Source organism: Hippoglossus hippoglossus, chromosome 19 (genome assembly GCF_009819705.1).
Source record: "Hippoglossus hippoglossus isolate fHipHip1 chromosome 19, fHipHip1.pri, whole genome shotgun sequence".
NCBI classification, from domain to species: Eukaryota; Metazoa; Chordata; class Actinopteri; order Pleuronectiformes; family Pleuronectidae; genus Hippoglossus; species Hippoglossus hippoglossus.
The window spans coordinates 4,835,187-4,907,275 of NC_047169.1; the positions used below are offsets into that span (position 1 = coordinate 4,835,187).

General features: G+C 39.7%; 2 protein-coding genes and 1 long non-coding RNA gene across 3 annotated transcripts; 1 reads left to right on the forward strand and 2 right to left on the reverse strand.

Annotated features, from left to right (window-relative positions):
* Positions 1-5,766: 5,766 nt before the first annotated feature.
* On the reverse strand, positions 5,767-37,149 carry LOC117753403 (alpha-tectorin-like). Its single transcript, XM_034571481.1, is given in 48 exon segments — positions 5,767-5,870; positions 6,020-6,113; positions 6,239-6,398; positions 6,483-6,734; positions 7,005-7,165; positions 7,299-7,483; positions 7,699-7,818; positions 7,914-8,191; positions 8,280-8,373; positions 8,376-8,444; positions 9,006-9,051; positions 9,604-9,800; positions 9,906-10,306; positions 10,415-10,572; positions 10,750-11,348; positions 11,435-11,987; positions 12,106-12,689; positions 12,776-13,352; positions 13,446-13,846; positions 14,310-14,475; positions 14,572-14,667; positions 14,850-15,128; positions 15,295-15,410; positions 15,634-15,657; positions 18,330-18,392; positions 18,495-18,597; positions 18,885-19,044; positions 19,179-19,430; positions 19,700-19,860; positions 19,953-20,137; positions 20,290-20,409; positions 20,553-20,830; positions 21,070-21,353; positions 21,450-21,845; positions 22,315-22,511; positions 22,624-23,021; positions 23,213-23,367; positions 23,659-24,254; positions 24,341-24,893; positions 25,041-25,624; positions 25,711-26,287; positions 26,390-26,790; positions 27,122-27,272; positions 27,403-27,498; positions 27,594-27,872; positions 28,124-28,239; positions 35,295-35,318; positions 37,131-37,149. Coding segments are annotated over 48 exon segments (11,835 nt in total). The 5' UTR covers positions 37,138-37,149; the 3' UTR covers positions 5,767-5,781.
* A 4,919-nt stretch (positions 37,150-42,068) lies between these two features.
* On the forward strand, positions 42,069-43,068 carry LOC117752485. Its single transcript, XR_004612090.1, has 2 exons — positions 42,069-42,590; positions 42,656-43,068. It is a non-coding gene; the product is annotated as an uncharacterized LOC117752485 (long non-coding RNA).
* A 4,852-nt stretch (positions 43,069-47,920) lies between these two features.
* On the reverse strand, positions 47,921-67,052 carry LOC117752483 (alpha-tectorin-like). The gene is made up of 25 exons (XM_034569817.1): positions 67,034-67,052; positions 65,198-65,221; positions 58,243-58,358; positions 57,703-57,981; positions 57,512-57,607; positions 57,231-57,381; positions 56,499-56,899; positions 55,820-56,396; positions 55,150-55,733; positions 54,450-55,002; positions 53,768-54,363; positions 53,322-53,476; positions 52,733-53,130; positions 52,424-52,620; positions 51,559-51,954; positions 51,179-51,462; positions 50,662-50,939; positions 50,399-50,518; positions 50,060-50,244; positions 49,807-49,967; positions 49,252-49,503; positions 48,960-49,119; positions 48,646-48,748; positions 48,426-48,542; positions 47,921-48,376 (listed from the first exon to the last, which is right to left on the reverse strand). The coding sequence occupies exons 1-24, from the start codon at positions 67,038-67,040 to the stop codon at positions 48,451-48,453; spliced, it is 6,165 nt and encodes a 2,054-aa protein (XP_034425708.1). The 5' UTR covers positions 67,041-67,052; the 3' UTR covers positions 47,921-48,376; positions 48,426-48,450.
* Between the last annotated feature and the right edge of the window lie 5,037 nt (positions 67,053-72,089).

A 72,089-nucleotide genomic window follows, 5' to 3' on the forward strand; every position in this document is an offset into this window, starting at 1 on the left:
TCCCTTCAGGGAAAATACAGTCGTCAGAACTTCAGAAATAAGATCAAAGTTATGACAGAGTTGTCTGAGGTGTCACTAAAATATCTTTCTGAACCCGACTGGTTCATTTCAAGACAGAAATCACTCTGTTTTCAGTCATTCACTTCTTCCTTTGTAATATACACTACTTTACTCACTAGTGAGCAGTACATCACCATCCTTTGCATAATCACTGTTAGTTACAGAGACGGTAAAAAACTATAAAATGCAAATTCATTGTTACAAACCCTGTCAAAGTCTGAGGAACTAGAGTAATGCTATATTCATACTAATTTCATGATTCTGCCCCCATCTGGAATCGTTATGGACTTTTGTTTTATTTCTTTCGGGACCTTTTGTTGGACTCATCGTTTTTTATGGACTTTAATCTTTGCAGTTTGTCTACTTTATAGTTGATTGCTATAAATTGTTTCTAATCATCTCAGGTTTTGCACGTCTAGACTAAAGGTTTTGGGGTCTTCAAACTAAATTGGGGCCAGCAGTGTTTCCAAACTTTGCTGGAGTGTGGCCTGCAGGTGTAAAAAGGTGTAAAAAGTGTGGATGTAGCCCGTGTGTCAGCTCTGTGACGGACTGACGACCTTTCCAGGGTGCAGCCCGCCTCTCGCCCAATGTCAACTGGGGTCGACCCTCAAAAGGATCAGCAGCATAGACAATGAATGGAGGCTTTTGTGTGACGCAGATGCTGATACACAATCCCACAACACCATCATGTCCAAGTTATATTTTATGTGTCCATGTGAACAGATGAAAGTGACAAAAGCATCAAGAGACACTTGTTTACCCTGGAGGCATCCCGCCTCTTCAGCGTGGGCTGTGATCTCCTCGGTTGAGTTTAACCAAGAGGGGTCGCCACGTCTGTCTGGCACACCAAACAAAAGACACTCTCGCATTCAGCCCCTGCGCTTCTCGATCCCTTTCTCCTCTTCCCATTCCACATTTCTACAGAGGCAGCACCGAGTGTCGGGTTCAGCTGTGGTATCGACTGTCAGGGACTGGAGTCAGATCAAAGTGGCACAGAGAAAAGAGCGAGATCCACACCCCGACTTCGGATCGTACAAAGAGGCTGAGGAGCAAACCCCCCTCCCCTGGGAGCGGTAATGGGAGCGGCCGATTGCCCCTGTGTACCGCTGCCATTTGGGCCAACCCAAGGGAGCCCTAGTAAAGAGGCCTAGGAAACAGTAGCATGGACCAAAGGAGGACAATTTCTAACCCTGACAGTAGTATGTTCTCCTCCCAATGTCAACAATGTCAAACGCTTTGCTCACACACCCGCTGCTCCGGCTTGTCCTTACACAACATATTTCTTATTATTTGAAAAAGGCATTAATAGCAGCACTCAACGGACCCATATTTAACTCCATCCCTGGTGTTGTTCCTGTTTGCTGAATCACAAAGAGCCATCCCCTTACCCCCCCCCCCCCCCCCCCCCCCCCCCCTAAGAAACCAGGAGCAAATCAAGTTAGGGCTGATCTGCAGCCCAATTTATCTCAAATCCTCGCCGATGCAGATCTAATTTCAGCCTCTTAGAACCACAAACAGGAAGGAGAGGCAAGTCGATAAACAGCCCATGGTCACTGTTGGAGGGAGAGGAGAAGTGGTCGGGGCTGGTGATGGAGGGGCAGGGCGGAGGGAAAAGAATATGGTGATAGTAGAAAAAGAAAGCATGAGGTAGTCATTACCCTCCGTCCAGTCCATCACTCTCTCCATCAACCTCTGGCCTCCTCATTTCTGGGATAAATGTAATTAAAGAATGGAGGCGAATTCGCTAAAAGGATTTTAAGTTAATTGAAAATACTCGGAAAACTAAACATAACGGAATAAATGACTTGAATCCTGAAGCTGTGATATCATTTATTTTTACATAAAATTATTTTTAAAATGTATTTTTCTTTAAGAAAAAACACAAAAGCCCAACAGGCCCAGATGCTCTTTTAAAGATGTGAAACCCCTTTGGTGATATACAGTAGATGTGAGGACCAGAGGAAGCAGTCACAGGTTGACAGAAGAACCAGATGGCAGGAGGAAGCCCTCTGGTAAATCTCTTATCTAATATTTCAAATGGATGGCTGATGGAAACAACACAACACAGATAACTTCACAATTACCTCATTTTTATTAGTATGGATTTGTATGAAAGTATAAGCATAATCACATACAAAACAAAATACAGTAATTATTAGAGGCACTCACACACAATGTTTAGTATTTTTCTGTGTTTTACTTTGGAAGGAAGCCACAGGGACGTGGTGTTAAAACACAGAAACACATCAAGACAGTTTATAAAACAGATTGGAATCTTTTTCACTCTTTGATATAATGTTCAGGTCAGTAAAGGTGTCAAAGTGAATCCACACACATGCTCAGATACAAGTCACGGTACATACTGAATATGTCACTTTACAAAGAGCGGATTTTTCACACCTGGTTTGCTAAGTCGATTTCATGACTTCTAGGATTGCAGCTGCGTCCCCCCCCCCCCGACCGTTCAGTTTTCTCAGGAGTATAGAATTCACCAGGGAAATTGAATTACTCCGTACAGAAACTGTAGATGGCCAGATTTGTCTTTATATGAAAAAAAAGGGTCCAAGCTAAACAAAGGGCACAGTGAACAAGAACAAAAACTTAATACTTCATATTTTAAACAACGGATGTGCCTGCAGGAATTTAATTTATCAGGATAAGTATTTATTTCACCTATACTTAAAATTAAAATACTACCTAAATACTACATACTAGTATTTTCACATTATGTCTTTACCCCTGTCCATTTGTTCATTGAATAGTTTGTATGTAAGCGAGATTACGCAAAAACTACTGGACGGATTAACAAGAAACTTGATAGAAAACATCAGGCATATGTAGGGGACTGATATTTATGAGCGTGTGCTATGTGGTGCAGATTTGTTTTTATTAAAATTGATCTTAGTTGTGGTTCATCTGATAGTTAAATAATGTATTTGCTTATTCAGTCTTATTTTCTTATTCTTCTTATGCCTTCATAGTAAAAGCGTAACTCCACTTTCCTCCTCATAACCTCAACATGCAACATATACACTCGAGTGTATAGTTGGTATGTTGAGAGGGGGGGGGGGGGGGATCCCAAAGCACAAAGCAAATCTATTCATTGAATCTTGAATAAATGGACTCCAGTTCAGATGTGATTATGAGCTGCAGCTTGTAGTGGCCGCTGCTGCCGACATGAGGGGCAGCATGTGGGGAACAGGAGGTCAAACATCAGATGGGACCATTACTGACCCCTGCAGCACACCACACTGGGGACTCCATGAGGGAATCCAATTTAGCCAACTAAGCCCTCGACATCTTGTAAAAGTCAACAAGCTGCCACTCATATTTCCCTTTAGTCCCGTCCACCACTTTGTCCTCGTCTCCCTTCACTCTGTCCCCCTTAAACTCCCCTGTCAGAGCGCGGGGACGAGTATTCAAGATGGTTTAATGGCTCAGAAAAGGAAACTGCTCGGGAGGAAATCCTGATGTCGATGAAGAGATTTAAACTAAATCAAAGCAAAACTGAGGGAAGCTTCAACTTGCAAAAGAAATGTGATACTATGAGGTGCAGACTGTGAAGACAGCTATTCAAACTAAATAATAAATTCACAATATAACTATTTACGTAGCTCCAAAGATATTTGATTTATCATTTTCCTCTTAAAGACACTCTTTGGATCAAGCAGAGTAGAAAACAGTGATCGTTTGCCAGCGGTTCCCAAATGAAAGATAAGGTATGACTCGCCCACATGTGGATGTTGTTAAGTTTGACATATGTGCGCGGGTTCAAAAAGGTGAGACAAAATCTGTGAAGTTTCAGGAACTGCATTTACTTAATTCGATTAGTCACTGCATAGACGTGTGGAAGAAAAGAAGTGAGCCTCTGGAAAGACAGAGTGATGGATTTAAAGGTCACATACATTTACCTTTGGAAATTGAGGGTAAAGATTTCAGGGTTATAGCCACTGTTCGCCCCTCTACAGAATTTGGTTTGTACATTTATGGTTCCCAGAGGTTGAAGCTTGCGGACTTCGGTACATTTTCATGTAGCATTTATCAACTGAGGTTAAAACTAATCCAGGGAAATATCTCAACATCAGAGATTTCATCACGTGTGGATAAATGGCCGCACATCTTGATTTTACCGACTCATTGAACACATCACCAAAGTGAAACCCTTTTATTTTGAGGCCATATTCAGTCTCTTATGTTTTTTCCCAACTGAACTTACCTAACTAACCCTAACTAACCCTATTTTAAAAAGGGAAGAAGATCCAGTTAAAGGATTTTATTTGCCATAGCGACGCTTTGACCACAAGGATCTTATTTATCAAACTTCTGAGGAAGAACCTGGTGCCTGTAACGTCTCTACAGCAAATGAAATCCAGAGTTTATCAGTGAGCAGATCCATTTTCAAACTTCTGTGATATTTTGTTGAGACATCCATCCATTTCCTTTCCATCCATTTCCTTTCCTTCCTTCCTTCCTTTCCCATTTCTTGGATGAAATTGTATTTGAAAGTCCTGTTATTTCTTGTTAGTTCTCTCTTATACATCCTCACACATTGACTTTGACAGCCTGCCAATGTCATATACTGTAAGTGATCAAACAGTGACTGCTACTCCCATCACTGATTAACACGATCATACACTTACATGTTTAAGACTCCTCTGAAGACAGAAGATGTGAAACATGATGTGTCACCTCCACATAACGTGTCAGTAGTGTGGAGAGCCAGTGTCTTGGGTCATGTGGTGTTGGACACACGGCTCTTTTCTCTTTGAAGTCTCTGTACTGTAAAATACCACCTATGACAAATTACATGTTGTGGGTGTGTGGTGAGTGTTGCTATGTCTACAGCAGGTCTGGGCTCTGGTCTCTGCTGTGGACACACTGACTGACAATGATGAATTTCTCCCCTAAAGAGCAGACGTGGGAGATTACGGCTCCGTCCGTCTGCACAAAAGACAGAAACCTGACCTCTTGTATCAATGAGAGCCTCTTTCATGCCAAATGAGAACCATCCTGTATTAGAGATGGCGGATTATGGTTATCGTTACATTTATGTGTCCCATGCAGAACATGCTGTCCAAAATTCAAGTCCAAAATTTAAGTCAATGCCATTTTTATTGAAAAACAAAGAGAAAAGAAAGTAGAAAGAGGAGGAGACCTCGATTTTTGATTTATACAATAAGATTCTTTCTTTATTTTTAAATGACAATTACATTTTTTTCCTAATGAAATGTTTTATTGATAATAAATGATGCAACTGATAAACATTTTACGGAATAAACCCAGATTGAAGACAGATGCTGATGCAAAATGTGTGTAACGTGTACTTGATATTATGCTGCCCTCTAGCGGTGAAAATAAAAAAAAATACTACATTTCAAACAGGACCGATTAGAGAGAGAGAGTTCAGGAGAATGTATTTCAAAATATTCTGTAACACCTATAACTTTGTTCCATAGATGTCTGAATCATTACTACACTTATCTGTGAAGTATATCAAGAGTATATCATAAAATTAAACTCGTACTATTTTACATCGATCACAAGGAAGAGAAATATCCACCAATTTTTTTAATCAATGCACACAGGTTAAGCTACTGCTCAGTGAGTGTGTGTGTGTGTGTGTGTGTGTGTGTGTGTGTGTGTGTGTGTGTGTGTGTGTGTGTGTGTGTGTGTGTGTGTGTGTGTGTGTGTGTGTGTGTGTGCCCCTTTCATTAAATTTCCCTAAGTCAGAGCTCTAGCAGTCAGCAAACAGAGGAGCAGAGTCACCACGGAGGTCAGTTGTCCTGCAGCACTGCTCTGTCTCATTCCATCTGCAAGAGAAGAACCAAATTCTAACTTCAGCTTTTAAATGAAGACTGATGGATGAACACTGCGGTCTAATGTCCTTTAACACGCACATGAACCTTTTAACCCCCTGATTAAATCTGCGCAGATATATCATCAACAAGAATACAGTTACCTTGTTTTTGGAAGAGTGGCCCTATTGAGATCTCTGCGCTGTCATGGTGAGAAACATCCCTCGCTACTCTTGTGTGAAGACCAGGGTAGCAATGCTGCGGGGAAAAGAATATGACAGGTTTTCAACTGAAAGTAGATTAGAGTGGCTACAACAAATCAAAGAGGTTTTGTTTCCGGGATTGATCTTTAAACTTTACTCCGCAGGTCAGGTGGTACATACAGCTGTGCAGTTGCTGTGTCTCAGGAGACAGAGATGGACCTTGCAGTGCAGGTAGATGGATGTAAAGTTGGTGAAGGTGAACATCTTGAAGGAGAAACGGGCGACAGTGGAGATGCCGTTCTGAACCAGCTCCACTGTACCATCCTCTTCATAAGGACACCTGAAAGACAGGGAGGACTAAAGTATGTTGTAATAGAGGGTATGGGTATGATGAATTAAAGAAGGGTTACTTAAACAGCTTTACTCTTCACTAATGAGATTCCAGCGGACAGGGTAGCTGGCATCATTGAAAGGCGTCGCCCAGCACGAGTCCAGAATGGTGGAGATCTGCCGTTCATCAACTCCCATCGTCTGCACCTCGATGTACAACCTCTGATCGATTTCCATTTCTAGATTTCGGCTTCTCGTCAGCGGGAAGCGGAAGTCAGCGTCCTCATAGGGGATCATCCTCAGGTGATAGAGACCTTGGCCAGATGGAAGCCTCTTGTTCACAATGCTACACAAAAACATGACACAATGCAATTTACTAGATTAGATTAGATTAGATTGTGTGTAAGGAACATTGTTAGGACAGTAAGTAGTAGGATTAATGCCAGAGTATTTTTGTCAGGTATGAAAAAAAAGGTCTGGCAATAAGTATGCTGACATTTTCAGAACAACATGAGAGTGAGAGAGCTCCAAAATCTGTATTATATTACAAAGTCAAACTCTTACATAGCTCAAAATCAGCTACAAAATGTGAGCAAGGTGGTACAGTGGTTATCACCTCTCCATAGGGTTGATGCCAACATCCATCGACAGGGCCTGGGCCAGAGGATATTCACAGGAGAAGTGCAGCTGAATGCTCTTCTCACGGCTAATGAGGTCATCATGAGGGTCGACGTCGCCTTGAACGGTGTTCTCATAGATGAAATGTGTCCCATTGCTCTATGAGAACAACATGACGAAGAAGTCAAACCATATTTTTAATGGAATATGATTTTTAATCATTCATGTAATATGAAGCTGTTGGTTGGAGAGTTTGCTTGTAGACAGTGTTCACGAGATGTATGGTCTGTACCCTGAGAAGTGTCCCACACAGCTGGTCATCATTATTGAAGTGGAACACCAGTCGTCCGTCCTGGAGAGAACCATTGCAGGAGTCGTCCCGCAGGTGCAGGGAATCAGGATGGAAGCCGGCCTCAAACAGCTGGCAGCGGGACAGCGACATGTTGGCTGAACTACTGACACAAGTGATGGACGAGTCTGTGAAATAGAAAGGAACTTACAATGAGGTGCAAGTGACAACATGATGTGTTTTTGAGCTTGTACAAGGATTTGAAGTTAAAGTCAGTGATGTGTACATAACTGTGAATATCATTGACTTTTAAAGATCACTGAAAACCCTAAAAGTAGTAGAAGAAATCAAGTATGAGTTGAATAGACAGCGATTATTAGTGGGAGAGACTTGTTACCCTCACCATAGCTCTCGTTGTTGGGCCGATGGTGGTGTTCGTCACACACGCAGCCGTAAACTCCGTCCATCTCACCGCACCACTCATGCTCGGAGCAGTCCTGCTGTTCACAGGGGTCTGACTCAGCTGCAGAAACCGTGGAGAAAGAACAGAGGAGACTCAATGGGTCATAGAGAGAAGAAGTTTCCTTCATTTTTCTCCGTGATCAATCCACAACATACCACATTGCAAAGCCGGGCGCCACTCTGGGATGTTCAACCCCAACACCGAGCAAGTACTCTCATAGGCTGAGATGGCAGAACACAGTATGCCATTGGCTGGAGTGTAGAGGCAGAGATCATAGACACAGGATGTGAAGAACGGTTGGGGGTCAGAGTGCAGGTGACAGGCTCTGAACGGGCCGCTGGTGTTGGAGATGATGCTGCACAGCTCAGTGTATTCTTCCATGAAAGCACAGTCATTCAATCCATCATCGTTTTCATCATCTGTGGATCCACATCTAGAAAAATGACAGATCATGTGCTGCCATTAGTGTCTGCTGCAGTTTTCATAAACTTATCCTACATGTTCTTTTCATAGCAGCTCACCCTGATTGGCTTGTCGGTGCCTTCCAGCTGTGTCCAAACTCATTGTCATTTTGTGCCAGCGTGCCATTGGGCAAGACTTTATCATCTGCAGGATCATTGTTGAAATTTCCACACATCCCAGTGACTCTGTTTTGATGATTTGGGCCGATTCTGACCAGTAATGTACTGGTGCCGTCAAACTGGACCACCAGGTCAGTGGAATTGACCACTATGTAGCTTCCCTGCCTCACAATGTGAGCTAAAGCTCCTGTGGTGGTTGGAAGAGAAACCACTCTTCCATTTACCTGGAGGGAAGAGAGATTAGTAAAAGACAAGAGTGATGCTGACACCAGACAAACGTAGAAAGTTACACAATAACACAATACTAAGTCCATACCTTTACTCTTTTGTTGGGTCCAATCCTGATATCCACTTTCTCTGGTTGATTTGAGAGGAATATATCCACTGTTGATACAAATGACACACGGTTGTTGCCACGGTGATTATTGGTGGCCACTACCTGGAACTGGGTTTCATTTGTGCCGTGGCCCACACTCTCAGTGATGGTGTAAGAGCAAGTGCCCTGGAAATGAGCCAGTGCCCCATCAAAGGTGTTGTAATGTGGATCCCCCCACACGGTGCAAGTGGACAATGCATCGAAACAGCCCAGCTGGCCATTTCTGATGGTGCACTCTTGTGCAGGCGTGCAAGATGCAGCAGAGCAGCGCAGGTCGTTTGGAGCATGACATTCACATCGCTCGGAACAGCCGTCGGTCCAGAAGGACTCACCCGCCTGCAGCGTGGGAGGAAAAGAGACACACATTACATAATAGGCCAAATGGGAAATGCACAGTTGGACGTAACAGTGAAGGCTGCGTTCTGTTTAGTTGAGCCACGTCTCGGTACTGATGTTGTACATGCTGGGTCTTTTAATGGAACAGAGCCAATAATAATATCGTTCTGAATCCACCAAGTGACAGAGAATCCAAACTTAATTGTTTATTCTGGCCACAGAGGTTGATTGTCAAGTAAGCCTAATCCTGGAATGCTACCTGGGAGGTTGTTCCAGCTGCTGCATTCCTGGTTGAGCAGAGGTTATGATTCATAGTTTATACTTTTGTGTCTAATTTAAAATATATTAAATAAAAATAAAACGAATGGGATATTATGTTTCACTGGAGGATACAGAATCAGATCAATGGTAATTTGATTCTGATATGATGTTGCTAGCTCAAAGAGCATCACAGTGCAAAAACTACTGGGTTTTCTCAAGCATTCTTCAGCATTTTAAGTAACATAGTAGCTCTGTGGATCATTTTTTTATATTTATTGAGATGTGACTTACATCATAGTAGAAGCCGTCATATTGGCAGCCACAGTTTTCCACAGGGACACACCTCGTCCCACTCCTGACGAACCCCTCATCACAGAAACATCCCTCAGAGCAAACCTGCTCACAGGTGGCATCAACGCTGCTGGCACAGGTGTGGCCACAGTCGGTACCACACAGCTCATAATGGCTGTTGACTGGACAGCTAAGTCCTTTTTAAGTGAGGAGACAATGGTAAGTGTCAGAAGCTTATGAACAAATTATTTTAACCTTTTGTCCGAAGTGGATGACTAAGTCTGAACAAATGCTTGACTCACTGCAGGTGGTGTTCTCTCTCCAAGGGTAGATTTGAACATTAGCAGACTGACAGGCACTGACATAAGCTTGAATGGCCCTGCACAGAAGATCTTCACCCGCATTTCCCGACACACAAACGTCAAACACACAGTCGTTGAAATATGGCGCTGGGTCCACTTCCTCGTGGCAGAAGCTGAAGGGGCCGTCAGCTGCTTGAATCACTTCACACTGAGCTCTAGCAGGGCGCTCATCAGTACACTGAGGGCAGGAGGAACCACAGCCATCGCTGCAGGTGTAGTTTCCTGCCACCTTCCAAGATGTTCCAAACTGACCTGGAGTGGGGACTATTGCTCCAGATGGGGTGCGGAAGTCATCACTTTGATTTCCATTGAAGTTTCCACAAAGTCCACATGTTTTTCCTCTGTGTAGGTGACAAATAATTAAGTAGATGCAGTGTCATAAATCAGAAGATACGTGATAATGAACATGACACATGAATCATATTGTAGCTTAGGTGAATGAGAGATACCTGTAACTGGCAGGTACAGAGATGAACACTGTACTAGATCCATCGTAAGTGACACTCAGGCCAAAATCAGCACTGACAAATACACGAGATCCACTTGCATAGATAGACACATGACTTCCATTTAAGAGAATAGGTAAATTTCTGTTTACTCCATTGACCTAAAAGGGAAATTGGACGAAAGATCAGTTGTGCTTTTTGCAACTTTCACATATTATTCTTCCTTCACCTTATTTTCTAATCAAGATCACATGTATTTGCTTGCACTTAGATTTAATCTAAATGATGCATGGCAGTTATCTGATAAAAAACTTTCATGCAAGATTTGAATGACTTACTTGAACCACATCCCTTCTCTCCCTTAAAATATGCAGTCGGTAGCCCCACACATTCACAAAAACTTCAGCTGTGATTGAAACTGGCATCCCATTCCATGGCTCATTCTTAGCCTCCACTGAAAAATGGTGAAGTCCTTCAGTGTCATTACAGAGGGTTGCAAGAACATATCGGCAGGTTCCCTGGAAGTCAAAGGCCTTGCGATCAAATGTGAGGTAATGGGGGTCTCCAGAGGCAGAGCAGGTGCCATGAGGGTTGGGATGGCAGCCAAACTCGCCCCCCACCACACGGCAGGACTCCTGGGGACCACAGGAGCTGGGACTACAGTGCACTAACCCAGTTGTGCCATTACAGGAACAGAAGCTCTGACATTCTTCACTGTCCCAGAACTGTTCTCCACCTTGCCGATAGCGTCCATTGTGATGGCATCCGCAGGATGTTGGTGGCACACACTGGTTGCCGTTGAGGACAAAACCATCATCACATTGGCAACCCTCCTGGCACACAGTGTTACAGGTGAATGGGAAAGAGAGGCTGGGGCAAGTGGAAGGACAAGTGGTTCCACAAGGTTTATAATGACTGTTAAAAGGACAGGTTTGATCTAGAGGATAACAAACAGGTTGAAAAGGTCATTACATTGTTTTATACCATATTTAAAGTTAACACAACAGGAGGAAAAGTGCTTACCACAGCCTGTTGCATTCCTCCAGTGTGGCAAGGCCACGCCCTTCTGCTGACAAATCAGTGCATAATCCCGTAGGACCTCACAAAGTGTGGATGCTGGATCACTAGAGCCTCCCAGGATCTCCATGCACACTTCCACATGCGGCCTTGGGTCTACCATGGCCCAACACTGGGTAAACGGCCCCTCTCTTGAGCCAATGATTCCACAGTACTCACTGGAGTTGTAATTTGGTGTAGAATTATTATTTACACTTTCTACACAGTGTGCAGCGAGGGAGCCGTCTCGCCAGCTGTCTCCAAAGACCTGAGAGCTGTTGACCAGAATGCCATTGGGTGTGCGGAAGTCGTCATGTGAGTGACCATTGTAGTTACCACAGAGTCCACCCAGGGAACCGTTGTAGACACCAGGTGCAGTGACACGCACAAAGTGAGGCCAGACTGTCTGCACGGTCACACCAAAGGACGTGCGAATGATGATACTGTGAATGCTGCTGTGGTAGATTTGGATTCGGTTGGATGCTGAGCTGAAAGGTAGTCTGATCCGCTGACCGTCCACCTAGAGTTTCAGACTTTGTAGTTAAGACTTCAAAAAAGTGATATGCCATTAACTTTTCATGGGAAAAATATAAAACAATGTTATGAGAAGAGACACTAGTACACACAGATTCCCTTACCTGAACCGTGCTGCTGTTGGCCATCTCAATGGAGACTTGTGTTCCTTCTGCCTCAAACTTTAGCAACCTTGCAAAACCGTGTTGGCCTCTGGGTACTTTTTCTGCTGTCACCACAAAGTGGGTGTGAGCAGACAATCCCATCACTTTGGCAAGAGTCAGGCGACACGCCCCAGGATACTGGTACATCAGTCCATCAAATGTTTGATATGACCCTGGTCCCCTTGTCCAGCATGTTGCATAGCTGTTAGGTCTACACCCTCTTTCTCCCTCCTCGACCCTGCAGGACTCAAGGGGACTGCAACTATGTGAACGACAAGTCATGCGGCCAAAACTGCAGCTACAACGTCTTCCACAGTTATTGTCAAGTATCACAGTTTGTCCAGAGCTGTAGTAACGATCCTCAAAGCTGCAGCCACACTGAGCATGAGGGACACAGACCCCAGCACTGAGGATGTAGCCTGAATTGCAGATGCAGCTCTCCTGGGCAGGGAGAGGGCAGTTGTGGGTGGAATTGGGATTGACACAGGTAGCTGGACATCCTGTGCCTTGGGACTCAAAGTGGCTGTTGGCTGGGCAGGGGATTTCTAGACAAAAACATAAAATAGACATTGACCTCATGAAAATGTTGAAATGAGGTTTTAACATAATGTTAAATGAGTGACAGACATACCACAGAATCCTGATCTCCTCCAGCTTGGCAGCTGGATACCATTCTGCTGACACTGACTTGCGTAAACATTTAGGGCTTGACACAGAATGGGCTGGTACCCTTCTCCTACACAGAGATCATACACACAATTTTCCACAAAGGTCTGTGGGGGAAGTAGTTGATGGCAGGCGGCAAAAGGTCCAGAACTGCTCTGGAGGATACCACAATGGTCTGCATTGCTGTATAAAGCTGTCTGCTGTTCAGTGCAGGCAGCACAGTCCTGTCCTTCACATTGTGCCTCGCATCCAGGCTCATCGTCCTCTAATGCCTGCCAACTGTTGGCAAATACCAAATCAGAGCTCACGATTTCACCTTGGCGAGTTTTAAAGTCATCCCTGGGGTTGTTATTGAAGTTTCCACATAGGCCACAAGTTGCATTCTGGTAGGTGTAGGGCAACTGGATTCTGACAAACAAACTTGTGTAATAAGAAACCTCCAAGCCAAAGTCCGTACTGACGATCACTGAAAAACCTGACTGGTAAACCTGGACAGTTCCATTATTGAGGTAAAGCGGAGTGGCCACAAAATTTCCATTTATCTGTAAACACACAAGCATTTTAAATGTAAAAAAAATACATTTGGTTTTGTATATAAATACGTACTGAGATTAACTGTGGTCAAAATCACCAACCTTGGCTTTACCATGATGTCCCTTCAGAAGTTCAATAGTGTCATTGTACACGAACACTTTAACCAATCCTGTCCAAGAGACTCGTGTACTGTCCCGATGCTCGTTCTTGACCTCTACTCGATAGTACGGCAGCTCATGACCACATTGTTCCGACAGAACATAAGTGCAGGCACCTTGAAAGGGAAACCTTTTGCCATCGAAAGTAGTATAATGTGGATCACCGCTCACGGTGCAGGTGCCTTTCTGCACCGTCTGGCAGGAGAACTGAAAGGCACTTGGGCGGCAGATTTGGGAAAAGGAGCAGGGTTGACTGAAACACTGCAGCCCTGCTCTGGTGCAGGTGCACTTCTGTGCGCAGGTTCTGTCACTCCAGAATGAGTCTCCAAGTTGCACAGGTTCACCTTGACAGAAATCAAAAGAAATGTTCACTTTAGGGCATCAATTAATTTGTGCGGGCACTACTGCATTTAAACCATTTCATCTGTGAGAGAAAAGTTTGCGAATGAGCATTGCACACACATTGACTTTACAATTTGGATAATCTCATTTATTATTGTTTAAAGTAGGGAAGTTTGAGTGCTCTATATAAACTGTTTGCGTAATTTATTGGGTCAAAAACAAGCCAGGGTGTATTGTGTTGCCAGTATATAGCTAAGGAGTGGCCACCACTGTTTCACTGATCTGAGTTTCACAATCGGACCTGGAACCAATGATTTCCAACATTGGGTCATATGTTGGTTCAGTGTTGGGCAGTTTTGTTGCACAAGACTTCAGATTTGGGCTAGTTTATTGACCAATGTGTTGGATTACCCTCATGAATGGGGCATAGTGCACAGCAGTAATCCTCCTCTGTGTCTGATTTACCGTTAAAAGTGCAGCCTCTGGATCCATGGTCTGTCCGGAAGGCCCAGCGACCGGGTACATTCACATTGCTTCTCAGGCGGAAATATGAGCTACTGCCTGTTGCGGCGCCAGTGAATGACCCGGGAATGGTGGAATGGTGAGCAGAGCTAATTGTATCATAGCCAGCCTGCAAAAACAAAAACATCAAATCATATAACTTTATGAAGTTAATCTCGTAGTTAGTCCTGGCAACTATTCATATAATAACTGAAATGAATCAGACCTGCACAGATTTCGAGGTTGAGGCTATTATCCCATAGTTCATCATGACAAATGAATACTGGCCTCCAGAGATCAACACGGCTTGGACAGTGGTGCTCTAGAAAATATGAATGGATTATCATATGTACAGCTTTCTCTATGCTCTTCTGTAGATACTATACATATATATTACTTCCAATTTATTCATATTTCAATATCATCACAACAACAATGAACATTGACAAGAGGTAATTTTTCAGGTAATGCAGGATTAGGTTTAAAGAGTAAACTACAACTTACTGTTCCTGAGTTTGGAAAGTAGGCCACCCCATACCACGTTGCAACAAAGACCCAGTTGGCATTGAAGTTAATGCTTGGGAAGTAGGTATTGATGTCCTGTGTAGCTTGTTGGAGGACACTGCCACTGGTGTACTGGTTGTAGTAGATGTGACCATGTTCCCTGTTGTCCAAATCGGTCCAGAATGGAGCGATGATGTCTCTGGAACCATGCATTGGAAACCTTTGAGGCGTGAAAGTACCTAATGCAGCTGTAAAAGTCAGATGTCCATTCTGGTTGACCTGCAAATATGAGTCAACAATCATCAGCTGCAATTTAGTAATATAATATTCTATAATTCAATGTGAAAAAGTTTTATTGTACAGTTTGTAATCTGTGGTGTGGAAATTTCATTCAATAGGGAAATATAAAACAGGTAAATTATTTTGTCTGATAAATTCTACATACATAAATGTAATTATATATCTGTCCAAAATAGACAAAAGGTCTCTGCAGAGTAATCCGTGGAGAACTTCCATCATCTGATGCAGGACTTAAAGTTCCAGATATTGGGTAAAGGGGTCCTAGGAAAAAACAGAGGGTCACACACAATAATGTATAATATTAAGTATATTGGTCTGGAACAGCACGAGGATATAGTTGGTATTGCTATACTGACGTGGGGCAAATTATTTGAAACACCAGACATTTAATCTTTACCGGAAATGTATGAATGACTGTATTACTCTCATACACTGAAGTGATGAAAACCACATTTTAAAAAGGCGTCGAGAGACGTGAACTTACTCACAACCTGAGGAGTCCCCAAACCTGTCAGGGAGACAAAAGAGGCAGATAAGGAAAGAGATTTGTTTCTGTGTCAATGCAACAACAAAGGATGATTAGATATAATGATAATTATAATGATAATAAGAAGAAGTAGAATTTGTATTTACATAGAGCCTTTAACAAAGTGTAAAGATGCTGGTAAAATGTGAAAGAGCAAATAAAAGCGAAAACTAAAAATATAAAATCACATTCAAATATAAAATTTACATCGTAATCACACAATAAAAAGCAGATTATTAAATAAATTAAATTACTTACTTATCGTCCCCAAAATTAGAAGTGACAAAAAGATTTGATTTGCCATTCTGGTTGGCTCCGGAATCAAATCTGTTCAAACAGTAAGAAATGTATTAACATTAAGACAAGTATAAGCTAAATACTGCAAGTACGAATTTAATATAATTTAAATGTTATTGAATGAAAAAACATTCAAATTTGACTTCTTTAAAATAATCACCTCTTACCACTTATGCTGTTGCTCTCATTCGTGTGAGACGTCAGGGCTGAATCGAGGCTTTAAACAGTAAAAGCTGGCGTGGTTCCATCAACCTCATTCACTAGTTACAGATTTGTTCAACGTGTGTTTTCTCGTGTCTTTTTGGCTCATTTCAGTGGATTAAAGTGGCAGAATCAACTTCCCCCCAGATAACCAATAAACCAAACATTTCTTTATGCACAAACAATGACAAAAATGTTTTTTGCTATGTGCAGCATAAGTATAAGAAAATGTAATCGAATACTGAGCATTTAAGGCTCAGTATTCGGCGACGGACCTTGCCCCACCACTTAGTAGTTGTCGAAAGGGTATTTCTCAATGCCAGTTTATAGGATAGAAGAACTGTGACGGTGAAAAGCTCTGCAATAACTTTTACTGCCTTAGAAACTGAATATATTGCCCCATGTCCAATGATTTACTCAGTGAATAATTCTCACCATATTAGGGATGGGTGACGTCCAGAACATGACGTACAGAACCTGAGACACAGTTGAACTCTCATTGCATGTTGATGATGCAGTTGAAAGTTCAGACCGATTCAAAGACCGTGCACTGCTCCACCATACCACAATAAAATAATTCATAAGCAGCCATGTTTATTCCGTCTTTATTCTTTGGTTTGAAGATGCTCCTTCAGGTTTCTGGTCCCTGCAAGTTGTTTTACATAAGTCTTACTGCACTCTCATTGCCTGCTGTTGTCACTGACTCATCTAGAGTCTGCATCATGTCATTATCCCCCCTTGAGTTGCATCTTTGAAGAGTTCACACTTTGCGATTGGCGTCCAGTGATCGAACGCAGATTTAGCTCTGATCTGGAGCGTTTGTCAGCGACTTCCAAAACTCGTCAGTGACTTGAAAGTCGGGCTAAAAACTCTGATGCGTGAACTAGGCTTTACTTGGATTGAATTATACACTGATACTTGGTCATTGATACACTCTGCATCTTGGGTAAAAGTTATTTATTATAGTTATGCAACTCTGTTTCATTCTGTTGTTTTATTGCCTTCAATGATTTATAGCTTTTTATTGTAGTAAAGTCTGGCAGACAACCTATTTCCTCCTCTGGGCCAATTGAAACAGGTTGGATTGAACCTGGATTCCCAGTAACAAATAATAATTGTATCATTCAGCAGGAACAGGAGCAGATAAAAGATATAATAGCTTTTATAAGCGGTTATCATCCAAAGCCAAGCCTTGTCCTGGAGGACGCCATGCATTTCCTGACGGCCTCAAAGAAAGAAGAGATTGTCGTGTCAGAACCAATCTTCTGTTACTCACAAAAATTAAATAAGGTCAAATAACAGTAAATTGGGAAAGAGATGGTTCACGGTCAGAAAACACAAATCAAAGCATTTTATTCAACCGATCATTGCTAAATTCAGAGTTGGGATCAGCCTTTTTGACTAATGAAAGAGTTACTCCACCAAGGAGGTCACAGTATGTCTGCATTTCTGTTTGTCTGTGAGCAGGATTATGCAAAAACTACTGAACGGATTTTATTGAAACCAACAAAGATCGATTACATTTGGGCCCGAACTAAAGGGTGGATCAAATCATTTGTATCAATGTCTTTGACATTGCATCTCTTTCTTTTATTTGACATTTTATCGATTTCCCATATAGAAATCCTTGTATTGTAATGTAAAGCACTTCTTTGAGAAACCTCCACTATGAACAATCACGTACTTCAGTGTTCCTGCTGGACTGGGTTTGTGTTCAAAAAATCGTAGGCAACAAATTAGATCTGTTCTCCACACATGAAAATTCTTTAATTACACTTGGAACCTTTACGATACATGATCATTTGATTAGACACGGCCATTTTATTACATTACATATCATTTAGCTGACGGTTTTATCCAAAGCAACTTACAATAAGTGCATTCAACCATGAAGGTACAAACCCAGAACAACAAGAATCAAGAAAGTGAAATTTCTTCAAAAAAGCATGGGATTGAATCAACGAATATAATCTGTTAGTACACCAAACAAGTGGTTTCAGCTTCATCATGCTGTATGTAAGTGCCCCCTAACCCTAATTTACTGATGTAAATCAAAATTACTTAAAAAATTTAGTTATAATCCAAATATGTTGATTAATTTTAAAATAGCGATCATCACTGATCTCCCTAGACCAGAATTTTGGCGGTAAGCAAACTGAGCAACAAGGTCACCAGCGGAGTCAACAGGCCTGGGGCAGAGCTTGTCTCCCTTGATATGCCTGCAAGAGAAGAATCAGAATTTCAAAACATGAATGAAATCACACTCAAGCTCTTTGTCATCTCCAAGAATGCAACGTTATGAAAAGATAAGAGAGCTTTACCACTTGTTCTGTCCGTTAGGCTTAGGGGTCCTACTGACAGGTATGAAGTGTCATGGAAGGTTACGTCCCTCTCAACTCGCCTGTGGTGGCCCGGGTAGCAGTGCTGCAAAAAAGAACATGAGAAGCTTATGCTAATTCACCTGTTGACAATTAATCTATTCCATAAACTGCATGTAAAGATGTCTGCATTTCTTCCCACTGTACGGAAATGGAGCTAAAACCTTCTGGATACGGGATGCTGCCATCTTGCGCAACATCAAAGAGCATCAAATAGCATCAATTAGCTAATTAAAACCAAACTTATCAGGAAAAGCTGACCCCTAACATTACTGAGTAGGGGTTTATGACATATCCTTTAGCCAGCCACCATATATTTTTAATACAACTCACAGCTGTGCAGTTGTTGTTTCTCAGAAGACACAGGTGAACCCGGCAGTGCAGGTAAATGGAAGAAAAGTTGGAAAATGTGAACATCCTGAAGGAGAAACGAGCCACAGTGGAGTTGCCGTTCTCAATCAGTTTTACTGTCCCATCCTCTTCATTAGGGCACCTGGAAGACAGGGAAGGTAACATTGTGAAAGAGAGAAATGGTAGACAAAGTGAAGAGAAGTACTTTTTCATATTTGGCAATCAAGAGTGAGAAATCACTCTGTTAAGACGAAAGAGTTGCAATAGTTCCTTTACTCTGAACTGATGAGATCCCAGCGAACAGGGTAGGTCTCCTGGTTGACTGGCGTGGCCCAACAAGAGTCCAAAACAGTGGAGATCTGCCGCTGATCGACTCCTTCCGTGCGCACCGCCACATACAATCTCTGGTCTATTTCCATTTCAACATTCCTGTTGCTGGTGAAGGGGTGGCGGAAGCCAGCATCCTGGTAGGGGATCATCCTCATGTGATACTCCCCTTGGCCAGCTGGAAGCTTCTTCCTCACAATGCTATGAAGAAAACACGTACTGACTTTAGAAGGAATCCATTGACAGGTATTTGTTGACTTCCAAGCTCAAGAGTCTTAATTGGAAATGCATTAAAAATTAACCTATTTATTAATTTAAATGGTGGGTGATGAGTGTGAGTAATTACAAAAAATATTTTTGAAATACGTAACAATTGACACTAGTAACATCTTATACATCATGACAGACCTTGATGGACCTAAGTGATGAAATCGATCAAATACAACATATAGAGGAAATGGGCTGGTTACCTCTCTACAGGATTAATGCCCACATCCATAGACACGGCCTGAGTCAGAGGGTAGACACAGCAGAAGAGCAGGTGGATGTTCCTCTGGCGGCTGATTAGTCCATCATGAGGGTCCACATCGCCCTGGATGGTATTCTCATAGATGAAATGGGTTCCATTGCTCTTCAAATTGAAATGACAAAACAGTATTAGTTGGTTTGGAAATAAATGATCTGAAATTATATTCTGTATGAACTGATCACGAGTGACTGCACCTTGAGGACCGTGCCGCAGTGACGCTCGTTGTTGTTGAAGTCGAACACCAGTCGTCCATTCTGAAGAGCACCTTTACAGGACTCCTCTTTGAGATGGAGGGCGTCGGAGTGGAAGCCAGCTTCAAAGAGCTGACAGCGGGACACGGACATGGTGCCCGCACTACTGACGCAAGAGATGGACGAGTCTATGAGAGAGAGAGTTAGAAATAAAAATGTGTCTCTTTAGTTTTTTAGAATTTCGTCTCGTTTTAGGCCACATGAGCTTTTATAATATGTGTATCTGTTCTGTAAGTGTCAGTAAGAATGCCTTTGTCAACAGTGTTTTAAGAGGCCTCACCGTAGCTCTCGTTATTGCGCCGATGGTGGTGTTCATCACAGAAGCAGCCGTAAACCCCGTCCTTCTGACCACACCACTCATACTCTGTGCAGTTCAGCTCTTCACACGGGTCGGATGTGGCTGTGGAAGTAGTGAGGAAAGGACAAGAGGAAAAGTTACGAAATGGAATAAGTCAAAGTAGTGCAAACGGCTCGCTCTATTAACCTATTGAGTTATTGTCTCATTTATCATCTTGGCTATCAATTAGTTAAGTTCAACTTTACCACATTGCAAAGCCGGACGCCACTCAGAGATGTTCAACCCCAAAACGGTGCAGGTTCTCTCATAGGCTGAGATGGCAGAGCACAGCATGCCATTGGCTGGAGTGTAGAGGCAGAGATCATAGACACAGGAAGTGAAGAATGGCTGAGGGTCAGAGTGGGAGTGGCAGTCGCTGAATGGGCCGCTGGTGTTGGTGATGATGCTGCACAGCTCAGTGTATTCTTCCCTATAGATGCAGTTGTTCAATCCATCATCGATCCTTTCATCAGTTGATCCACATCTAGAAAAGGCATCATACATATTTACTCTTGAAGAGACTGACTTTGTTTACTTTGCTACAACATTCTTCTCTGTAAGATTTCAACAATCCACTTATATGAGACTTGTAAACAATGTTTTAAATGTGTAGTGGTGAAACTGGGGAAGATACTATCTACTCTATGTAGAGAAAGTGTTTTAACTGACAATGATAATTCGGTGGTGGAATATCCTAAATAAGTTCTTTTCATAGCAGCTCACCCTGATTGGCTTGTCGGTGCCTTCCAGCTGTGTCCAAACTCATTGTCATTTTGTGCCAGTGTGCCATTGGGCAAGAATTTGTCATCTGCAGGATCATTGTTGAAATTTCCACACATCCCAGTGACTTTGTTTTGATGATTTTGGCCGATTCTGACCACTAAGGTACTGGTGCCGTCAAAATGGACCATCAGGTCATTGGCAACGACCACTATGTAGCTTCCCTGCCTCACAATGTGAGCTAGAGCTCCTCTGGGGGTTGGAAGAGAAACCACACTTCCATTTACCTGGAGGGAAGAGAGACAGACAAAAGGTGAAGAGGAACTTGTTCACACCAGACAGATACAGTGACATGTTCATTCTTAGAGTAATCACAGGCTTACCGTTACTCTCTTATTTGGTCCAATCCTCAGATTCACTCTCTCTGTTTGGTTTGAGAGGAATATATCCACTGCTGACACATATGACACGCGGTTGTTGCCACGGTGATTATTGGTGGCAGCTACTAGAAATTGGGTTCCACTGGTCCTGTTGCCAACACTCTCAGTGATGGTGTAAGAGCAAGTGCCCTGGAAATGAGCCAGTGCCCCATCAAAGGTGTAGTAATGTGGATCCCCCCACACGGTGCAAATGGCCATTGCACTGAAACAGCCCAGCTTTCCATTTCTGATGGTGCACTGTTGTGCAGGCGTGCAAGATGCAGCAGAGCAGCGCAGGTCGTTTGGAGCATGACATTTACATTTCTGGGAGCAGCCGTCTGTCCAGAAGGACTCACCCGCCTGCAACGTGGGAGGAGAGGAGACACATGAAAACTTCCAAAATTTAGCATTTTCTACAATAATAACACAAAAAACGGTGCTGAGAAGAATGGAAAATGTTATATAGCACACATTAGTTACTTATCTTGATTGATAGAATGAAGACTTTATGTTCATTATGTATGTATGTAGCAAATATGTATTCCTGGTTTAAATAATCTGATGACAGACCAGGCAACTTCACTTTTATTAAATGAAGATACAGTTTTTTGATAAGCATAGTGATGGGTGACAGACGCAGGAAGTGGACATCAGGATTCTGACATCTAAGAGAGCTGCTGAATAGCTCTTTACCAATGGTCAATGGCCATATGTACAAAGACTGACATATTTGCAGAATTTATCTGATAGGAACTATTCAATATTCTACTGTTCAATTTTCGAGCATATTGATAGAAATCTTGTTTTATTGTTCATTTGTATGACTTACATCATAGTAGAAGCCGTCATATTGGCAGCCACAGTTTTCCACAGGGACACACCTCGTCCCACTCCTGACGAACCCCTCATCACAGAAACATCCCTCAGAGCAAACCTGCTCACAGGTGGCATCAACGCTGCTGGCACAGGTGTGGCCACAGTCGGTACCACACAGCTCATAATGGCTGTTGACTGGACAGCTAAGTCCTTAATAATTCAGGAAAGAAAAGGTGGCTATTAGATGGTTATCGTAGATTTAAAAAATCTAAATACAGTAGTTCAGTCAGTTTGCTAGTGATGCATGAACGGCTTGACTCACTGCAGGTGGTGTTCTGTCTCCAAGGGTAGATTCGAACATTGGCAGACTGACAGGCACTGACATAAGCTTGAATGGCCCTGCACACAAGATCTTGACCATTTCCCGACACACAAACGTCAAACACACAATCGTTGAAATATGGCGCCGGGTCCACTTCCTCGTGGCAGAAGCTGAAGGGGCCGTCAGCTGCTTGAATCACTTCACACTGAGCTCTAGCAGGGCGCTCATCGGCACACCGAGGGCAGGAGGAACCACAGCCATCGCTGCAGGTGTAGTTTCCTGCCACCTTCCAAGATGTCCCAAACTCACCTGGAGTGGGGACTATTGCTCCAGATGGGGTGCGGAAGTCATCACTGTGATTTCCATTGAAGTTTCCACAAAGTCCACATGTTTTTCCTCTATAAGGATGATAATTAATTGGGAAAATTCAGTGCCATTAACCCGGTACAATCAATCAATCAAACATTACTTGTGTTGCCCCTTTAATGTACAGTAGGTTAGTGCAATACAAAGACAAATACTTTAACTATTTACAACTAAAACACTTCTGTGAAAGTTGTTTGTGATTTAAACTCTGAATGACAAATACCTGTAATGTGATGGCACCGAGATGTACACTGTGCTCCATCCATCGTATGAGACGCTGAGGCCAAAATCAGCATTGATAAATGTGCGTGATCCACTTGCAAAGATCGACACATTTCCACTCAACAGAATTGGCAGATTGTTAATTATTCCGTTAACCTAAAACATTGGAGGAAAAAATTGCAAGAATAAGCTAAATATATATATTGTTTTACTTAAAATTAGTTGGATATTTGTGACCTGGATTCAGTTGCCAGTATTCTATGGTTATCAAACTACTGTAAAGGCAACATTTGTGAATTACCTCAAAATTATCTTAAATGTTTCTACTGCAATTATGTGTTACCAGTTACACAACTTTGCAAATGCCAATGTGTTTGCAGTAAGACAGAGCCCAAACTCTGGGGCCTCAAAAACTGATAATAATCTTTCAAACATTGTTCAACTCACCTCTACCACACCTCTGTTGTGCCTGGACACACGCAGTCGGTAACCCAATACATTCACAAAAACCTCAGCTGTGATTGAAACTGTCCTCCCATTCCACGGCTCATTCTTAGCCTCCACTGAAAATTGAACTCCATCAGTGTCATTACAGAGGGTTGCAAGAACATATCGGCAGGTTCCCTGGAAGTCAAAGGCCTTGCGATCAAATGTGAGGTAATGGGGGTCTCCAGAGGCAGAGCAGGTGCCATGAGGGTTGGGATGGCAGCCAAAGTCGCCCCCCACCACACGGCAGGACTCCTGGGGACCACAGGAGCTGGGACTACAGTGCACTAACCCAGTTGTGCCATTACAGGAACAGAAGCTCTGACATTCTTCACTGTCCCAGAACTGTTCTCCACCTTGCCGATAGCGTCCATTGTGATGGCATCCGCAGGATGTTGGTGGCACACACTGGTTGCCGTTGAGGACAAAACCATCATCACACTGGCAACCCTCCTGGCACACAGTGTTACAGGTGAATGGGAAAGAGAGGCTGGGGCAAGTGGAAGGACAAGCGGTTTCACAAAGTTCATAGCGGCTGTTTCGAGGGCAGGTTTGATCTAGAGGATAACAAACAGGTTGAAAAGGTCATTACATTGTTTTATACCATATTTAAAGTTAACACAACAGGAGGAAAAGTGCTTACCACAGCCCGTTGCATTCCTCCAGTGTGGCAAGGCGACGCCCTTCTGCTGACAAATCAGTGCATAATCCCGTAGGACCTCACAAAGTGTGGATGCTGGATCACTAGAGCCTCCCAGGATCTCCATGCACACTTCCACATGCGGCCTTGGGTCTACCATGGCCCAACACTGGGTAAACGGCCCCTCTCTTGAGCCAATGATTCCACAGTACTCACTGGAGTTGTAATTTGTTGGAGAATTACGATTTACACTTTCTACACAGTGTGCAGCGAGGGAGCCGTCTCGCCAGCTGTCTCCAAAGACCTGAGAGCTGTTGACCGGAATGCCATTGGGTGTGCGGAAGTCGTCATGTGAGTGACCATTGTAGTTACCACAGAGACCACCCAGGGAACCGTTGTAGACACCAGGTGCAGTGACACGCACAAAGTGAGGCCAGACTGTCTGCACGGTCACACCAAAGGACGTGCGAATGATGATACTGTGAATGCTGCTGTGGTAGATTTGGATTCGGTTGGATGCTGAGCTGAAAGGTAGTCTGATCCGCTGACCGTCCACCTAGAGAGCCATTTAAACAGCCAGAGTCAGACATGCTTGGAAATAAGACGTTCATTCAAAAAATCCAAAATGTATGTATTTGTTTGGACCTTCGTCCTTTCATGTTTCTTTTGTCTTCAGTTTTTGTAATATCCTTAATTATCTTACCTGAACCGTGCTGCTGTTGGCCATCTCAATGGAGACTTGTGTTCCCTCTGCCTCAAACTTTAGCAACCTGGCAAATCCGTGGTGGCCTCTGGGTACTTTTTCTGCTGTCACCACAAAGTGGGTGTGAGCAGACAATCCCATCACTTTGGCAAGAGTCAGGCGACACGCCCCAGGATACTGGTACATCAGTCCATCAAATGTTTGATATGACCCTGGTCCCCTTGTCCAGCATGTTGCATAGCTGTTAGGTCTACACCCTCTTTCTCCCTCCTCCACCCTGCAGGACTCAAGTGGACTACAACTATGTGAACGACAAGTCATGCGGCCAAAACTGCAGCTACAACGTCTTCCACAGTTATTGTCAAGTATCACAGTTTGTCCAGAGCTGTAGTAACGATCCTCAAAGCTGCAGCCACACTGAGCATGAGGGACACAGACCCCAGCACTGAGGATGTAGCCTGAATTGCAGATGCAGCTCTCCTGGGCAGGGAGAGGGCAGTTGTGGGTGGAATTGGGATTGACACAGGTAGCTGGACATCCTGTGCCTTGGGACTCAAAGTGGCTGTTGGCTGGGCAGGGGATTTCTAGACAAAAACATAAAATAGACATTGACCTCATGAAAATGTTGAAATGAAGTTTTAACATAATGTTAAATGAGTGACAGACATACCACAGAATCCTGATCTCCTCCAGCTTGGCAGCTGGATACCATTCTGCTGACACTGACTTGCGTAAACATGTAGTGCTTGACACAGAATGGGCTGGTACCCTCCTCCTACACAGAGATCATACACACAATTGTCCACAAAGGTCTGTGGGGGAAGTCGTTGATGGCAGGCGGCAAAAGGTCCAGGCCGTCTCTGGAGGATACCACAATGGTCTGCATTGCTGTATAAAGCTGTCTGCTGTGCAGCACAGTCAGCACAGTCCAGGCCTCTGCATCGGATCCCACATCCGCGCTCATCATCTCCTGGTGCTTTCCAACTCTGGGCGAATACCACATCAGAGCTCACAATGGCACCTTGGCGAGTTTTAAAGTCATCCCTGGGGTTGTTATTGAGGCTCCCACATAAGCCACAGGTTGCATTTTGGTAAGTGTGGGGTACGCTGATCCTGACATAATGATATGCGTCGTAAGAAACCACCAAGCCAAAGTTAGTACTGATGACCAGAGAAAAACCTGACTGGTAAACCTGGACAGAACCATTGCTCAGGGAGAATGGAATAGCAGCATAACTTCCATTGACCTGTAAGCACAGAAACAGGCAAAGACGTCATTGTTAACAATACAGAATACATAAAAATACTATATAAAGGGGCGGTAGGCTTGTTGTGAGGTTGATGCTTACCTTAGCCTCACCACGATGTCCTTTGACGAGCTCGATAGTTTCATTGTTCACGAACACTTTCACCAGTCGTGTCCAAGAGACTCGTGTACTGCCACGGTTCTCGTTCTTGCCCTCTACTCGATAGTACGGCAGCCCACGACCACATTGTTCTGAGAGAACATAAGTGCAGGTACCTTGAAAGTGAAACACTCTGCCATCGAAGGTGCGGTAATGTGGATCACCACTAACGGTGCAGGTACTTCTCTGCACCGTCTGGCAGGAGAACTTAAATGAAGCACGACGGCAGATTTGTGAAAAGGAGCAGGGTTGCCTGAAACACTGCAGGCCTGCTCTGGTGCAGGTGCACTTCTGTGCGCAGGTTCCATCACTCCAGAATGAGTCTCCAACCTGCACAGAACTCCCTTTGAGAGAAATAAAAATAAAGGTTATTTGAAAGGCTGAGGCTTCTGTTACTATTTAACCATTTAACTTTTTGGGGGCATTTTTGCCTTTAATTTCAGAGCAAACAGTAGAGTGGTGACACAAAAGAATGAGAAAGGATGAATGGTCTAAAACAATTTGACTAACAGAAATACTTAAGTGTCCGCATAAATTCATCTTGACAAATCACCACATTCCCCGTGTAATAGCCATCAGCTTTGTGCAGCATATAAAACCTTAATCAATGGCTTATTTGTTGATCACATATCCACATTACATTAAATAAGTATCCCCCTCTGGTTCAGGTCTTACCATTAAAAGTGCAGACTTGTCCATGGTCTGTCCGGAAAGCCCAGCGACCGGGTACGTTGACGTTGCTGCTCAGACTGAAAACTGTTGCATTTCCACTGAATGATCCTGGGATGGTGAGATGGTGAGGAGAATGGGCCGTGTCATATCCAGCCTGGAAACACATGTTGCAAAGACACAATGAAATGTTTGTTTTCTTTCTATTTCTTCACTGCCATTACTGCAAGAACAGCATGGAAACTTAAAAACATGTTTTGCAGTTGTTTTTATTTGTAAGCACTAACCTGTACACTGCGGCTTGTTGCTGCTATTTGACCGTAGTTCATCAACACAAATGAGTAACTGCCACCAGAGATCAAGACTGCTTGCACTGTTGTTCGCTGTAAAAAATGAGTTGTTTTTACAAATAGTAATTGATAGAACACACATTCACAACAAAATCAAGTATTTCCCCAATAAAAACCAGCTGACTTACTGTGCCACTTCTTGGATAGTAGGCCACCTCATACCATGTAGCAACAAAGACCCAGTTGGCATTAAAGCGCAGTAATGGGAAGTAGGTATTAATGTCCCGTGTAGCTTGTTGGAGGACACTGCCACTGGTATATTGGTTGTAGTAGATCTGACCATTTCCTCGGTTATCCAAATCTGTCCAGAATGGAGCGATAAAATCTCTGGATCCACATAGTGGAAACCGTTGAGGTGAGTAACGATACCATGAAGCATTAAAGGTCAGGTGTCCATTGTGGTTCACCTGGAAACACATAAAACAGTATTTAATAATAAAGATTTAGTGGGGATTGATCACAGACAACCGTACAAATATCAACATATTTATAACATAAATGTTTTATGTTTATGTTTCACTACATACTATTTGCTTCTCCAAACCATTTTGTCTTTTTGTCTTTACAACTAAGATCTTGAATTGGAAGGGATTGTCTAACCAGTGGATGCAAATGGGATTTGTCCACATAGAATACAACAAAAACAATTTTTACATACATAGATCTGATTATGTGACTGTCCAAAGTAAACAAAAGCTCGTTGCAGGGGAATTCGAGGTGAACTTCCATCATCTGATCGAGAGCTTGTTCTTCCATTAATTGGGTAAAGGGGTCCTGTGTAAAGAATGAAAGAAGTGACATTAAAAAATAGAACAACCATATTGGTGTTATTATCATATAAAATTTCTAGATCATCACACCTAACCATTAATATCCTTGTTTGATCCTACTTGCAGAAACCCTGTATTTTTTGTGGTCTCTTAAAGAAATGTACTGACCGACCAGAACAGATCTTTTTCATGTCAGAAAGCTTTGCATGTCCACACGTTTTCCTTTTATTAATAATAATAAGCAAAACTTAACAAAAGGGCCAATTAATTGAGACATGACTTAAAGGTTCATTGTGTAGGATTTAGTGACATCCAGTGGTGAAGTTGCACGTTGCAGCTGAACACCCCTCACCTCACCCTCCCCTTCCAAAAATGATAGAGAGCCTGTGGAAGACTTCAGTTGTCATGAAAGTTCATAATAATTAGATAAGATAATTAGTTTGTCCAATTCTGGCTACTGTAAAACAAAAACTGCCGTCTCCATAGAGAACACCAACCCCCGATGTAAATATAAAGTATTTAAATACAAAGGGCCCATTATAGGGTAAAGGAAACAACAATTCGTAGAATTTAGATGAAACACACACTAATGAAAACATCACTAGGATTACTTTATTTTCAATTTCTGCCACTAGATCCCTTTCACCTAAATCTGACACATATTTTAAAGCTACTCAGTCTTGCTAACAAATGCGACACTGGTAATGGATGTGATCCGGTGGTAAAAGGTAAAACCCTGGCAACACCTGCTTTGAGCTGACTGACCTCAATGTGTGACTACCCTCGGAAGAGAATGAACAAAGAAAAAACTCAGAGCTTATTCAAACTTCAACTTACTTCGAGCCTGTGGTGCCGTTGTAGCCCCTAAAGCAAATGATTAGATATAATTAGACAAAACCATGAGATTTTTAACATCAATCAACATAGATGAGTCAATGAATTTATGTAAATACAACAACAAATGTGTATCTCGTTCACCTTGACCTCGGATAAATCAGTTCCAAAAGTTTACAAAGGCAAACAAATACAAAGAGCTTATTAAAACTTCAACTTACTTGTAGTCGGTGTTGTCGTTGTAGCTATTAAAGCAAATGATTTGATAAAATTAGAAAAAACTGAGACTTTTAACTTCAATCAACATAGATGAGTCAATGAATTATGTAAATACAACAACAAATGTGTATCTCGTTCACCTTGACCTCGGATAAATCAGTTCCAAAAGTTTACAAAGGCAAACAAATAGCTGATTAAAACTTCAACTTACTTGTAGTCGGTGTTGGCGTTGTAGCTATTAAAGCAAATGATTTGATAAAATTAGAAAAATACTGAGACTTTTAACTTCAATCAACATAGATGAGTCAATGAATTTAAGTAAATACAACAACAAATGTGTATCTCGTTCACCTTGACCTCAGATAAATCAGGTCCAAAAGTTTACAAAGGCAAACAAACACAAAGAGCTTATTAAAACTTCAACTTACTTGTAGTCGGTGTTGTCGTTGTAGCTATTAAAGCAAATGATTTGATAAAATTAGAAAAAACTGAGAATTTTAAATTCAATCAACATAGATGAGTCAATGAATTTAAGTAAATACAACAACAAATGTGTATCTCGTTCACCTTGACCTCAGATAAATCAGGTCCAAAAGTTTACAAAGGCAAACAAATAGCTGATTAAAACTTCAACTTACTTGTAGTCGGTGTTGGCGTTGTAGCTATTAAAGCAAATGATTTGATAAAATTAGAAAAATACTGAGACTTTTAACTTCAATCAACATAGATGAGTCAATGAATTTAAGTAAATACAACAACAAATGTGTATCTCGTTCACCTTGACCTCAGATAAATCAGTTCCAAAAGTTTACAAAGGCAAACAAATACAAACAGCTTATTAAAACTTCAACTTACTTGTAGTCGGTGTTGGCGTTGTAGCTATTAAAGCAAATGATTTGATATAATTAGAAAAATACTGAGACTTTTAACATCAATCAACATAGATGAGTCAATGAATTATGTAAATACAACAACAAATGTGTATCTCGTTAACCTTTACCTCGGATAAATCAGTTCCAAAAGTTTACAAAGGAAAACAAATACAAAGAGCTTATTAAAACTTCCACTTACTTGTAGTCGGTGTTGGCGTTGTAGCTATTAAAGCAAATAATTTGATAAAATTAGAAAAAACTGAGACTTTTAACTTCAATCAACATAGATGAGTCAATGAATTTGAGTAAATACAACAACAAATGTGTATCTCGTTCACCTTGACCTTGGATAAATCAGTTCCAAAAGTTTACAAAGGCAAACAAATAGCTGATTAAAACTTCAACTTACTTGTAGTCGGTGTTGGCGTTGTAGCTATTAAAGCAAATGATTTGATAAAATTAGAAAAATACTGAGACTTTTAACTTCAATCAACATAGATGAGTCAATGAATTTAAGTAAATACAACAACAAATGTGTATCTCGTTCACCTTGACCTCGGATAAATCAGTTCCAAAAGTTTACAAAGGCAAACAAATACAAAGAGCTTATTAAAACTTCCACTTACTTGTAGGCGGTGTTGGCGTTGTAGCTATTAAAGCAAATGATTTGATAAAATTAGAAAAAACTGAGACTTTTAAATTAAATCAACATAGATGAGTCAATGAATTTAAGTAAATACAACAACAAATGTGTATCTCGTTCACCTTGACCTCAGATAAATCAGGTCCAAAAGTTTACAAAGGCAAACAAATACAAAGAGCTTATTAAAACTTCAACTTACTTGTAGTCGGTGTTGTCGTTGTAGCTATTAAAGCAAATGATTTGATATAATTAGAAAAAACTGAGACTTTTAACTTCAATCAACATAGATGAGTCAATGAATTTAAGTAAATACAACAACAAATGTGTATCTCGTTCACCTTGACCTTGGATAAATCAGTTCCAAAAGTTTACAAAGGCAAACAAATTCTAAGAGCTTATTAAAACTTCAACTTACTTGTAGTCGGTGTTGGCGTTGTAGCTATTAAAGCAAATGATTTGATAAAATTAGAAAAAACTGAGACTTTTAACTTCAATCAACATAGATGAGTCAATGAATTTAAGTAAATACAACAACAAATGTGTATCTCGTTCACCTTGACCTTGGATAAATCAGTTCCAAAAGTTTACAAAGGCAAACAAATAGCTGATTAAAACTTCAACTTACTTGTAGTCGGTGTTGGCGTTGTAGCTATTAAAGCAAATGATTTGATAAAATTAGAAAAATACTGAGACTTTTAACTTCAATCAACATAGATGAGTCAATGAATTTAAGTAAATACAACAACAAATGTGTATCTCGTTCACCTTGACCTCAGATAAATCAGGTCCAAAAGTTTACAAAGTCAAACAAATACAAAGAGCTTATTAAAACTTCCACTTACTTGTAGTCGGTGTTGGCGTTGTAGCTATTAAAGCAAATAATTTGATAAAATTAGAAAAAACTGAGACTTTTAACTTCAATCAACATAGATGAGTCAATGAATAAAAGTAAATACAACAACAAATGTGTATCTCGTTCACCTTGACCTCAGATAAAGCAGGTCCAAAACTTTACAAAGGCAAACAAATACAAAGAGCTTATTAAAACTTCAACTTACTTGTAGTCGGTGTTGGCGTTGTAGCTATTAAAGCAAATGATTTGATAAAATTAGAAAAAACTGAGACTTTTAACTTCAATCAACATAGATGAGTCAATGAATTTAAGTAAATACAACAACAAATGTGTATCTCGTTCACCTTGACCTCAGATAAATCAGTTCCAAAAGTTTACAAAGGCAAACAAATAGCTGATTAAAACTTCAACTTACTTGTAGTCGGTGTTGGCGTTGTAGCTATTAAAGCAAATGATTTGAAATAATTAGAAAAATACTTAGACTTTTAACTTCAATCAACATAGATGAGTCAATGAATTATATAAATACAACAACAAATGTGTATCTCGTTCACCTTTACCTCGGATAAATCAGTTCCAAAAGTTTACAAAGGCAAACAAATACAAAGAGCTTATTAAAACTTCAACTTACTTGTAGTCGGTGTTGGCGTTGTAGCTATTAAAGCAAATGATTTGATATAATTAGAAAAATACTGAGACTTTCAACATCAATCAACATAGATGAGTCAATGAATTTATGTAAATGCGACAACAAATGTGTATCTCGTTCACCTTGACCTTGGATAAATCAGTTCCAAAAGTTTACAAAGGCAAACAAATAGCTGATTAAAACTTCAACTTACTTGTAGTCGGTGTTGGCGTTGTAGCTATTAAAGCAAATGATTTGATAAAATTAGAAAAAACTGAGACTTTTAACTTCAATCAACATAGATGAGTCAATGAATTTAAGTAAATACAACAACAAATGTGTATCTCGTTCACCTTGACCTTGGATAAATCAGTTCCAAAAGTTTACAAAGGCAAACAAATAGCTGATTAAAACTTCAACTTACTTGTAGTCGGTGTTGGCGTTGTAGCTATTAAAGCAAATGATTTGATAAAATTAGAAAAATACTGAGACTTTTAACTTCAATCAACATAGATGAGTCAATGAATTTAAGTAAATACAACAACAAATGTGTATCTCGTTCACCTTGACCTCAGATAAATCAGGTCCAAAAGTTTACAAAGTCAAACAAATACAAAGAGCTTATTAAAACTTCCACTTACTTGTAGTCGGTGTTGGCGTTGTAGCTATTAAAGCAAATAATTTGATAAAATTAGAAAAAACTGAGACTTTTAACTTCAATCAACATAGATGAGTCAATGAATAAAAGTAAATACAACAACAAATGTGTATCTCGTTCACCTTGACCTCAGATAAAGCAGGTCCAAAACTTTACAAAGGCAAACAAATACAAAGAGCTTATTAAAACTTCAACTTACTTGTAGTCGGTGTTGGCGTTGTAGCTATTAAAGCAAATGATTTGATAAAATTAGAAAAAACTGAGACTTTTAACTTCAATCAACATAGATGAGTCAATGAATTTAAGTAAATACAACAACAAATGTGTATCTCGTTCACCTTGACCTCAGATAAATCAGTTCCAAAAGTTTACAAAGGCAAACAAATAGCTGATTAAAACTTCAACTTACTTGTAGTCGGTGTTGGCGTTGTAGCTATTAAAGCAAATGATTTGAAATAATTAGAAAAATACTTAGACTTTTAACTTCAATCAACATAGATGAGTCAATGAATTATATAAATACAACAACAAATGTGTATCTCGTTCACCTTTACCTCGGATAAATCAGTTCCAAAAGTTTACAAAGGCAAACAAATACAAAGAGCTTATTAAAACTTCAACTTACTTGTAGTCGGTGTTGGCGTTGTAGCTATTAAAGCAAATGATTTGATATAATTAGAAAAATACTGAGACTTTCAACATCAATCAACATAGATGAGTCAATGAATTTATGTAAATGCGACAACAAATGTGTATCTCGTTCACCTTGACCTTGGATAAATCAGTTCCAAAAGTTTACAAAGGCAAACAAATAGCTGATTAAAACTTCAACTTACTTGTAGTCGGTGTTGGCGTTGTAGCTATTAAAGCAAATGATTTGATAAAATTAGAAAAATACTGAGACTTTTAACTTCAATCAACATAGATGAGTCAATGAATTTAAGTAAATACAACAACAAATGTGTATCTCGTTCACCTTGACCTCAGATAAATCAGTTCCAAAAGTTTACAAAGGCAAACAAATACAAACAGCTTATTAAAACTTCAACTTACTTGTAGTCGGTGTTGGCGTTGTAGCTATTAAAGCAAATAATTTGATAAAATTAGAAAAAACTGAGACTTTTAACTTCAATCAACATAGATGAGTCAATGAATTTAAGTAAATACAACAACAAATGTGTATCTCGTTCACCTTGACCTCAGATAAAGCAGGTCCAAAAGTTTACAAAGGCAAACAAATACAAAGAGCTTATTAAAACTTCAACTTACTTGTAGTCGGTGTTGGCGTTGTAGCTATTAAAGCAAATGATTTGAAATAATTAGAAAAATACTTAGACTTTTAACTTCAATCAACATAGATGAGTCAATGAATTAAAGTAAATACAACTACAAATGTGTATCTCGTTCACCTTGACCTCAGATAAATCAGGTCCAAAAGTTTACAAAGGCAAACAAATACAAAGAGCTTATTAAAACTTCAACTTACTTGTAGTCGGTGTTGGCGTTGTAGCTATTAAAGCAAATGATTTGATAAAATTAGAAAAATACTGAGACTTTTAACTTCAATCAACATAGATGAGTCAATGAATTTAAGTAAATACAACAACAAATGTGTATCTCGTTCACCTTGACCTCAGATAAATCAGTTCCAAAAGTTTACAAAGGCAAACAAATACAAACAGCTTATTAAAACTTCAACTTACTTGTAGTCGGTGTTGGCGTTGTAGCTATTAAAGCAAATGATTTGATATAATTAGAAAAATACTGAGACTTTTAACATCAATCAACATAGATGAGTCAATGAATTATATAAATACAACAACAAATGTGTATCTCGTTCACCTTTACCTCGGATAAATCAGTTCCAAAAGTTTACAAAGGCAAACAAATACAAAGAGCTTATTAAAACTTCAACTTACTTGTAGTCGGTGTTGGCGTTGTAGCTATTAAAGCAAATGATTTGATATAATTAGAAAAATACTGAGACTTTCAACATCAATCAACATAGATGAGTCAATGAATTTATGTAAATGCGACAACAAATGTGTATCTCGTTCACCTTGACCTCGGATAAATCAGTTCCAAAAGTTCACAAAGGCAAACAAATACAAAGAGCTTATTAAAACGTCCACTTACTTGTAGTCGGTGTTGGCGTTGTAGCTATTAAAGCAAATAATTTGATAAAATTAGAAAAAACTGAGACTTTTAACTTCAATCAACATAGATGAGTCAATGAATTAAAGTAAATACAACAACAAATGTGTATCTCGTTCACCTTGACCTCAGATAAATCAGTTCCAAAAGTTTACAAAGGGAAACAAATACAAAGAGCTTATTAAAACTTCCACTTACTTGGAGGCCAAGTAGTCCTCAAAGCTATTAAAGCAAATGATTAGATATAATTAGACAAAACCATGAGACTTTTAACTTCAATCAACATAGATGAGTCAATGAATTTATGTAAATACAACAACAAATGTGTATCTCGTTCACCTTGACCTCAGATAAATCAGGTCCAAAAGTTTACAAAGGCAAACAAATAGCTTATTAAAACTTCAACTTACTTGTAGTCGGTGTTGGCGTTGTAGCTATTAAAGTAAATGATTTGAAATAATTAGAAAAATACTGAGACTTTTAACTTCAATCAACATAGATGAGTCAATGAATTTAAGTAAATACAACAACAAATGTGTATCTCGTTCACCTTGACCTCAGATAAATCAGGTCCAAAAGTTTACAAAGTCAAACAAATACAAAGAGCTTATTAAAACTTCAACTTACTTGTAGTCGGTGTTGTCGTTGTAGCTATTAAAGCAAATGATTTGATATAATTAGAAAAATACTGAGACTTTTCACATCAATCAACATAGATGAGTCAATGAATTAAAGTAAATAACACAACAAATGTGTATCTCGTTCACCTTGACTTCGGATAAATCAGTTCCAAAAGTTCACAAAGGCAAACAAATACAAATAGCTGATTAAAACTTCAACTTACTTGTAGTCGGTGTTGGCGTTGTAGCTATTAAAGCAAATAATTTGATAAAATTAGAAAAAACTGAGACTTTTAACTTCAATCAACATAGATGAGTCAATGAATTAAAGTAAATACAACAACAAATGTGTATCTCGTTCACCTTTACCTCGGATAAATCAGTTCCAAAAGTTTACAAAGGCAAACAAATACAAAGAGCTTATTAAAACTTCAACTTACTTGTAGTCGGTGTTGGCGTTGTAGCTATTAAAGCAAATGATTTGATATAATTAGAAAAATACTGAGACTTTCAACATCAATCAACATAGATGAGTCAATGAATTTATGTAAATGCGACAACAAATGTGTATCTCGTTCACCTTGACCTCGGATAAATCAGTTCCAAAAGTTTACAAAGGCAAACAAATACAAAGAGCTTATTAAAACTTCAACTTACTTGTAGTCGGTGTTGGCGTTGTAGCTATTAAAGCAAATGATTTGATATAATTAGAAAAATACTGAGACTTTTCACATCAATCAACATAGATGAGTCAATGAATTAAAGTAAATAACACAACAAATGTGTATCTCGTTCACCTTGACTTCGGATAAATCAGTTCCAAAAGTTTACAAAGGCAAACAAATACAAACAGCTTATTAAAACTTCAACTTACTTGGAGTCGGTGTTGTCGTTGTAGCTATTAAAGCAAATGATTTGATATAATTAGAAAAATACTGAGACTTTTCACATCAATCAACATAGATGAGTCAATGAATTAAAGTAAATAACACAACAAATGTGTATCTCGTTCACCTTGACTTCGGATAAATCAGTTCCAAAAGTTTACAAAGGCAAACAAATAGCTTATTAAAACTTCAACTTACTTGGAGTCGTTGTTGGCGTTGTAGCTATTAAAGCAAAAGATTTGATAAAATTAGAAAAATACTGAGACTTTTCACATCAATCAACATAGATGAGTCAATGAATTTAAGTAAATACAACAACAAATGTGTATCTCGTTCACCTTGACCTCAGATAAATCAGGTCCAAAAGTTTACAAAGGCAAACAAATACAAAGAGCTTCAACTTACTTGTAGTCTGAGGAGTCCCCAAAGCTATGAGAGAAAACGTATAGATATAATTAGAAAAATACAGAGACTTTTAACGTCAATCAACAAAGATCAGTCAATGAATATTTAAAGAAAATACTTACTCATCATCCCCAAAAGTAGCAGAGGCCACAGGATTTGACGTGCCATTTTTGAAAGTTCAGAAATCAAACCTGCTGATCAAATATGATGCATCAAAATTCAATGAGGGAAAAAAAAAAAAAAAAACTAAACTAGGAATCACACAGGAAGCACAGAACCCCACAGGAATGCAAAATCCTGTATATTTGTATTTATGAAGTGCAAAAACAGTGTCTCTGTTATATTCTGCTCACTGGCTATAGCAGGAATGATCCCCTATGTGACTGAGGTAATAATGGTATTAAACAATAAACTGGCAATGTTAGAAGATGATAAACATAATATTGTTTCATTAGATACAATTTATTGTCATTACAGTTAAAAGTCTACAGATGGAAATACAGTTTTAAGCAAAATACCATCATGCAACATCACACTTCTGAAATAATGTTTCAATCTTACAAAATGAATGCATTACCTGTGCACTGTTTGCTGTTCTGTCACCTCTCATCAATGTCACACAGCTGGAAGTGTCCAGCCTTTATACAGTGAAAGCTGGCACAGTTCCAGGAAGTTGTGGTTTGACCTGTTTGCAGGTAAATTCTCGTTGCTTCCTCATAACAGTGATTGATGCAGATAAACTGCAGAAACCGAGAGTCATTACAAAATACCGAAAAGCAAAACATGAACTTGAGTTCAGCAACTCTGTGTTAACATCTGAGAATATGCCCTTTTGTTATCTTCATAATATTATCTCGTAAAGGTTTGGTGTGTTTAGATAAAAAAAATAAATGACGATAGTTTTGAGATGCAGATTAATGTAATTTATTTTTGAAAAACTAGAATTGAAAAAAAAAGAAAAGTCTACTTTCCTGAATCTAATCTTTAATACTGTGGATAATGTGCAGAACGTGAAGAGTTTTTACAGGTTGTATTTATGTGGGTGTATAAATTTGACATGAAACATGAAAATCCTTTTAACTTTGAAGATCTTTCCTCCACTTTAACCACAAAGATTTGATTGTTGAAACTAGAATTGTTTGAGTGCTCGCGACACAGATCTGGGTGTGGACGGTCGGGACACGTCTCTACCAGTGATGCAGTTTTGCTAAATGGCCCTTAATAAATTAACCTTTTTCATTTGTGTTACCAGTCTATGCAGCAATTTGGAGTTGCCGTATATATGTTTTCCACAAACAGTTGCTTCTTATGGAAAGTTGGGATGTGGTCAATACTTCACTCTGCATTATGCATTATGGTGCAGCTGCAGCTCGGCAGTAGGAGTGGTGTTGATGATGACCGGGGGCGAACCTGAAGTATTTTACAGTTTAATGGTTGTCATGGAATTGTAAAAAATGTTTTACTTGAAAGAAAACAACATCAGTTGAGATATGTTTTAAATTTCAGTGGTTGCACGTAAGGAAATTAAGACATCAGGTCCTTTCATGTAAAAAAAAAAGAGCCAAAGTGTACGGCTGAAATATTTACTGTGGAATGTCTGCCTCTCCTTGTCCATGGGTGGATAAAGGGCAGAGTTCTCAGTACATGTTGTTCACAAAGACGTGAACATTTTTATAAAGTAAAACAATCACCTGTCCAACAGATGTCAGGTGATTCATTTGGACATGATGATGATGAGTTTGAGAACAAACAACAAAAAGGGGCCAGTTTCTGTTAAGTTATATCAACATTTCAAAGTAAACTTTGTTCAGCAACTCATTGCAATTGGATGTGTGCGCTCATGCGCGCATATGAATGACAGGTCACAAGTGTAACTTGTCATTTTGGCCATCTGACAACAAAATGTCAGATGGACCTACGTCCCAAGATCTGAAGATGTGTTTAAGGTCAACAACTTCCTGTTCCAATACCTTTGATCTAAGTGAAACTATTCAAACTTAGAATTTAATTATTGTCACATGGCCTCTTTTGGGTGTTGATGATGTTTCTAACACACGATGGACGCAAAACTGAAAGAAACAAAAAAAAAAAGAAACAAAACAATACAAATGAATAAAACAAGACGGCGACAAAGACAAGATTCATGAGTTATTACTGTCGGTGTGAGACGGCTGGTCTGTGTTCCTACTTGATCATTTTTTAGGGTTCAAGATTACATTTTATTATGTTTCATTATGTTTTCGGCTTGTCTGTCGTTAGGATATTTGTAGGACGCCTTCAGGGAATTTCTTCAAATCTGGTTCATATGTTCACCCAATGATGAACTAAATAGATTTTGGAAAGTTAAAGGTCTGACTGCTGACCTCATGTTCTATGAGTGTGATGTAGCAGGAACGCCCAGTTCGTCTGTGTCTTCTACGTGTGTCTCCGCTTTTTCACTGGGAGACAATTGTTTTAATTTTGCGTCTGTCGTGTGTTAGAATCAACCCCCCCACTCGTGAATCCAGCGGGGGAACCCCTGCTATGTTCTCACATCGACTTCTCCTGGATTTCTACGAACTTTATACCCAGAGGTCAGGTGGATAAAGTCCATAGAAAGAGTGGAGAGCGTCTCACACATGCACCTCCTCTGGAGAAAATACGGAGCAACTGTGGAGTTCAGTCTGACAGTAGCTCAAAAACCGCTGTGGTTGGCGGAGACATGCAACCTCAGGCTGTTGTTCATTTGATTATTCCAGGAAGTTACCACTGTACGGAAACAACACGAAAGAATTTGATCAAAAGGAGGAGGGCCGACATGCTTGAAACTTTGGCTTACGAGAAAATATAAATGCATCCTCACATAAACCCACTTGCATACCATTCTATTCATGTAACGCAGGTTAGGTAGGGGTGTGACTTATTTTGGCAGCTTCTTCAAGGTAAATAACTTTGTAATAGCTTAAGTTACTCCCATGACCCGTCTCCAAAAGTTACATCTTAATGTCACGCAGCTCAGTTAAGGTTTGCTGATTCTCTTATGTCCAAGTTTTGCAACCAGAACATCAAATTAATTTATACTTTATACAGTTTTCCTGAGCTTTCTATATAACAGCAGTTACTCTTCACATTTTAAAAGATTAACATCAACACCAGTGACGGATATTATGTTTTCTCATAGTCCGTCCGTCCGTCCCATTCTTTTGAACATATCTCAAGAACGTCTTGACAGAATTATTTCAAATTTTACACAAATGTTCCCTGAGACTCAAAGATTAACTGATTAGATTTCAGTGGGCAAAGGTCATTGTGACCTCATTATAGTAAATATAATTTGTCAGGAACAGAGGTGGGATGCAACAAAGTATAAGTACTCCATTACTGTACTGAAGTAGATTTTTAATAATGAAAATATATGTACTTTCTACTCTTTACATTTTCAAAACTTTATTTTATTTTGGATCATCCAACACAACATCAAGACATATTTGAGCTTAAAAATGGACAAGAACACAGAAACGTTTCCTCGTCCATCACAACATACGTAACACGGTGGAAAGATGTTTCGAGACGAAGCAGACGAGAGGGAAGCTCAAACAAGGAGTGACAGAACGTGAAGAAGCTGATTAAGTCTACAATGTCCAAGCTGAAGCAGAGACACAAAACATTCCTCATCTCTGACCTTATTTAAATGAAGAACATTCAATTCGAAATATTGTAAACGTTTCCTCCTGGACTATTTTTCATGCTTACAAAGATTTTGTTGCTTTAACTCCTGTTTTTAATGTATTTTATTTGAAAAAAGAGTTGTTGAAGTTAAATAGACTTTGAGTCTGACTTTGCTTTGCACAGATACAGCTGTTAGAAATGGCTTTCAGAGGTGGACTTTTTATTGTTATACTTTGAGTACATTTCAGAGTTTGTTGAGTAGTTTTTAACACAAGTATCTGTACTTCTACCTGAGTAATTTTGCCAGCACTGGTCAGGAACACCTGGAAGGACTGAAAGTGCACTGGTTGATGGAGGCATACAGCTATCGTCCAGGGATTCTAGTTTTAGCATTCTTTAAAATTTGCTTAAAAGCTAATCTTGACAATCAGTTGATGCAGAATGAGACGATGGGTGGAACAACAGAGAAAGTGATGTACGAATGGTGTAGGCACACAACCCTCTCTTCATCTTCATCAGATGTAGGAAGAAACGCGGAAAGATGTTTGAATTACTTGACTGACTGTAAGCAGCTTAAACCAGTGTGGGTGGATGACTCAGGTTTTAATCAGTGTTAAGTGTGGAAGGGATTTACAGTAAACCTACAAGGAAGTCAAAATATATCAACTGAAATAGGAGCTGGATAATTACACATCAACCGAAACGCACGCTAAGCTTTTCAATTGACGTTCCCAATGGCCACTATTCGTTTTTTTCAATATTTAGATGTTGCGCAAAGGACGGGAATAATTTTACTTCAGGTTTAATTATAGACGGGAATCATTTGACTGTGTGATAAATCAACAGCATCTCATGCAGTGCCTGTTCTCTAGCTGCCTGGTTGGTGTACAGTCCCTGACAAAAGTCTTGTCGCTTGGGTACAAGTTGACCTTAATTGCCCCTCAAATATATTTGTAATCAATTTTTTTTTACAAGAAATGGCTAATTTCAATCCCAACAGCTTTTGAAATAATGTTTTGGTGCCAAACGAAACTGCTGAAAAGCATTCTAACGTTCACAGCTTGGTAAAGCCCACTGAGTCAGTTTTTGCAAAGACAAAAGTCTTGTCGCCTTGTCATATGATGCACCCAATCCTAGATTACAGCCTCACCTGTGATCAATAATTGATCAATCAATTAGTGGGTGTGTATAAAAAGAACCCCAGCACACCAGACCTTCACATCAACTGCAACTTGACCTCTGACAACATGCCTAAGATTCACCCTGAGACCAAAGCGTTGATTATCAAGAGGCTGAAGACCAGATCCACTGCTGAGGTGGCTGACACCTTCAATGTGTATCAGCGTCAAGTACAAAGAATAAGAAAAAGATTTGAAGAGACTGGAGATGTTTTTGACAAGCCAGGTCCGGCAGACCCCGCAAGACAACTGCTCGGGAGGACCGTTTGTTGGCTCGAAAATCCAAGGCCAGCCCCTTTTCCACTGCAGCAGAGCTCCACCAGGCCTGGTCACCTCAAGGCCCCGTGTCAACCAGGACAGTTTGTAGAATTCTGTCTCGAAATGGCCTCCATGGTCGAATCAGTGCCCAGAAACCAGCACTAAACAAAAGGCAATTAAAAAAACGTGTGGCATTTGCCAAGGCCCATAGCCTGCTAAAAGGATGGATGCTGGAAAAGTGGCAGAAGGTGGATTTCTCAGATGAATCTTCGGTTGAATTACATCACAGCCGCCGCAAATATTGCAGGAGACCTACTGGAGCCCGCATGGATCTGAGATTCACCCAGAAAACAGTTAAGTTTGGTGGCGGAAAAATCATGGTCTGGGGTTACATCCAGTATGGGGGTGTGCGAGAGATTTGCAGGGTGGAAGGCAATATCAATAGCCTAAAATATCAAGAAGTATTAGCTACCTCTTACATTCCCAACCATACAAGGGGTCAAATTTTGCAGCAGGATGGTGCTCCATCGCATACTTCCATCTCTACATCAAAGTTCCTCAAGGCGAAGAAGATCAAGGTGCTCCAGGACTGGCCAGCCCAGTCACCAGACATGAACATCATTGAGCATGTCTGGGGTAGAATGAAAGAGGAAGCATGGAAGACGAAACCAAAGAATCTTGATGAACTCTGGGAGGCATGTAAGACTGCTTTCTTTGCTATTCCTGATGACTTCATCAATAAATTGTATGAATCATTGTCGAACCGCACGGATGCAGTCCTTCAAGCTCATGGAAGTCATACAAGATATTAAATATGGATCTCACAGCACCACTACTTAATTCACTGATGTTATGCAACATATTTTTGTATTTGAAGTAAATTATTTGTTCAATTTTCACATTACTCTCTGTAGGCGACAAAACTTTTGTCTTGCCAAAATCTGACCTTTCTGTGTTCATTAAATGATCAATCTTTCTTCAGTGAAGCAAATTTATTTTAGTATATTAAACATAATTTGGGAGGGTTTTAGCTTTCATATGAGCCATTTCTAAAACCAATGGATGAATTAAAAGTCAGGTTATAAGCTGTTGTTTCTACAAAATGGATAAGTGACAAGACTTTTGTCAGGGACTGTAGACTGTCAACTTGTCCTGTGCTAATGATGGTTGTAGCTTTATTTCTGAAACTGTAAAATGTACCTGCAGTCAATGAGCCGTGGCGAGTGAAGACCGGCGACAGAAACCCGAGGCCACCGCTGCTAAACAAAGAGCTGTGCACCTGTGTTAGGTGGAGCTTGATTCTTTCCCGCTGAACTGGTGGTTATTGTTGTTGCCATTGTCACGAACATGTTGTTGTGGCAACGCGCTGTTGTAGTGATCAATGTCACTGATATCGATGAGTCCCAGCTGCTGCTGCTACAGATCGCTGGTCACGTTCTTGGGCCCTTAACAGTACAAATGCTAAGTGAGAAGCCGACAAGATGAACACTTCTCAAGATGTGCCAGGTTCATACAGACTTTTGGGGTATTGTTTGACAGATGTCGACGGTGGTATCTCTCGATTGCTTGAAGACTTTTGTCTACGTCGACATCATGTTTTCATTTGCGTTCAAACACACATGCAACAGAAGCAAATCTTTCACTCTGACACGACTTGATGCTGATAATATGAACCGGTTCAATTACATATAACCAATGTAATGTAATGTAATATGGGTTAGTGCCAAAGAAAGTACGCTTCGCCTTTCTGATTTATTATAAATGAAACCCTGCTGCTTCTGCACCTGCATGTTTAACATCTCATAAGATGCTGTTTTGAAACGCAGACTCTCAGATCCATGGTTGCAAGAAACAAAACAAAGGTAGCACCTTTTAGAGGCGGATAAACAATAATTACTGATTGAAGATTTATGCAAAGGAGCTTCACGCAGGTGTATTAGAGGAATTCACTAATGCAAGTAATTTCTAGTGGAAAGATGTTTCTAGACAAAGCAGACGAGAGGGAAGCTCAAACAAGGAGTGACAGAACGTGAAGAAGCTGATTAAGTCAACAATGTCCAAGCTGAAGCAGAGACACAAAACATTCCTCATCTCTGACCTTATTTAAATGAAGAACATTCAATTCGAAATATTGTAAACGTTTCCTCCTGGACTATTTTTCATGCTTACAAAGTGTATTTTATTTGAAAAAAGAGTTGTTGAAGTTAAATAGACTTTGAGTCTGACTTTGCTTTGCACAGATACAGCTGTTAGAAATGGCTTTCAGAGGTGGACTTTTTATTGTTATACTTTGAGTACATTTCAGAGTTTGTTGAGTAGTTTTTAACACAAGTATCTGTACTTCTACCGGAGTAATTTTGCCAGCACTGGTCAGGAACACCTGGAAGGACTGAAAGTGCACTGGTTGATGGAGGCATACAGCTATCGTCCAGGGATTCTAGTTTTAGCATTCTTTAAAATTAGCTTAAAAGCTAATCTTGACAATCAGTTGATGCAGAATGAGACGATGGGTGGAACAACAGAGAAAGTGATGTACGAATGGTGTAGGCAAACAACCCTCTCTTCATCTTTATCAGATGTAGGAAGAAACGCGGAAAGATGTTTGAATTACTTGACTGACTGTAAGCAGGTTAAACCAGTGTGGGTGGATTAAGTGTGGAAGGGATTTACAGTAAACCTACAAGGAAGTCAAAATATATAAACTGAAATAGGAGCTGGATAATTACACATCAACCGAAACGCACGCTAAGTTTTTAATTGTTTCTTGTGTATACAATCAATTGACGTTCCCAATGGCCACTATTCGTTTTTTCAATATTTAGATGTTGCGCAAAGGACGGGAATAATTTTACTTCAGGTTTAATTATGGACGGGAATCATTTGCGTTCAAGCACACATGCAGCAGAAGCAAATCTTTCACTCTGACACGACTTGATGTTGATAATATGAACCGGTTCAATTACATATAGCAATGTAATGTAATGTAATGTGGGTTAGTGCCAAAGAAAGCACGCTTCGCCTTTTTGATTTATTATGAATGAAACCCTGCTGCTACTGCACCTGCATGTTTAACATCTCATAAGATGCTGTTTTGAAACGCAGACTCTCAGATCCATGGTTGCAAGAAACAAAACAAAGTTGGCACCTTTTAGAGGCGGATAAACAATAAGTACTGATTGAAGATTTATGCAAAGGAGCTTCACGCAGGTGTATTAGAGGAATTCACTCATGCAAGTAACTTCTACCAGCTGCGAACTGGTGTTTTTTCTTTTGTGCAGCTCAGTTAAAGTGAGAGTCCCTCCCTGCCGCTGCGGGGCACTTTACCTGCTTTAATGGCGCGCTGGTCGCTAGGCGACGTCATGCGCCCCCGTATTTAACGAAGCGGCCGTGCATAGCTCGCCCTCCTTCCGTTCCCGCTCGTCTCCTGTGGGTCTTTGGGTTGGCGTGGACGAAGTAGTTTCGTTGCCGTGGCGGAGTTTGGTGGAACAGTCAGCGACTCACTCAATAGTGATGGCGACATGAAGCTTCACGAGGCATTGACGCTTTCCATCCAATTGGTTCACTCATGGGCCGAAGCTTCATGGTGCTTCATTTGCTCTACAGTGCCATCAAGTGGACAATACATGTAAAACAGGCAGAGTGATTATAATGACACCATGGCTTTGGTGTGTGAAGCTTTGAATTGAATAAATGAATGAATGATATTTGTGATGCCAATACATAAATTATGAACTTATTAATATGGTGTCTGTCTTTATGATACAATGGCGGGGTCAAAATGGAAAGTGGAAACAAATTGGGCAGAGGGTTGTGATGTGAATGTGCTTGTGTTACTTGGTTTGTGTCTGTGCTTATGTTACTAGGGACAACATGTAACACGTGAGCTAGGGACAACATTTTATTTATTTTTGTTTAAAAATAAAAATAAATTACACAGTGCTGGGTTTCAGGCGGTTTCTTTTTTTTTGCAAACAAACGCACAATAAAGTCCCAAGTCCACATACGTCATCAACCCAAGCCTCGATACGCGCTTCACAAAAATCTTCCTGGATTACTCGACACACGCTTCGAAGCCTCGACACGGAAGGACACGTCACTACCACTCAAACCCCCTTAGACGCAGTGCGACCGACCGCTGGCGTGGGATCACTCCGCCGGGGACCTTCGGGGCGCAGTTGCGGGTCCGCTTGGTAAGTAACGTTGTCTGCCCGTCTCTCGCTTATTGTATCCCAGCTGATTGTTGTGCATGTTGTGCTACAGCTGGGTTCAGCTACGGCTGTGGAGACTCTCACCCTCCGGGTTGCTGTGGCTGTACCTTGGCTTGACAGGGTACAGCTCTGAAGGAAGCGCGCCGCTTTTAAAGAATCGTTATCCCTCTTTCACTGCGGCTCTCCACGCGCAGTTGAGGTGAAGCGTGGAGTGACCACCTCGGGGGGACGCCTAACTTTTAGTAACATTCAATGACATTGTTGTTTATATTGGTTTGTATTTGGTTTATTTGTTGTGTTGTGTTGTTTTCACCAGCATTTGATTTAACACATTTATCTTTTTGTTGTTGGTCAGGTGCTGTGGGCCTGAGGCGGCGACCCAATCCCTGGTGGTGGCGTTTTCTTCACAACCCGCTTTGTTGGTTTGCAGTGTCACGGGTGGTTAGTTTAATAATCCTTCCCCTTTTCCTTTGGTTCTCGTCGCCGTGGTAAGTCCCAGCCCTGTCCCTGTGTTGATCTTGTCTGAAGTGTTTTATTTCATGTTAATTTGTGTTCTGTTTGTTTCCATTTTGGTTTTTGTTGGTTTATGCATTCGAGTTTAATAAAGTTATTTTCTACGAGTAAAACACGTCTCATGCCCTGTGATATACACAAACCTGTGCTGTTGCATTACAGACATGTGCAGTCGCCCCATCCTGCACTCTGATTGCCTGGTGTTGTCACTGACTCATCTAGAGTCTGCATCATGTCATTATCCCCCCTTGAGTTGCATCTTTGAAGAGTTCACACTTTGCGATTGGCGTCCAGTGATCGAACGCAGATTTAGCTCTGATCTGGAGCGTTTGTCAGCGACTTCCAAAACTCGTCAGTGACTTGAAAGTCGGGCTAAAAACTCTGATGCGTGAACTAGGCTTTACTTGGATTGAATTATACACTGATACTTGGTCATTGATACACTCTGCATCTTGGGTAAAAGTTATTTATTATAGTTATGCAACTCTGTTTCATTCTGTTGTTTTATTGCCTTCAATGATTTATAGCTTTTTATTGTAGTAAAGTCTGGCAGACAACCTATTTCCTCCTCTGGGCCAATTGAAACAGGTTGGATTGAACCTGGATTCCCAGTAACAAATAATAATTGTATCATTCAGCAGGAACAGGAGCAGATAAAAGATATAATAGCTTTTATAAGCGGTTATCATCCAAAGCCAAGCCTTGTCCTGGAGTACGCCATGCATTTCCTGACGGCCTCAAAGAAAGAAGAGATTGTCGTGTCAGAACCAATCTTCTGTTACTCACAAAAATTAAATAAGGTCAAATAACAGTAAATTGGGAAAGAGATGGTTCACGGTCAGAAAACACAAATCAAAGCATTTTATTCAACCGATCATTGCTAAATTCAGAGTTGGGATCAGCCTTTTTGACTAATGAATGAGTTACTCCACCAAGGAGGTCACAGTATGTCTGCATTTCTGTTTGTCTGTGAGCAGGATTATGCAAAAACTACTGAACGGATTTTATTGAAACCAACAAAGATCGATTACATTTGGGCCCGAACTAAAGGGTGGATCAAATCATTTGTATCAATGTCTTTGACATTGCATCTCTTTCTTTTATTTGACATTTTATCGATTTCCCATATAGAAATCCTTGTATTGTAATGTAAAGCACTTCTTTGAGAAACCTCCACTATGAACAATCACGTACTTCAGTGTTCCTGCTGGACTGGGTTTGTGTTCAAAAAATCGTAGGCAACAAATTAGATCTGTTCTCCACACATGAAAATTCTTTAATTACACTTGGAACCTTTACGATACATGATCATTTGATTAGACACGGCCATTTTATTACATTACATATCATTTAGCTGACACTTTTATCCAAAGCAACTTACAATAAGTGCATTCAACCATGAAGGTACAAACCCAGAACAACAAGAATCAAGAAAATGCAATTTCTTCAAAAACGCATGGGATTGAATCAACGAATATAATCTGTTAGTACACCAAACAAGTGGTTTCAGCTTTATCATGCTGTATGTAAGTGCCCCCTAACCCTAATTTACTGATGTAAATCAAAATTACTTAAAAAATGTTGTTATAATCCAAATATGTTGATTAATTTTAAAATACCGATCATCACTGATCTCCCTAGACCAGAATTTTGGCGGTAAGCAAACTGAGCAACAGGGTCACCAGCGGAGTCAACAGGCCTGGGGCAGAGCTTGTCTCCCTTGATATGCCTGCAAGAGAAGAATCAGAATTTCAAAACATGAATGAAATCACACTCAAGCTCTTTGTCATCTACAAGAATGTAAAAGTTGTGAAAAGATAAGAGAGCTTTACCACTTGTTCTGTCCATTAGGCTTAGGGGTCCTACTGACAGGTATGAAGTGTCATGGAAGTTTACATCCCTCTCAACTCGCCTGTGGTGGCCCGGGTAGCAGTGCTGCAAAAAAGAACATGAGAGGCTTATGCTAATTCACCTGTTGACAATTGCGCCATCTTGCGCAACATCAAAGAGCATCAAATAGCATCAAATAGCATCAATTAGCTAATTAAAACCAAACTTATCAGGAAAAGCTGACCCCTAACATTGCTGAGTAGGGGTTTATGACATATCCTTTAGCCAGCCACCATATATTTTTAATACAACTCACAGCTGTGCAGTTGTTGTTTCTCAGAAGACACAGGTGAACCCGGCAGTGCAGGTAAATGGAAGAAAAGTTGGAAAATGTGAACATCCTGAAGGAGAAACGAGCCACAGTGGAGTTGCCGTTCTCAATCAGTTTTACTGTCCCATCCTCTTCATTAGGGCACCTGGAAGACAGGGAAGGTAACATTGTGAAAGAGAGAAATGGTAGACCAAGTGAAGAGAAGTACTTTTTCATATTTGGCAATCAAGAGTGAGAAATCACTCTTAAGATGAAAGAGTTGCAATAGTTCCTTTACTCTGAACTGATGAGATCCCAGCGAACAGGGTAGGTCTCCTGGTTGACTGGCGTGGCCCAACAAGAGTCCAAAACAGTGGAGATCTGCCGCTGATCGACTCCTTCCGTGCGCACCGCCACATACAATCTCTGGTCTATTTCCATTTCAACATTCCTGTTGCTGGTGAAGGGGTGGCGGAAGCCAGCATCCTGGTAGGGGATCATCCTCATGTGATACTCCCCTTGGCCAGCTGGAAGCTTCTTCCTCACAATGCTATGAAGAAAACACGTACTGACTTTAGAAGGAATCCATTGACAGGTATTTGTTGACTTCGAAGCTCAAGAGTCTTAATTGGAAATGCATTAAAAGTTAACCTATTTATTAATTTAAATGGTGGGTGATGAGTGAGTAATTGTGAGTAATTACACAAGGTTTCCTTCCACTGTTTTATATAATTATTTTTGAAATACTTAACAATTGACACTCTAGTAACATCTTATACACCATGACAGACCTTGATGGACCAAAGTGATGAAATCGATCAAATACAACATATAGAGGAAATGGGCTGGTTACCTCTCTACAGGATTAATGCCCACATCCATAGACACGGCCTGAGTCAGAGGGTAGACACAGCAGAAGAGCAGATGGATGTTCCTCTGGCGGCTGATTAGTCCATCATGAGGGTCCACATCGCCCTGGATGGTATTCTCATAGATGAAATGGGTTCCATTGCTCTTCAAATTGAAATGACAAAACAGTATTAGTTGGTTTGGAAATAAATGATCTGAAATTATATTCTGTATGAACTGATCACGAGTGACTGCACCTTGAGGACCGTGCCGCAGTGACGCTCGTTGTTGTTGAAGTCGAACACCAGTCGTCCATTCTGAAGAGCACCTTTACAGGACTCCTCTTTGAGATGGAGGGCGTCGGAGTGGAAGCCAGCTTCAAAGAGCTGACAGCGGGACACGGACATGGTGCCCGCACTACTGACGCAAGAGATGGACGAGTCTATGAGAGAGAGAGAGTTAGAAATAAAAATGTGTCTCTTTAGTTTTTTAGAATTTCGTCTCGTTTTAGGCCACATGAGCTTTTATAATATGTGTATCTGTTCTGTAAGTGTCAGTAGGAATGTCTTTGTCAACAGTGTTTTAAGAGGCCTCACCGTAGCTCTCGTTATTGCGCCGATGGTGGTGTTCATCACAGAAGCAGCCGTAAACCCCGTCCTTCTGACCACACCACTCATACTCTGTGCAGTTCAGCTCTTCACACGGGTCGGATGTGGCTGTGGAAGTAGTGAGGAAAGGACAAGAGGAAAAGTTACGAAATGGAATAAGTCAAAGTAGTGCAAACGGCTCGCTCTATTAACCTATTGAGTTATTGTCTCATTTATCATCTTGGCTATCAATTAGTTAAGTTCAACTTTACCACATTGCAAAGCCGGACGCCACTCAGAGATGTTCAATCCCAAAACGGTGCAGGTTCTCTCATAGGCTGAGATGGCAGAGCACAGCATGCCATTGGCTGGAGTGTAGAGGCAGAGATCATAGACACAGGAAGTGAAGAATGGTTGGGGGTTAGAGTGTAAGTGGCAGTCGCTGAATGGGCCGCTGGTGTTGGTGATGATGCTGCACAGCTCAGTGTATTCTTCCCTATAGATGCAGTTGTTCAATCCATCATCGATCCTTTCATCAGTTGATCCACATCTAGAAAAGGCATCATACATATTTACTCTTGAAGAGACTGACTTTGTTTCCTTTGCTACAACATTCTTCTCTGTAAGATTTCAACAATCCACTTATATGAGACTTGTAAACAATGTTTTAAATGTGTAGTGGTGAAACTGGGGAAGATACTATCTACTCTATGTAGAGAAAGTGTTTTAACTGACAATGATAATTCGGTGGTGGAATATCCTAAATAAGTTCTTTTCATAGCAGCTCACCCTGATTGGCTTGTCGGTGCCTTCCAGCTGTGTCCAAACTCATTGTCATTTTGTGCCAGCGTGCCATTGGGCAAGAATTTGTCATCTGCAGGATCATTGTTGAAATTTCCACACATCCCAGTGACTTTGTTTTGATGATTTTGGCCGATTCTGACCACTAAGGTACTGGTGCCGTCAAAATGGACCATCAGGTCATTGGCAACGACCACTATGTAGCTTCCCTGCCTCACAATGTGAGCTAGAGCTCCTCTGGGGGTTGGAAGAGAAACCACACTTCCATTTACCTGGAGGGAAGAGAGACAGACAAAAGGTGAAGAGGAACTTGTTCACACCAGACAGAAACAGTGACATGTTCTTTCTTAGAGTAATCACAGGCTTACCGTTACTCTCTTATTTGGTCCAATCCTCAGATTCACTCTCTCTGTTTGGTTTGAGAGGAATATATCCACTGCTGACACATATGACACGCGGTTGTTGCCACGGTGATTATTGGTGGCAGCTACTAGAAATTGGGTTCCACTGGTCCTGTTGCCAACACTCTCAGTGATGGTGTAAGAGCAAGTGCCCTGGAAATGAGCCAGTGCCCCATCAAAGGTGTAGTAATGTGGATCCCCCCACACGGTGCAAATGGCCATTGCACTGAAACAGCCCAGCTTTCCATTTCTGATGGTGCACTGTTGTGCAGGCGTGCAAGATGCAGCAGAGCAGCGCAGGTCGTTTGGAGCATGACATTCACATCTCCGGGAGCAGCCGTCTGTCCAGAAGGACTCACCCGCCTGCAACATGGGAGGAGAGGAGACACATGAAAACTTCCAAAATTTAGCATTTTCTACAATAATAACACAAAAAACAGTGCTGAGAAGAATGGAAAATGTTATATAGCACACATTAGTTACTTATCTTGATTGATAGAATGAAGACTTTATGTTCATTATGTATGTATGTAGCAAATATGTATTCCTGGTTTAAATAATCTGATGACAGACCAGGCAACTTCACTTTTATTAAATGAAGATACAGTTTTTTGATAAGCATAGTGATGGGTGACAGACGCAGGAAGTGGACATCAGGATTCTGACATCTAAGAGAGCTGCTTAATAGCTCTTTACCAATGGTCAATGGCCATATGTACAAAGACTGACATATTTGCAGAATTTATCTGATAGGAACTATTCAATATTCTACTGTTCAATTTTCGAGCATATTGATAGAAATCTTGTTTTATTGTTCATTTGTATGACTTACATCATAGTAGAAGCCGTCATATTGGCAGCCACAGTTTTCCACAGGGACACACCTCGTCCCACTCCTGACGAACCCCTCATCACAGAAACATCCCTCAGAGCAAACCTGCTCACAGGTGGCATCAACGCTGCTGGCACAGGTGTGGCCACAGTCGGTACCACACAGCTCATAATGGCTGTTGACTGGACAGCTAAGTCCTTAATAATTCAGGAAAGAAAAGGTGGCTATTAGATGGTTATCGTAGATTTAAAAAATCTAAATACAGTAGTTCAGTCAGTTTGCTAGTGATGCATGAACGGCTTGACTCACTGCAGGTGGTGTTCTGTCTCCAAGGGTAGATTCGAACATTGGCAGACTGACAGGCACTGACATAAGCTTGAATGGCCCTGCACACAAGATCTTGACCATTTCCCGACACACAAACGTCAAACACACAATCGTTGAAATATGGCGCCGGGTCCACTTCCTCGTGGCAGAAGCTGAAGGGGCCGTCAGCTGCTTGAATCACTTCACACTGAGCTCTAGCAGGGCGCTCATCGGCACACCGAGGGCAGGAGGAACCACAGCCATCGCTGCAGGTGTAGTTTCCTGCCACCTTCCAAGATGTTCCAAACTGACCTGGAGTGGGGACTATTGCTCCAGATGGGGTGCGGAAGTCATCACTGTGATTTCCATTGAAGTTTCCACAAAGTCCACATGTTTTTCCTCTATAAGGATGATAATTAATTGGGAAAATTCAGTGCCATTAACCCGGTACAATCAATCAATCAAACATTACTTGTGTTGCCCCTTTAATGTACAGTAGGTTAGTGCAATACAAAGACAAATACTTTAACTATTTACAACTAAAACACTTCTGTGAAAGTTGTTTGTGATTTAAACTCTGAATGACAAATACCTGTAATGTGATGGCACCGAGATGTACACTGTGCTCCATCCATCGTATGAGACGCTGAGGCCAAAATAAGCATTGATAAATGTGCGTGATCCACTTGCAAAGATCGACACATTTCCACTCAACAGAATTGGCAGATTGTTAATTATTCCGTTAACCTAAAACATTGGAGGAAAAAATTGCAAGAATAAGCTAAATATATATATTGTTTTACTTAAAATTAGTTGGATATTTGTGACCTAGATTCAGTTGCCAGTATTCTATGGTTATCAAACTACTGTAAAGGCAACATTTGTGAATTACCTCAAAATGATCTTAAATGTTTCTACTGAGATTATGTGTTACCAGTTACACAACTTTGCAAATGCCAATGTGTTTGCAGTAAGACAGAGCCCAAACTCTGGGGCCTCAAAAACTGATAATAATCTTTCAAACATTGTTCAACTCACCTCCACCACACCTCTGTTGTGCCTGGACACACGCAGTCGGTAACCCAATACATTCACAAAAACCTCAGCTGTGATTGAAACTGTCCTCCCATTCCACGGCTCATTCTTAGCCTCCACTGAAAATTGAACTCCATCAGTGTCATTACAGAGGGTTGCAAGAACATATCGGCAGGTTCCCTGGAAGTCAAAGGCCTTGCGATCAAATGTGAGGTAATGGGGGTCTCCAGAGGCAGAGCAGGTGCCATGAGGGTTGGGATGGCAGCCAAACTCGCCCCCCACCACACGGCAGGACTCCTGGGGACCACAGGAGCTGGGACTACAGTGCACTAACCCAGTTGTGCCATTACAGGAACACGAGCTCTGACATTCTTCACTGTCCCAGAACTGTTCTCCACCTTGCCGATAGCGTCCATTGTGATGGCATCCGCAGGATGTTGGTGGCACACACTGGTTGCCATTGAGGACAAAACCATCATCACACTGGCAACCCTCCTGGCACACAGTGTCACAGGTGAATGGGAAAGAGAGGCTGGGGCAAGTGGAAGGACAAGCGGTTTCACAAAGTTCATAGCGGCTGTTTCGAGGGCAGGTTTGATCTAGAGGATAACAAACAGGTTGAAAAGGTCATTACATTGTTTTATACCATATTTAAAGTTAACACAACAGGAGGAAAAGTGCTTACCACAGCCCGTTGCATTCCTCCAGTGTGGCAAGGCAACGCCCTTCTGCTGACAAATCAGTGCATAATCCCGTAGGACCTCACAAAGTGTGGATGCTGGATCACTAGAGCCTCCCAGGATCTCCATGCACACTTCCACATGCGGCCTTGGGTCTACCATGGCCCAACACTGGGTAAACGGCCCCTCTCTTGAGCCAATGATTCCACAGTACTCACTGGAGTTGTAATTTGTTGGAGAATTACGATTTACACTTTCTACACAGTGTGCAGCGAGGGAGCCGTCTCGCCAGCTGTCTCCAAAGACCTGAGAGCTGTTGACCGGAATGCCATTGGGTGTGCGGAAGTCGTCATGTGAGTGACCATTGTAGTTACCACAGAGTCCACCCAGGGAACCGTTGTAGACACCAGGTGCAGTGACACGCACAAAGTGAGGCCAGACTGTCTGCACGGTCACACCAAAGGACGTGCGAATGATGATACTGTGAATGCTGCTGTGGTAGATTTGGATTCGGTTGGATGCTGAGCTGAAAGGTAGTCTGATCCGCTGACCGTCCACCTAGAGAGCCATTTAAACAGCCAGAGTCAGACATGCTTGGAAATAAGACGTTCATTCAAAAAATCCAAAATGTATGTATTTGTTTGGACCTTCGTCCTTTCGTGTTTCTTTTGTCTTCAGTTTTTGTAGTATCCTTAATTATCTTACCTGAACCGTGCTGCTGTTGGCCATCTCAATGGAGACTTGTGTTCCCTCTGCCTCAAACTTTAGCAACCTGGCAAATCCGTGGTGGCCTCTGGGTACTTTTTCTGCTGTCACCACAAAGTGGGTGTGAGCAGACAATCCCATCACTTTGGCCAGAGTCAGGCGACACGCCCCAGGATACTGGTACATCAGTCCATCAAATGTTTGATATGACCCTGGTCCCCTTGTCGAGCATGTTGCATAGCTGTTAGGTCTACACCCTCTTTCTCCCTCCTCCACCCTGCAGGACTCAAGTGGACTACAACTATGTGAATGACAAGTCATGCGGCCAAAACTGCAGCTACAACGTCTTCCACAGTTATTGTCAATTATCACAGTTTGTCCAGAGCTGTAGTAACGATCCTCAAAGCTGCAGCCACACTGAGCATGAGGGACACAGACCCCAGCACTGAGGATGTAGCCTGAATTGCAGATGCAGCTCTCCTGGGCAGGGAGAGGGCAGTTGTGGGTGGAATTGGGATTGACACAGGTAGCTGGACATCCTGTGCCTTGGGACTCAAAGTGGCTGTTGGCTGGGCAGGGGATTTCTAGACAAAAACATAAAATAGACATTGACCTCATGAAAATGTTGAAATGAAGTTTTAACATAATGTTAAATGAGTGACAGACATACCACAGAATCCTGATCTCCTCCAGCTTGGCAGCTGGATACCATTCTGCTGACACTGACTTGCGTAAACATGTAGTGCTTGACACAGAATGGGCTGGTACCCTCCTCCTACACAGAGATCATACACACAATTGTCCACAAAGGTCTGTGGGGGAAGTCGTTGATGGCAGGCGGCAAAAGGTCCAGGCCGTCTCTGGAGGATACCACAATGGTCTGCATTGTTGTATAAAGCTGTCTGCTGTGCAGCACAGTCAGCACAGTCCAGGCCTCTGCATCGGATCCCACATCCGCGCTCATCATCTCCTGGTGCTTTCCAACTCTGGGCGAATACCACATCAGAGCTCACAATGGCACCTTGGCGAGTTTTAAAGTCATCCCTGGGGTTGTTATTGAGGCTCCCACATAAGCCACAGGTTGCATTTTGGTAAGTGTGGGGTACGCTGATCCTGACATAATGATATGCGTCGTAAGAAACCACCAAGCCAAAGTTAGTACTGATGACCAGAGAAAAACCTGACTGGTAAACCTGGACAGAACCATTGCTCAGGGAGAATGGAATAGCAGCATAACTTCCATTGACCTGTAAGCACAGAAACAGGCAAAGACGTCATTGTTAACAATACAGAATACATAAAAATACTATATAAATAGGCGGTAGGCTTGTTGTGAGGTTGATGCTTACCTTAGCCTCACCACGATGTCCTTTGACGAGCTCGATAGTTTCATTGTTCACGAACACTTTCACCAGTCGTGTCCAAGAGACTCGTGTACTGCCACGGTTCTCGTTCTTGCCCTCTACTCGATAGTACGGCAGCCCACGACCACATTGTTCTGAGAGAACATAAGTGCAGGTACCTTGAAAGTGAAACACTCTGCCATCGAAGGTGCGGTAATGTGGATCACCACTAACGGTGCAGGTACTTCTCTGCACCGTCTGGCAGGAGAACTTAAATGAAGCACGACGGCAGATTTGTGAAAAGGAGCAGGGTTGCCTGAAACACTGCAGGCCTGCTCTGGTGCAGGTGCACTTCTGTGCGCAGGTTCCATCACTCCAGAATGAGTCTCCAACCTGCACAGAACTCCCTTTGAGAGAAATAAAAATAAAGGTTATTTGAAAGGCTGAGGCTTCTGTTACTATTTAACCATTTAACTTTTTGGGGGCATTTTTGCCTTTAATTTCAGAGCAAACAGTAGAGTGGTGACACAAAAGAATGAGAAAGGATGAATGGTCTAAAACAATTTGACTAACAGAAATACTTAAGTGTCCGCATAAATTCATCTTGACAAATCACCACATTCCCCGTGTAATAGCCATCAGCTTTGTGCAGCATATAAAACCTTAATCAATGGCTTATTTGTTGATCACATATCCACATTACATTAAATAAGTATCCCCCTCTGGTTCAGGTCTTACCATTAAAAGTGCAGACTTGTCCATGGTCTGTCCGGAAAGCCCAGCGACCGGGTACGTTGACGTTGCTGCTCAGACTGAAAACTGTTGCATTTCCACTGAATGATCCTGGGATGGTGAGATGGTGAGGAGAATGGGCCGTGTCATATCCAGCCTGGAAACACATGTTGCAAAGACACAATGAAATGTTTGTTTTCTTTCTATTTCTTCACTGCCATTACTGCAAGAACAGCATGGAAACTTAAAAACATGTTTTGCAGTTGTTTTTATTTGTAAGCACTAACCTGTACACTGCGGCTTGTTGCTGCTATTTGACCGTAGTTCATCAACACAAATGAGTAACTGCCACCAGAGATCAAGACTGCTTGCACTGTTGTTCGCTGTAAAAAATGAGTTGTTTTTACAAATAGTAATTGATAGAACACACATTCACAACAAAATCAAGTATTTCCCCAATAAAAACCAGCTGACTTACTGTGCCACTTCTTGGATAGTAGGCCACCTCATACCATGTAGCAACAAAGACCCAGTTGGCATTAAAGCGCAGTAATGGGAAGTAGGTATTAATGTCCCGTGTAGCTTGTTGGAGGACACTGCCACTGGTATATTGGTTGTAGTAGATCTGACCATTTCCTCGGTTATCCAAATCTGTCCAGAATGGAGCGATAAAATCTCTGGATCCACATAGTGGAAACCGTTGAGGTGAGTAACGATACCATGAAGCATTAAAGGTCAGGTGTCCATTGTGGTTCACCTGGAAACACATAAAACAGTATTTAATAATAAAGATTTAGTGGGGATTGATCACAGACAACCGTACAAATATCAACATATTTATAACATAAATGATGCAAAATGTTTTATGTTTATGTTTCACTACATACTATTTGCTTCTCCAAACCATTTTGTCTTTTTGTCTTTACAACTAAGATCTTGAATTGGAAGGGATTGTCTAACCAGTGGATGCAAATGGGATTTGTCCACATAGAATACAACAAAAACAATTTTTACATACATAGATCTGATTATGTGACTGTCCAAAGTAAACAAAAGCTCGTTGCAGGGGAATTCGAGGTGAACTTCCATCATCTGATCGAGAGCTTGTTCTTCCATTAATTGGGTAAAGGGGTCCTGTGTAAAGAATGAAAGAAGTGACATTAAAAAATAGAACAACCATATTGGTGTTATTATCATATAAAATTTCTAGATCATCACACCTAACCATTAATATCCTTGTTTGATCCTACTTGCAGAAACCCTGTATTTTTTGTGGTCTCTTAAAGAAATGTACTGACCGACCAGAACAGATCTTTTTCATGTCAGAAAGCTTTGCATGTCCACACGTTTTCCTTTTATTAATAATAATAAGCAAAACTTAACAAAAGGGCCAATTAATTGAGACATGACTTAAAGGTTCATTGTGTAGGATTTAGTGACATCCAGTGGTGAAGTTGCACGTTGCAGCTGAACACCCCTCACCTCACCCTCCCCTTCCAAAAATGATAGAGAGCCTGTGGAAGACTTCAGTTGTCATGAAAGTTCATAATAATTAGATAAGATAATTAGTTTGTCCAATTCTGGCTACTGTAAAACAAAAACTGCCGTCTCCATAGAGAACACCAACCCCCGATGTAAATATAAAGTATTTAAATACAAAGGGCCCATTATAGGGTAAAGGAAACAACAATTCGTAGAATTTAGATGAAACACACACTAATGAAAACATCACTAGGATTACTTTATTTTCAATTTCTGCCACTAGATCCCTTTCACCTAAATCTGACACATATTTTAAAGCTACTCAGTCTTGCTAACAAATGCGACACTGGTAATGGATGTGATCCGGTGGTAAAAGGTAAAACCCTGGCAACACCTGCTTTGAGCTGACTGACCTCAATGTGTGACTACCCTCGGAAGAGAATGAACAAAGAAAAAACTCAGAGCTTATTCAAACTTCAACTTACTTCGAGCCTGTGGTGCCGTTGTAGCCCCTAAAGCAAATGATTAGATATAATTAGACAAAACCATGAGATTTTTAACATCAATCAACATAGATGAGTCAATGAATTTATGTAAATACAACAACAAATGTGTATCTCGTTCACCTTGACCTCGGATAAATCAGTTCCAAAAGTTTACAAAGGCAAACAAATACAAAGAGCTTATTAAAACTTCAACTTACTTGTAGTCGGTGTTGTCGTTGTAGCTATTAAAGCAAATGATTTGATAAAATTAGAAAAAACTGAGACTTTTAACTTCAATCAACATAGATGAGTCAATGAATTATGTAAATACAACAACAAATGTGTATCTCGTTCACCTTGACCTCGGATAAATCAGTTCCAAAAGTTTACAAAGGCAAACAAATAGCTGATTAAAACTTCAACTTACTTGTAGTCGGTGTTGGCGTTGTAGCTATTAAAGCAAATGATTTGATAAAATTAGAAAAATACTGAGACTTTTAACTTCAATCAACATAGATGAGTCAATGAATTTAAGTAAATACAACAACAAATGTGTATCTCGTTCACCTTGACCTCAGATAAATCAGGTCCAAAAGTTTACAAAGGCAAACAAACACAAAGAGCTTATTAAAACTTCAACTTACTTGTAGTCGGTGTTGTCGTTGTAGCTATTAAAGCAAATGATTTGATAAAATTAGAAAAAACTGAGAATTTTAAATTCAATCAACATAGATGAGTCAATGAATTTAAGTAAATACAACAACAAATGTGTATCTCGTTCACCTTGACCTCAGATAAATCAGGTCCAAAAGTTTACAAAGGCAAACAAATAGCTGATTAAAACTTCAACTTACTTGTAGTCGGTGTTGGCGTTGTAGCTATTAAAGCAAATGATTTGATAAAATTAGAAAAATACTGAGACTTTTAACTTCAATCAACATAGATGAGTCAATGAATTTAAGTAAATACAACAACAAATGTGTATCTCGTTCACCTTGACCTCAGATAAATCAGTTCCAAAAGTTTACAAAGGCAAACAAATACAAACAGCTTATTAAAACTTCAACTTACTTGTAGTCGGTGTTGGCGTTGTAGCTATTAAAGCAAATGATTTGATATAATTAGAAAAATACTGAGACTTTTAACATCAATCAACATAGATGAGTCAATGAATTATGTAAATACAACAACAAATGTGTATCTCGTTAACCTTTACCTCGGATAAATCAGTTCCAAAAGTTTACAAAGGAAAACAAATACAAAGAGCTTATTAAAACTTCCACTTACTTGTAGTCGGTGTTGGCGTTGTAGCTATTAAAGCAAATAATTTGATAAAATTAGAAAAAACTGAGACTTTTAACTTCAATCAACATAGATGAGTCAATGAATTTGAGTAAATACAACAACAAATGTGTATCTCGTTCACCTTGACCTTGGATAAATCAGTTCCAAAAGTTTACAAAGGCAAACAAATAGCTGATTAAAACTTCAACTTACTTGTAGTCGGTGTTGGCGTTGTAGCTATTAAAGCAAATGATTTGATAAAATTAGAAAAATACTGAGACTTTTAACTTCAATCAACATAGATGAGTCAATGAATTTAAGTAAATACAACAACAAATGTGTATCTCGTTCACCTTGACCTCGGATAAATCAGTTCCAAAAGTTTACAAAGGCAAACAAATACAAAGAGCTTATTAAAACTTCCACTTACTTGTAGGCGGTGTTGGCGTTGTAGCTATTAAAGCAAATGATTTGATAAAATTAGAAAAAACTGAGACTTTTAAATTAAATCAACATAGATGAGTCAATGAATTTAAGTAAATACAACAACAAATGTGTATCTCGTTCACCTTGACCTCAGATAAATCAGGTCCAAAAGTTTACAAAGGCAAACAAATACAAAGAGCTTATTAAAACTTCAACTTACTTGTAGTCGGTGTTGTCGTTGTAGCTATTAAAGCAAATGATTTGATATAATTAGAAAAAACTGAGACTTTTAACTTCAATCAACATAGATGAGTCAATGAATTTAAGTAAATACAACAACAAATGTGTATCTCGTTCACCTTGACCTTGGATAAATCAGTTCCAAAAGTTTACAAAGGCAAACAAATTCTAAGAGCTTATTAAAACTTCAACTTACTTGTAGTCGGTGTTGGCGTTGTAGCTATTAAAGCAAATGATTTGATAAAATTAGAAAAAACTGAGACTTTTAACTTCAATCAACATAGATGAGTCAATGAATTTAAGTAAATACAACAACAAATGTGTATCTCGTTCACCTTGACCTTGGATAAATCAGTTCCAAAAGTTTACAAAGGCAAACAAATAGCTGATTAAAACTTCAACTTACTTGTAGTCGGTGTTGGCGTTGTAGCTATTAAAGCAAATGATTTGATAAAATTAGAAAAATACTGAGACTTTTAACTTCAATCAACATAGATGAGTCAATGAATTTAAGTAAATACAACAACAAATGTGTATCTCGTTCACCTTGACCTCAGATAAATCAGGTCCAAAAGTTTACAAAGTCAAACAAATACAAAGAGCTTATTAAAACTTCCACTTACTTGTAGTCGGTGTTGGCGTTGTAGCTATTAAAGCAAATAATTTGATAAAATTAGAAAAAACTGAGACTTTTAACTTCAATCAACATAGATGAGTCAATGAATAAAAGTAAATACAACAACAAATGTGTATCTCGTTCACCTTGACCTCAGATAAAGCAGGTCCAAAACTTTACAAAGGCAAACAAATACAAAGAGCTTATTAAAACTTCAACTTACTTGTAGTCGGTGTTGGCGTTGTAGCTATTAAAGCAAATGATTTGATAAAATTAGAAAAAACTGAGACTTTTAACTTCAATCAACATAGATGAGTCAATGAATTTAAGTAAATACAACAACAAATGTGTATCTCGTTCACCTTGACCTCAGATAAATCAGTTCCAAAAGTTTACAAAGGCAAACAAATAGCTGATTAAAACTTCAACTTACTTGTAGTCGGTGTTGGCGTTGTAGCTATTAAAGCAAATGATTTGAAATAATTAGAAAAATACTTAGACTTTTAACTTCAATCAACATAGATGAGTCAATGAATTATATAAATACAACAACAAATGTGTATCTCGTTCACCTTTACCTCGGATAAATCAGTTCCAAAAGTTTACAAAGGCAAACAAATACAAAGAGCTTATTAAAACTTCAACTTACTTGTAGTCGGTGTTGGCGTTGTAGCTATTAAAGCAAATGATTTGATATAATTAGAAAAATACTGAGACTTTCAACATCAATCAACATAGATGAGTCAATGAATTTATGTAAATGCGACAACAAATGTGTATCTCGTTCACCTTGACCTTGGATAAATCAGTTCCAAAAGTTTACAAAGGCAAACAAATAGCTGATTAAAACTTCAACTTACTTGTAGTCGGTGTTGGCGTTGTAGCTATTAAAGCAAATGATTTGATAAAATTAGAAAAAACTGAGACTTTTAACTTCAATCAACATAGATGAGTCAATGAATTTAAGTAAATACAACAACAAATGTGTATCTCGTTCACCTTGACCTTGGATAAATCAGTTCCAAAAGTTTACAAAGGCAAACAAATAGCTGATTAAAACTTCAACTTACTTGTAGTCGGTGTTGGCGTTGTAGCTATTAAAGCAAATGATTTGATAAAATTAGAAAAATACTGAGACTTTTAACTTCAATCAACATAGATGAGTCAATGAATTTAAGTAAATACAACAACAAATGTGTATCTCGTTCACCTTGACCTCAGATAAATCAGGTCCAAAAGTTTACAAAGGCAAACAAATACAAAGAGCTTATTAAAACTTCAACTTACTTGTAGTCGGTGTTGGCGTTGTAGCTATTAAAGCAAATGATTTGATAAAATTAGAAAAAACTGAGACTTTTAACTTCAATCAACATAGATGAGTCAATGAATTTAAGTAAATACAACAACAAATGTGTATCTCGTTCACCTTGACCTCAGATAAATCAGTTCCAAAAGTTTACAAAGGCAAACAAATAGCTGATTAAAACTTCAACTTACTTGTAGTCGGTGTTGGCGTTGTAGCTATTAAAGCAAATGATTTGAAATAATTAGAAAAATACTTAGACTTTTAACTTCAATCAACATAGATGAGTCAATGAATTATATAAATACAACAACAAATGTGTATCTCGTTCACCTTTACCTCGGATAAATCAGTTCCAAAAGTTTACAAAGGCAAACAAATACAAAGAGCTTATTAAAACTTCAACTTACTTGTAGTCGGTGTTGGCGTTGTAGCTATTAAAGCAAATGATTTGATATAATTAGAAAAATACTGAGACTTTCAACATCAATCAACATAGATGAGTCAATGAATTTATGTAAATGCGACAACAAATGTGTATCTCGTTCACCTTGACCTTGGATAAATCAGTTCCAAAAGTTTACAAAGGCAAACAAATAGCTGATTAAAACTTCAACTTACTTGTAGTCGGTGTTGGCGTTGTAGCTATTAAAGCAAATGATTTGATAAAATTAGAAAAATACTGAGACTTTTAACTTCAATCAACATAGATGAGTCAATGAATTTAAGTAAATACAACAACAAATGTGTATCTCGTTCACCTTGACCTCAGATAAATCAGTTCCAAAAGTTTACAAAGGCAAACAAATACAAACAGCTTATTAAAACTTCAACTTACTTGTAGTCGGTGTTGGCGTTGTAGCTATTAAAGCAAATAATTTGATAAAATTAGAAAAAACTGAGACTTTTAACTTCAATCAACATAGATGAGTCAATGAATTTAAGTAAATACAACAACAAATGTGTATCTCGTTCACCTTGACCTCAGATAAAGCAGGTCCAAAAGTTTACAAAGGCAAACAAATACAAAGAGCTTATTAAAACTTCAACTTACTTGTAGTCGGTGTTGGCGTTGTAGCTATTAAAGCAAATGATTTGAAATAATTAGAAAAATACTTAGACTTTTAACTTCAATCAACATAGATGAGTCAATGAATTAAAGTAAATACAACTACAAATGTGTATCTCGTTCACCTTGACCTCAGATAAATCAGGTCCAAAAGTTTACAAAGGCAAACAAATACAAAGAGCTTATTAAAACTTCAACTTACTTGTAGTCGGTGTTGGCGTTGTAGCTATTAAAGCAAATGATTTGATAAAATTAGAAAAATACTGAGACTTTTAACTTCAATCAACATAGATGAGTCAATGAATTTAAGTAAATACAACAACAAATGTGTATCTCGTTCACCTTGACCTCAGATAAATCAGTTCCAAAAGTTTACAAAGGCAAACAAATACAAACAGCTTATTAAAACTTCAACTTACTTGTAGTCGGTGTTGGCGTTGTAGCTATTAAAGCAAATGATTTGATATAATTAGAAAAATACTGAGACTTTTAACATCAATCAACATAGATGAGTCAATGAATTATATAAATACAACAACAAATGTGTATCTCGTTCACCTTTACCTCGGATAAATCAGTTCCAAAAGTTTACAAAGGCAAACAAATACAAAGAGCTTATTAAAACTTCAACTTACTTGTAGTCGGTGTTGGCGTTGTAGCTATTAAAGCAAATGATTTGATATAATTAGAAAAATACTGAGACTTTCAACATCAATCAACATAGATGAGTCAATGAATTTATGTAAATGCGACAACAAATGTGTATCTCGTTCACCTTGACCTCGGATAAATCAGTTCCAAAAGTTCACAAAGGCAAACAAATACAAAGAGCTTATTAAAACGTCCACTTACTTGTAGTCGGTGTTGGCGTTGTAGCTATTAAAGCAAATAATTTGATAAAATTAGAAAAAACTGAGACTTTTAACTTCAATCAACATAGATGAGTCAATGAATTAAAGTAAATACAACAACAAATGTGTATCTCGTTCACCTTGACCTCAGATAAATCAGTTCCAAAAGTTTACAAAGGGAAACAAATACAAAGAGCTTATTAAAACTTCCACTTACTTGGAGGCCAAGTAGTCCTCAAAGCTATTAAAGCAAATGATTAGATATAATTAGACAAAACCATGAGACTTTTAACTTCAATCAACATAGATGAGTCAATGAATTTATGTAAATACAACAACAAATGTGTATCTCGTTCACCTTGACCTCAGATAAATCAGGTCCAAAAGTTTACAAAGGCAAACAAATAGCTTATTAAAACTTCAACTTACTTGTAGTCGGTGTTGGCGTTGTAGCTATTAAAGTAAATGATTTGAAATAATTAGAAAAATACTGAGACTTTTAACTTCAATCAACATAGATGAGTCAATGAATTTAAGTAAATACAACAACAAATGTGTATCTCGTTCACCTTGACCTCAGATAAATCAGGTCCAAAAGTTTACAAAGTCAAACAAATACAAAGAGCTTATTAAAACTTCAACTTACTTGTAGTCGGTGTTGTCGTTGTAGCTATTAAAGCAAATGATTTGATATAATTAGAAAAATACTGAGACTTTTCACATCAATCAACATAGATGAGTCAATGAATTAAAGTAAATAACACAACAAATGTGTATCTCGTTCACCTTGACTTCGGATAAATCAGTTCCAAAAGTTCACAAAGGCAAACAAATACAAATAGCTGATTAAAACTTCAACTTACTTGTAGTCGGTGTTGGCGTTGTAGCTATTAAAGCAAATAATTTGATAAAATTAGAAAAAACTGAGACTTTTAACTTCAATCAACATAGATGAGTCAATGAATTAAAGTAAATACAACAACAAATGTGTATCTCGTTCACCTTTACCTCGGATAAATCAGTTCCAAAAGTTTACAAAGGCAAACAAATACAAAGAGCTTATTAAAACTTCAACTTACTTGTAGTCGGTGTTGGCGTTGTAGCTATTAAAGCAAATGATTTGATATAATTAGAAAAATACTGAGACTTTCAACATCAATCAACATAGATGAGTCAATGAATTTATGTAAATGCGACAACAAATGTGTATCTCGTTCACCTTGACCTCGGATAAATCAGTTCCAAAAGTTTACAAAGGCAAACAAATACAAAGAGCTTATTAAAACTTCAACTTACTTGTAGTCGGTGTTGGCGTTGTAGCTATTAAAGCAAATGATTTGATATAATTAGAAAAATACTGAGACTTTTCACATCAATCAACATAGATGAGTCAATGAATTAAAGTAAATAACACAACAAATGTGTATCTCGTTCACCTTGACTTCGGATAAATCAGTTCCAAAAGTTTACAAAGGCAAACAAATACAAACAGCTTATTAAAACTTCAACTTACTTGGAGTCGGTGTTGTCGTTGTAGCTATTAAAGCAAATGATTTGATATAATTAGAAAAATACTGAGACTTTTCACATCAATCAACATAGATGAGTCAATGAATTAAAGTAAATAACACAACAAATGTGTATCTCGTTCACCTTGACTTCGGATAAATCAGTTCCAAAAGTTTACAAAGGCAAACAAATAGCTTATTAAAACTTCAACTTACTTGGAGTCGTTGTTGGCGTTGTAGCTATTAAAGCAAAAGATTTGATAAAATTAGAAAAATACTGAGACTTTTCACATCAATCAACATAGATGAGTCAATGAATTTAAGTAAATACAACAACAAATGTGTATCTCGTTCACCTTGACCTCAGATAAATCAGGTCCAAAAGTTTACAAAGGCAAACAAATACAAAGAGCTTCAACTTACTTGTAGTCTGAGGAGTCCCCAAAGCTATGAGAGAAAACGTATAGATATAATTAGAAAAATACAGAGACTTTTAACGTCAATCAACAAAGATCAGTCAATGAATATTTAAAGAAAATACTTACTCATCATCCCCAAAAGTAGCAGAGGCCACAGGATTTGACGTGCCATTTTTGAAAGTTCAGAAATCAAACCTGCTGATCAAATATGATGCATCAAAATTCAATGAGGGAAAAAAAAAAAAAAACTAAACTAGGAATCACACAGGAAGCACAGAACCCCACAGGAATGCAAAATCCTGTATATTTGTATTTATGAAGTGCAAAAACAGTGTCTCTGTTATATTCTGCTCACTGGCTATAGCAGGAATGATCCCCTATGTGACTGAGGTAATAATGGTATTAAACAATAAACTGGCAATGTTAGAAGATGATAAACATAATATTGTTTCATTAGATACAATTTATTGTCATTACAGTTAAAAGTCTACAGATGGAAATACAGTTTTAAGCAAAATACCATCATGCAACATCACACTTCTGAAATAATGTTTCAATCTTACAAAATGAATGCATTACCTGTGCACTGTTTGCTGTTCTGTCACCTCTCATCAATGTCACACAGCTGGAAGTGTCCAGCCTTTATACAGTGAAAGCTGGCACAGTTCCAGGAAGTTGTGGTTTGACCTGTTTGCAGGTAAATTCTCGTTGCTTCCTCATAACAGTGATTGATGCAGATAAACTGCAGAAACCGAGAGTCATTACAAAATACCGAAAAGCAAAACATGAACTTGAGTTCAGCAACTCTGTGTTAACATCTGAGAATATGCCCTTTTGTTATCTTCATAATATTATCTCGTAAAGGTTTGGTGTGTTTAGATAAAAAAAATAAATGACGATAGTTTTGAGATGCAGATTAATGTAATTTATTTTTGAAAAACTAGAATTGAAAAAAAAAGAAAAGTCTACTTTCCTGAATCTAATCTTTAATACTGTGGATAATGTGCAGAACGTGAAGAGTTTTTACAGGTTGTATTTATGTGGGTGTATAAATTTGACATGAAACATGAAAATCCTTTTAACTTTGAAGATCTTTCCTCCACTTTAACCACAAAGATTTGATTGTTGAAACTAGAATTGTTTGAGTGCTCGCGACACAGATCTGGGTGTGGACGGTCGGGACACGTCTCTACCAGTGATGCAGTTTTGCTAAATGGCCCTTAATAAATTAACCTTTTTCATTTTGTGTTACCAGTCTATGCAGCAATTTGGAGTTGCCGTATATATGTTTTCCACAAACAGTTGCTTCTTATGGAAAGTTGGGATGTGGTCAATACTTCACTCTGCATTATGCATTATGGTGCAGCTGCAGCTCGGCAGTAGGAGTGGTGTTGATGATGACCGGGGGCGAACCTGAAGTATTTTACAGTTTAATGGTTGTCATGGAATTGTAAAAAATGTTTTACTTGAAAGAAAACAACATCAGTTGAGATATGTTTTAAATTTCAGTGGTTGCACGTAAGGAAATTAAGACATCAGGTCCTTTCATGTAAAAAAAAAAGAGCCAAAGTGTACGGCTGAAATATTTACTGTGGAATGTCTGCCTCTCCTTGTCCATGGGTGGATAAAGGGCAGAGTTCTCAGTACATGTTGTTCACAAAGACGTGAACATTTTTTATAAAGTAAAACAATCACCTGTCCAACAGATGTCAGGTGATTCATTTGGACATGATGATGATGAGTTTGAGAACAAACAACAAAAAGGGGCCAGTTTCTGTTAAGTTATATCAACATTTCAAAGTAAACTTTGTTCAGCAACTCATTGCAATTGGATGTGTGCGCTCATGCGCGCATATGAATGACAGGTCACAAGTGTAACTTGTCATTTTGGCCATCTGACAACAAAATGTCAGATGGACCTACGTCCCAAGATCTGAAGATGTGTTTAAGGTCAACAACTTCCTGTTCCAATACCTTTGATCTAAGTGAAACTATTCAAACTTAGAATTTAATTATTGTCACATGGCCTCTTTTGGGTGTTGATGATGTTTCTAACACACGATGGACGCAAAACTGAAAGAAACAAAAAAAAAAAGAAACAAAACAATACAAATGAATAAAACAAGACGGCGACAAAGACAAGATTCATGAGTTATTACTGTCGGTGTGAGACGGCTGGTCTGTGTTCCTACTTGATCATTTTTTAGGGTTCAAGATTACATTTTATTATGTTTCATTATGTTTTCGGCTTGTCTGTCGTTAGGATATTTGTAGGACGCCTTCAGGGAATTTCTTCAAATCTGGTTCATATGTTCACCCAATGATGAACTAAATAGATTTTGGAAAGTTAAAGGTCTGACTGCTGACCTCATGTTCTATGAGTGTGATGTAGCAGGAACGCCCAGTTCGTCTGTGTCTTCTACGTGTGTCTCCGCTTTTTCACTGGGAGACAATTGTTTTAATTTTGCGTCTGTCGTGTGTTAGAATCAACCCCCCCACTCGTGAATCCAGCGGGGGAACCCCTGCTATGTTCTCACATCGACTTCTCCTGGATTTCTACGAACTTTATACCCAGAGGTCAGGTGGATAAAGTCCATAGAAAGAGTGGAGAGCGTCTCACACATGCACCTCCTCTGGAGAAAATACGGAGCAACTGTGGAGTTCAGTCTGACAGTAGCTCAAAACCGCTGTGGTTGGCGGAGACATGCAACCTCAGGCTGTTGTTCATTTGATTATTCCAGGAAGTTACCACTGTACGGAAACAACACGAAAGAATTTGATCAAAAGGAGGAGGGCCGACATGCTTGAAACTTTGGCTTACGAGAAAATATAAATGCATCCTCACATAAACCCACTTGCATACCATTCTATTCATGTAACGCAGGTTAGGTAGGGGTGTGACTTATTTTGGCAGCTTCTTCAAGGTAAATAACTTTGTAATAGCTTAAGTTACTCCCATGACCCGTCTCCAAAAGTTACATCTTAATGTCACGCAGCTCAGTTAAGGTTTGCTGATTCTCTTATGTCCAAGTTTTGCAACCAGAACATCAAATTAATTTATACTTTATACAGTTTTCCTGAGCTTTCTATATAACAGCAGTTACTCTTCACATTTTAAAAGATTAACATCAACACCAGTGACGGATATTATGTTTTCTCATAGTCCGTCCGTCCGTCCCATTCTTTTGAACATATCTCAAGAACGTCTTGACAGAATTATTTCAAATTTTACACAAATGTTCCCTGAGACTCAAAGATTAACTGATTAGATTTCAGTGGGCAAAGGTCATTGTGACCTCATTATAGTAAATATAATTTGTCAGGAACAGAGGTGGGATGCAACAAAGTATAAGTACTCCATTACTGTACTGAAGTAGATTTTTAATAATGAAAATATATGTACTTTCTACTCTTTACATTTTCAAAACTTTATTTTATTTTGGATCATCCAACACAACATCAAGACATATTTGAGCTTAAAAATGGACAAGAACACAGAAACGTTTCCTCGTCCATCACAACATACGTAACACGGTGGAAAGATGTTTCGAGACGAAGCAGACGAGAGGGAAGCTCAAACAAGGAGTGACAGAACGTGAAGAAGCTGATTAAGTCTACAATGTCCAAGCTGAAGCAGAGACACAAAACATTCCTCATCTCTGACCTTATTTAAATGAAGAACATTCAATTCGAAATATTGTAAACGTTTCCTCCTGGACTATTTTTCATGCTTACAAAGATTTTGTTGCTTTAACTCCTGTTTTTAATGTATTTTATTTGAAAAAAGAGTTGTTGAAGTTAAATAGACTTTGAGTCTGACTTTGCTTTGCACAGATACAGCTGTTAGAAATGGCTTTCAGAGGTGGACTTTTTATTGTTATACTTTGAGTACATTTCAGAGTTTGTTGAGTAGTTTTTAACACAAGTATCTGTACTTCTACCTGAGTAATTTTGCCAGCACTGGTCAGGAACACCTGGAAGGACTGAAAGTGCACTGGTTGATGGAGGCATACAGCTATCGTCCAGGGATTCTAGTTTTAGCATTCTTTAAAATTTGCTTAAAAGCTAATCTTGACAATCAGTTGATGCAGAATGAGACGATGGGTGGAACAACAGAGAAAGTGATGTACGAATGGTGTAGGCACACAACCCTCTCTTCATCTTCATCAGATGTAGGAAGAAACGCGGAAAGATGTTTGAATTACTTGACTGACTGTAAGCAGCTTAAACCAGTGTGGGTGGATGACTCAGGTTTTAATCAGTGTTAAGTGTGGAAGGGATTTACAGTAAACCTACAAGGAAGTCAAAATATATCAACTGAAATAGGAGCTGGATAATTACACATCAACCGAAACGCACGCTAAGCTTTTCAATTGACGTTCCCAATGGCCACTATTCGTTTTTTCAATATTTAGATGTTGCGCAAAGGACGGGAATAATTTTACTTCAGGTTTAATTATAGACGGGAATCATTTGACTGTGTGATAAATCAACAGCATCTCATGCAGTGCCTGTTCTCTAGCTGCCTGGTTGGTGTACAGTCCCTGACAAAAGTCTTGTCGCTTGGGTACAAGTTGACCTTAATTGCCCCTCAAATATATTTGTAATCAATTTTTTTTTACAAGAAATGGCTAATTTCAATCCCAACAGCTTTTGAAATAATGTTTTGGTGCCAAACGAAACTGCTGAAAAGCATTCTAACGTTCACAGCTTGGTAAAGCCCACTGAGTCAGTTTTTGCAAAGACAAAAGTCTTGTCGCCTTGTCATATGATGCACCCAATCCTAGATTACAGCCTCACCTGTGATCAATAATTGATCAATCAATTAGTGGGTGTGTATAAAAAGAACCCCAGCACACCAGACCTTCACATCAACTGCAACTTGACCTCTGACAACATGCCTAAGATTCACCCTGAGACCAAAGCGTTGATTATCAAGAGGCTGAAGACCAGATCCACTGCTGAGGTGGCTGACACCTTCAATGTGTATCAGCGTCAAGTACAAAGAATAAGAAAAAGATTTGAAGAGACTGGAGATGTTTTTGACAAGCCCAGGTCCGGCAGACCCCGCAAGACAACTGCTCGGGAGGACCGTTTGTTGGCTCGAAAATCCAAGGCCAGCCCCTTTTCCACTGCAGCAGAGCTCCACCAGGCCTGGTCACCTCAAGGCCCCGTGTCAACC

Coding starts and splice junctions, on each gene's coding strand:
- LOC117752483 (XM_034569817.1), bottom strand. Junction 51,955..52,423: donor ATGACGGCTTCTACTATGAT/GTAAGTCATACA, acceptor CCCATGTTGCAG/GCGGGTGAGTCCTTCTGGAC. Junction 50,245..50,398: donor GCGCAATAACGAGAGCTACG/GTGAGGCCTCTT, acceptor TCTCTCTCATAG/ACTCGTCCATCTCTTGCGTC.